We start from the raw sequence: 72,089 nt of genomic DNA on the forward strand, positions 1-72,089 counted from the left end.
TAGATCAAGTAGATCTAACGACGTTAACGTTAGATTTTCTACAGTAATAGAGACTAGGGGTCTATAGATCTAGTGTTCTCATAACTTCTGTAAACTTTATAGCAAATTACCTTTTAAGTACATTCTCTTATAATGTAATTACAGTGCTGCTGCTAAAACATGATGGTGATATGTCAAAATCCGTTTCTTTGATTAGTTTACTTCGCATGTGGATCAGACTGAGGACAACCTTCCATAAAGTTTGAAAAGTCGCAAAAAATAACCAACATCATTATATGCGCGTGGGACTTAGCTATAAAACTAGACAACGATGAAGGTGCGCACGATGTTGCGTCTTGAACGACCAAGAAGATGACTTCCGTTACTGAGTCTTCCGATCCCAATCGGGCGTCACCTTGCTTGGCTATTCTATGACTAGCTAGCCCTAGTCTGAAGAAAAAAGAACATACTTGTAACATGTTGAATTTTCTTACCATTTACGCCACAAATTCAAGGAGAAGTTTGGAGTTCCACTTGTAGTCGTTTCAGTTCATCCACTCCATGGATCCACTTGGAAAAACATCATGCATCATCATTATTGCTGCTGCTGAGCTGACGATACGATGATGGTACCCGCATCGCATATCGCATCGCTAGGGAACGGTAATCACGTCTGGACATTATCAGCTGATCGGGTTACGCAACATTCCTCTACTACATCCGCTTTTCAGCCATGAAACCTACCGGCGGATAACCAATTTCTCATTGAAAGAATATTCCATGTCTCATATTTTATTCGTTTCTGGGTCTTTATAGTTGTTTTTGCGAATTTACGGGGTGAAATTATGAGCTGGTTGGCCGGTTTATGCTCTTGCGTTGAAATCTGATCGGTTTTACGCTGTGTATTATTAATGTCGATTTTTTGTTTTCCAATTCGTAGGCCTACTTAAAATTGTTGGATATTGTTTTAGTATTGGGGCCTATGTGATGACCTTAGTAACTTATGTAGGTCTACATTTCAACTTTAGGTAACCATGTACATTGTATATGACATTTTTGTATCTATCTGTCTATCTATCTCTATCTATCTATCTATCTATCTATCTATCTATCTATCTATCTATCTATCTATCTATCTATCTATCTATCTCTATCTACTATCTATCTATCTATCTATCTATCTATCTATCTATCTATCTATCTATCTATCTACCTATCTATCTATCTATCTATCTATCTATCTATCTATCTATACTATACTATACTATCTAAGATACTCTTTAGGATCTCTACCGTGAAACGATATCTGCTTTGTTTAGACGCTGATTTAGGACTTGTATACAACTGGGTGTTAAAAAAAGTAGGAAAATACTCAAAGGTTTTGGAATGAAGAATTCCCTGGTTGGTTGTTTTTTTCTTAAGAAACGAAATTATATGTCTTTCTTTTTTTTCTATCTTCCTAACTTCTTTTATTACTTATTACTTACTTACTTACTCAATTTCTTTCTTTTTTCTTTATTTCTTGCCTTCCAGCTGGTGTCTTTAGAGTTTGGGACCAAGTAACAAACACTTTATTATAAAAATACGTAATAATGCAACAACAAAGTTTTAAAAAATTGTGAATTCACTTTTGAGGTTGTGGGGTTGTTGTTGTTGTTGTTGTGGGGGATAGACCATCTATTCACCTGATTAAAGAAAAAAGATCCAATTTGAGTCATCTTTCATTTTGATTTTAAGAATGATGCCCAGGTACTCTACGAGATAAAAACATTGCATTCCTTTCAACTTTCCCATCCCTTATGTTGGTTTACTTTGAATTAAAAAGCAAATTTGAGACCTCATGTGGATGCACCTATTAAGATTTGAAGAAGACTTACTTCGTTGACAAACAAAAACAGTGAAAGTATTAGAATATTCATTTATGCATTGTCAATGATATCAATGAAACTGTGTCTTTATTCGACATCATTTCTCGGTGTGTTTTTATAGTGGTTGTGTTTATGATCAGAATCAACAGTAGATTTCAGAGCCATCATTACGGACAATTTTGAGAATGAAGGGGGGAGAGAAATGATAAATTAGATGTAGATGTAGATTATTGCTTAGGTACAGATATATGATACCAATAGGCTTCTTACCAGTACGCTGTGTAGAAATGGTGTGCATTTTGTTTGTGAACTTGTTTGCCTATTTTCTCATTTATAAATTGTTTGGTTATTTGTTTTTAGGGGATGGTTTTCATTTCATCTGGAGGTCGAGGTAGACATATGCGACAGACGAAAGACAAAGTAGGTCATTTTTTTTTTTAAATTCATGCGTTTAATATGGATCAAAAGAAATTTTAACATAATGCATTCAGTACCATGCCGCAAGGCATTGCTCCAATCCACAATACAGCACTTTGGTTTGAGCAGGCTCCTCAGGCTCTGAGCATGCTGTGAAACAGGCGCCATCTAGCGTCATCAACAAGACAACGTTTGTCAGTGTCGTGGTCGTGAGTTGATATTTGTTTTTGAGTTGTTTAATTCAAAATAAACATACTAAAATTACTGCTGCGAATTTCGGTTTGTTAGTTTAATTGTATGTTTTGAATATAAGCAGGCTTTCAATCCTACTTATGATCTGAAAGTGCCCTCCCCCCTTTTAACCATTACATGTTAATTTCCTGCGCTAGGTTGAAACAAAATTGTCACGCTATTGTCATACTATGGATTATGTAGAATAATTTTGTTGTTGTTGTTGTTGTTATTATTGTTGTTGTTGTTGTTGTTGTTGTTGTTGTTGTTGTTGTTGTTGATGATGTTGTTGTTGTTGTTGTTGATGGTGGTGATGATGATGACGAACAACTCTTTTTGCACTTAGAAAGGGGCTTGAGCGTACTTGTAATGAACTGCTATACTAGTATCAGGAAAGCACTACTATATACTCGATGCGATTCTCATGTTTTCGTTGTTTTTTTGTTTTTTGATACTCCGCTTGGATATTTTATTCTCTCCCTTTACACCCATGTTCTTGTCTTCCTTTCCTATACCTCCATTGACATTTTTTTTTAACATTCAATGCTTGTATTACGTCTTCAGTGTGAAAAAAAACACCTTTTTAACCATTACATGTTAATTTCCTGCACTATAGGTTGAAACAAAATTGTCACGCTCATTCTATAAAAATATAAGTTGAATAATTTTGTGGTTGTTCTTATTTGTTGTTGTTGTTGTTGATGGTGGTGATGATGATGACGAACAACTCTTTCTTTGCACTTAGAAAGGGGCTTGAGCGTACTTGTAATGAACTGCTATACTAGTATCAGGAAAGCACTACTATAATATACTCGATGCGATTCTCATGTTTTCGTTGTTTTTTTGTTTTTTTATATTCCGCTTGGATATTTTATTCTCTCCCTTTACACCCATGTTCTTGTCTTCCTTTCCTATACCTCCATTGACATTTTTTTAACATTCAATGCTTGTATTACGTCTTCAGTGTGAAAAAAAACCACCTTTTTAACCATTACATGTTAATTTCCTGCACTATAGGTTGAAACAAAATTGTCACGCTCATTCTATAAAAATATAAGTTGAATAATTTTGTGGTTGTTCTTATTTGTTGTTGTTGTTGTTGTTGTTGTTGTTGTTGTTGTTGTTGTTGTTGTTGTTGTTGATAATGATGCTGATCATGATGCTGATCATGATGAACAACTCTTTTTTTTTGCACTTAGAAAGGGGCTTGAGCATATTTGTAATGAACTGCTATATCAGAAAAGCACTAATATACTCTATGCGTTTCTCATGTTTTTATTGTGTGTTTTTTTTTAAATGATATATTCCGCTTGGATATTTTGTTCTCTCCCCTCCACACCCATGTACTTCTCTTCCTTCCCTATACCTCCATTGACATTTCTTACATACAATGCTTGTAATATGTCTTCAGTGTGAAAACCCCCTTTGTGTTCCTGCATAGTGACTTTGATGCACAGACAGCACCAATTTGAAAATTTCTTCTGTTACAATAAATCTAAAAGGGTCAGCATTTACACCATCAAACTACCCTATTCTAAGTTGCAATATTCATGCAATGACTTTAAGTCATGACATGTCATTAATTGCAAAATTACAATTGACCAAAATTGATGATTATAATTTAGTAGGAAAAAAGTACAGTATGACATCCAATATGGCCATGACATGCATAATCATCTTTTTTCATTTATTTTTGCATAAAATAGACAATACATGTATATATTATTATGCTGCCTCCACTGTTTCGTGAAAACATATAAAATTTGTTTTGATTTGTCGTTGTCGTCGTTGTTGTTGTGTATGTGCGAGTTTAAAGAATCTCTCATTATAGGGCCCTATACGATATTGTAGGACTATGTATGACTTTACTTTAACGGGAGTTCACATCATTTTGTTCATATTACAGAATCAGGCAAGAGAATTAATGTCTATTTTAAACTAACCGTGAAAGGTGCCGTTGTGGGTCGTACATTATTCTTTTTTTTTTTCTTCTTCTACCACTCGGGGTTACATGCTATGTACAATTAAAAAGAAATCAGTATTAGGCTATTTCCATGGCACCCCTTCCCCCGTGCCTTTTACTTTCCATAGGAGGAGCTTTGGAGGAGGGGATGGGGAGGGCAGGGCAGGGGAGGGCAGGGCAGGAGGGGAATCCCCCAGACCATCCCTCGCGGGAAACAACCGCGAGCCAATTTATAAAGTGCGTGACCTGTGCATCCCTATTTTTTTTTTCTTTCTTTCTGAATCCCCTGTGTCGGTATACTCGTAGCCTATCGTTTCGCTAGTGACCTCTGGCTTGTTGGACTTTAATTTTGTAGGAGATAATGAGTTGAAGTCCTTTATCTCATTCGTATTTCATCCGGGTAAGAATAATAGTTTCTGCTTTTGCTAATTTCTTCTCCTTCTTTCTTTCTTTCTTTCTTTCTTTCTTTCTTTCTTTCTTTCTTTCTTTCTTTCTTTCTTTCTTTCTTTCTTTTCTTTTCTTTTCTTTTGGGGCATATTGATTTTCTTTTTGTATTGTCTTTGATTTGCCTGGTGCTACGCGTTTATGTTCTTTGCTGGAAGTCAACCAACGAGGCCTCGGTGCTGCGCGATGTGATAGATCACTAAAAAAATTACGTTCAAAGTTGGTGGTGATGTCGACTGAATGTTGCTCAACAATTTCTGAGGGCGCATATTTTTTGGGAACTGAATCGCCTCTGTGGTGTCATGTTGATATATAACGGTATCATAATTGGGTCATAACTAAAAGTGGGTGACGTGGAATCGTGTTCCTAATGTCGGGATTTAAATCTGTTGCCAAACAGACTTTCTTCATAATTGTTCTTGTCTGCCTTACAAGGTGTGTTGTCGGAGAAGATCATCGGGCTGCCGATGTTGACGTAGGGGGTGAATACTGTGAAAGCGGCAGCTACGGAGAAGACGGCACATGCGAACCTATGGGGGCCGCAGGGGCGCGGTATCTACATCGAGCTGAAATGGCGTGGAGATCGAGCGGCGAATCACACGAGGAACTCATCACGAGGCTTCACGGTAAGTAACGAGCTCTCGAGGTGACGGAGTCGAGCTCCTAAATCCGTCACTGATCTAACATGCCTTCCATATAGATGCTGATACTGCACTACCGGGAAATTATGGCTCAACCTGAGCGACCCCACCAATTATGATAGTCCCATTCATGCAAGTTGGTGTTAGTGAATGTTGTGATGGACAGAAATAAACGTTAATAAAGTTTATATAATGAAAAAATCCTAGACTCTAATTTTGTCAAATCTCGATGTAATCTATACCAAAGGCAGAATAATAAACATGTAGGTGTATTCCATTTTATGTAAGACGTTGCACTTATGAAATCAGATACAAGAGCGAATCTCGGCCTCGGTCTGTTGCTGACTGCAAAATAAACTGTCAGAGTAGACAGCAGAATCTTCCCTACCAGTCGTGTGCAGTAAATTACTAGATCTAGACATGATCTCTAATGAGGTATCATTATAGCCCATGCATATACATAGACTGTAGGTCGAGGATGCTACCTATTCTCCAGTACACTTCAAGCAACTTATTGTACAAACCATGTCTGGCCGTGTAGTTGATGAATGATGTCCATGGCATTATGTAAATTAACGGGGTATGAAACTTAATGACAATGATCCGAACTTCGTAAAGTGATGCTGATGTAGATCCTATTTCTTTTCTTCTTCTTCTTTTTTTTCCATTGTGTGTTTTGATGAACACAGCTGGATAGTTTCAGATGACACATTTCATTATTGTATGATAGGGTCTCATGTAAATCACTTTTCCCTTTGACGATAATCTTCCAAGAGCTTCTCGGCATTTGTAATTTGTTCGGTGGTGATGACGAATGTAGTATTAATGCCCATTGAATACTATGTTAAGAGTCCCCAGAGTCGACTTCAACTAAATCATGAAATATCCAAGCTATAATCCTATATTCCTAGTGATTTACTTAGCAGTGGTTCTGTCCTCTAGAAAATGGAATCATCAAGACCGAGTCGGTGCTGAAGGCGATGAGAAATGTGGATCGCAAGCACTACAGCACACACTCCCCGTATGCAGACTCTCCTCAAAGTATTGGTAGGTAGCTCTGTTTAACATCCCATGCAATAACTTGGATGCTATCCAGCAAACATTCCAGTAAAATCTCTGCCCAAAAGTCGAGGTTTCTGTATCAGTTAAATGTTGCTGTTGCTGTTTTTGTGCTGACTTCAGGAGGAAACAGACCAAACAGACAAGTGAGAAGAGTCTGTGATTGATTGCACAAAACAGCCTGATATATCTATGAAGAGTCCGTAATTGCCAACTGCAATGTCACAGTATCATGAATGAAATCCAGTGAATAACTTACGTGTGCTTACTTTACCACAGTGAGTTCCAGCTTTTATCATTCAGTGTCATGTGTAAGTATGTCACTCCTAGATCACACACAATCAGTGGCAGTTGCAGATGATGCATTCAAGATGCAGACTTTGTATTTAAATGTCACATGTTTGTTTGTTTGTTTGTTTGTTTGTTTGTTTGGTTTTTTTTTTTGGGGGGGAGGGGGTTTTACCAAACTCTTTGGCCACATATAAAAGAAAAAAAAAAAGCAAGCATGTTTTACAAGATACTAGTGAGTTGATTTAAGAAAAAATCCATAGTGTTGGATCCTTTGAAGTCTGTTTGTAGTAAAGGCACGGTACTTTTATTCATTTGCCTATTCATTTCTTACCGAGATGTATGAATGATAAGGATTTTCTTGAGAAGTGACTCGGACTGTGTAACTGAAACACTTTCTGCCCTACTATGTCGCCTCATTCTCTTTCAGGTTATGCAGTGACTATAAGTGCACCGCATATGGTAAGTGTTTGATTGCAACACTCTTAATGCCCAGAGTTGATAAATACCTAGTACCTTATACATTATTATTCTGAGACTTGTGAAGCTTTTGAACTGGTGATGTGGAGCTTGAAGCTGTGAAATAGTGTAAGAATTGTATATTATGCAAGGCAAGAAGCAAATAAATGCAAATGTGACCACTGCTGTTTATTTACTTTTGATTGCACCAGAAGACATGATGTAAAATTTTGCAAAAATTGCATAGATACTGAATGCCAATCGATGAAGTGAGGTGAAACTTCAATTGGAAAAATGAGATTTGTTTGTAGTAGCAGCAGTGGTAGTAGGGCTAATAATGACGATAAAGATAATTTTTGTTGTATTTGGATTGCTATTGTAATTTTAGTGCTAACGGTGATATTGATAATGATGACAATGATGAGGATAATGGTAAATATAATGTAAGTTATGATGATGATATCATCTATTTATCCTGGGTAGCCTCGTCAATGTTGGCACTAATTCATTCAGAGGGTCCCGCTTTTATTATTGAAACTATATCGTATGTTCTTTCTAGCATGCCCATGCTCTAGAGCTGCTACGGGATCACCTTGCTCCAGGCAAGACCGCACTCGATGTAGGTTCAGGCAGTGGCTATCTTACCGCTTGTATGGCACTCATGGTAAATAACATCTCCTTGAATTCTGAACTAAAACATAAATCACCCCATGTACACAATCTATAAGGGCAATACACAGAATTCAAGTTCCATCAACAAAAAGATTTTTCAAACTACTTCAACAGTTTGTCATCTAGTGGAGTTGGTTGTGGTTGCTATTAGCTTCATTATTGAGGAAGACAAATCATCTTAGGTTTCTGTGTCCTGCTGAACTCCAATATGAACTTGAAATTCAAAAGATGGAAGAATGAGTAAAAAGAGGAGTATGAGGAGATTATGTGTAAATGCTTCTGGAAGATATCTCTTGCAAATTATAGCTAATCACAATCTAACCATAGTTCAGTTGAAGTTCAGAAAAGCAGATGACTTGATATATACCTGGTAAAACTAATCCTGTTTGAGTGAAATAAAGATTCACCAGAAATTTCCTCCCCTAGTTTCTTTAGTGCTCCTGTATGTCAAATTGCCTCATGAACAATATTCCATTTTCGTAATGTATTCAAGTTTATGGATGTTTCATTCTACGAGCTATTCCATTCACCTGCTCATCTTAAATGAAATTTAATTGCTGGAATCCAGTTTGCATATATTATATGTTGCTATGTCAGACACGCCTCGGACAAGCATTCCGGTTGTCAAGATCAACCTTTGTTTAAAAGATATGGCATGAAATTTGAATACCCGGTATGTTACGTAACCACCTATTGCTCTTTAAAATTTAAATTGTCATTTTGATGGGTATTGGTATACTATCTTAGTAATCTTTATTCTCTTTGTTTTCTATTTACTTTGTCCATTTTGTCACAGGTTGGCCCTACAGGCAAAGTAGTAGGTATTGATCATATCCAGGAACTTGTAGATAAATCTAGGAAGAATATTGAAAAGGACAATCCAGATCTACTAAGATCAGGAAGAATTGAACTAGTAGGTAAGTTGTCTGTTTTATCTATAGCGCAGTCACCATTTTTATGGTCATCCCACACATCTAAAGAAATTGTGAAAATTGATACTTTGCAAAATTTCAGGCTGTTTCAGGCTGTTTTTTTTTTTCTGTCTCAAGAGACAAGTTAAGATCAGTCGATCAAAAATCACATCACTGGCTAGATCTTGGATAAAAAAAAAAATCATGAGATGAAGGATCACAGATCACTAAATTTGGTTGAAAATGACATTAATTAACATGTATACACCAATCAGAAGTTTTCAGTGGTGTAATTATGTGGCTGGAATGGCAGAAATAAATAGACAGTTGTTTTACAGTCAGTGGTCATTGTTCTATGAACCCCCCTCCCCCCAAAAGAGAGAGAGAGAGAGAGAGAGGAAAGAATGTAATATTTAGCCTTTAGGTCAGCTGGGAGTCTCAGGGTCAGTGGTCAAGATCAATGAATTTCAAGAAAATGTAAAATGAATGGCTGAATGTTGTGTAAGAAGATTGAAGTATGCCAGTCAATTCTGTGCTGCAGTCGAGTTGCTCTCATTTTACTTTTCAAGATCATTTTTTAACACTTTTGATGAGTCTTCAAATGAATTTGGGATGAGGATGAATATATTTGTTGGTGTTTTTTTTCCCGTTATTTTTGATTTCGACATCATAGAAAGCTAATCCACTAGTAAGTTTATTCAAATAGTTTATACATCTTTAAGTTGGCATTGGCAGATTGTTAGTGTGCATCTCCATCTTGTTGCTATGGCAATGAGAGTCACTGCCTGAAAGAAAGATGAAAGTTTGACTGTTAGCGATGGTCAGCTAGGTATCACATGACCTCCGGCAATCGTTTACCTCCAATTTATTCCTCAGTCGGAGACGGGCGGCAGGGTCATGCACCGGGTGCCCCGTATGATGCCATACATGTTGGTGCAGCAGCCCCTACATTACCGAAAGCAGTAAGTCTTGCATCTCAGCCTTGTTCATGATAGTGTTTGTGTGTGTAAGGGTGTGTGTACAAACATGGTATGTGTATATGTATGTATGTTTGCATGTTTGAAGGTATGCATGATTATATGTAGGTATGTAATTCTGTTTGTGTGTATGTTTGTATGTGTGAATGCATATGTATGCATATCAGAGACTCCAACTCTCCCGTTTTCGACGGGAGATCTCCGAAAACCCATTTTTGCAAAATCTCCCGTTCTCCTGTTTGAGATTTAATTTCTCCCGCCCTGGTTTTTTGTCTCCCGTTGGAAGGGATTTCTTACTTATTTCTATCGTATGTTGAAAAAATAAGCCTTAGATAGCACAAGAGAGCATCTAGAACCCTAGGAACTTCGCGCTTCACACACATCAAGTTGGAGTCTCCCGTTTGCTAGGGGTTTCAGGCGGGAGAATCTCCAGATCAGAAGGTGCTTTGGGTTGGAGTCTCTGGCATATGCTTATCTATTATTTTCTCTTTAATGGGGACTGGCAAATGCCTTAGATTCTCAAAGAAAACCCAAATCCTGGGAAATGTAATTCCTTATTGTGAAAGTGAGCTAATGATAGATGCATTTTTGAAGCTTATCTCAATTTGTTACCGAATACTATTTAAAGAAGAAACTTTCCATTATGTGGTTGTCATTGGAGTACTGGATTTTAGTTACTAATTTGGTGTTTGGGGTAGAAAAGCTCATCTTGATGACCTCCAAACTGTACAAAAAATTGCAGTTGGCCTACTGGTCTGAACTCTGAATTTTGTGACATACTTGAAAATATAAAGTAAGATAAAACTGCCTTCAGCATTGGAATTAAGGTGTCAAAGCATTTGTATAAATTTGTTTGAATTCTTTGATTGTTTATAAATGTTTGCACATTATGGTGAGAACAAAGAAGTGTATGAACATCGCTGTTAGTTGACAGGGTGAATGCTATAATGCTGTTATATAACAAAATAATCAAGACTTTGCATTTGAAATAGCATTGATGTACCCATCTTGTGTCCCTGAATTGTCTCTGCAGTTAATAGAGCAGCTGAAACCTGGAGGTCGTCTGATCATCCCAGTGGGGCCTCAAGGGGCCAGCCAAAACCTGGAGCAGTATGATAAGAAAGAGGATGGTCAGATCACCAAGAAGACCCTAATGGGTGTGGTCTACGTCCCCCTCACGAGCAAAGACCAGCAGTGGCCGGGGCGATGGAAGTAAGGAGGAGGGGGGCATGGTGTTTGCAAAATCAGCTGGACATTGCATTATTCAATTCTCTTTCTTTGGTTCTTTTTTTCTCTTTCATTTTTCTTTGTTGATTTCTAACGCCCTGCTGCTCTATCTGGAGGAAAGTTTGGTTCTTCGTTAAGTGCATGAAGGATTGCAGTGCAAGAGTGTTTAAGGTAATCAACTGGAAATATATCTGATCCGGAAGATCAGTAGTGTGTACAGCATTGGACTTTGTGTGGATAAAGCAAAGATGGCGATGGCATCAGTGTCTACGTAACTTTGCTCTCATCATTTATTGACCATGTTGGCTCTGCTTTATCATTGCGATTGAGAAGGGACGAGTTGTGTGGAGTTTTAATACCCTCCGGGTTGTACCTACCATCATTTAGTGGTTTGTAAAGTCGCTGATGAAATTGTACGTAAGGAGGATGGTAGAAAATGTGTTTCAGGGTTTGGAGCTCTGGTGCAAGAATGTCAAAATATATGTGATGGTGGCATAAGATCTTAATGAACCCACTGGATTTTCAGCCAGTGCCAAGGTGTAAGTTCTGCAGCGACAGATTTTATTTGCGGATTTAGGATAAGAAACAGGAGTTGACGCTGATGCCAAGATTTCTCTACAGGCAACAAATAAAAGCGAGATGCGTGGGAATCGCCTAAAGAATGGAATCAATCAAGCATACAATACCAGCCACCAAGATCAGTCAGTAGACATAGGCAATGACTGTGTGTCTATTTTGAGTGAACAAGAATTTAGCATTCCTCTTTGTGCCAGTGAACATGAATGTGACTATTCATTAGAGGCAAGTTAACATGGGCGTAGCATGCCAAGGATTAAAGGGATATACCCCTCAGAGAAAGCTATGTGACTGAAGAAGCCGTGCAAGGGATATACGCAAAGATTTAGTCAACATCGGACATGCATTAAGAAGGTTGTGTCCATCTTCGGGTCAGCACTGCAAGGTCGTCCACCGCAGCAATCTTATGGAAGGAAGTGTTTTCATCTGGATGATGGCGATTCTGTAGAACACTCGTTCTCAAGGATTGCCTCAAGGACTTAGTTGAGGGGTTCCTCCAAACCACCTCAAGGAGCTTGTCCATCACCATGACAGACTTTGAAGAGCAATCATACGCTATGAAGAACACGGAGAAAAGCAGTCCTTTGTCAGTGAGAAATGTAGAGGTTGATGTCTCGTGTAACAGGAGCAGGCTGGTGTGGTCCTCCCTGGATGGAGAAATAATGAAGTGCACGGGAGATTGGAGTGAGGGCATCACTGAAAGAAAGACTCCTATTGGACTACCTGCCTTTGGTTTGAAGAACAATCCCGATATGTTGGCTGGCAGTAAAAATCAGTAATATATGGCACCATGACAAATGAGAGGATATGATTTGTAAAGACTGCGTGAAGTGATGTGCTGATAGCATCAGTCATTTGCTTTTTTATCAAGTGTCATATTGGCATCTCATTATTTTGTAGATGGATGGGAATTTATAGTGTCAGTGGAGCCAGAATCTTATAGACTGCTAAAAAAAGTGAACTTGGGAGAGGACATGATCCCAGAATTTGTAGTACAGAAGTATCTGCTGTATGAGGTGTAGATCTTTGGGAGAATAATCTGACTTGTTGCAACTGATTGACAAATTGCCCTACATCGACATAAATTAATAAGGATTATTCAGTGTTTTAGTACTGTAGTAGCCGTGATGAATTCTGTCACGGCTACTACTAAGACACTGAATAATTAGTGTTTGCTTACGTTGATGTAGGACAATTTGTCAGTCAGTTGCGATAAAAACAACTTGGTGCAAAATTCTTTAATTTGAATCAATCTGACTTTTTGTTTGCAGAATTGCATGTCTGGACATTACTGTATGCAATATAAAAAACAAAAACAAAAACAAAAACAAAAACAAAAACAAAAATGATTTCCCTGAAATCTTGAGATCACTGTGATTTCACACCTGTAGTATGCCTATGTTGTCGTATTCGACCAATGCATTACATACTGCTAGTAATTGCAATCAGCAGTGTTCATACTAACTGAGAGGGTTTGGTGAGTAAATTAATTGCACAAATTCAACATTTTATGATGATTTTGTGAATCTAAATAGAGTTATAATATCATCAAATCCAGATCTTTTGAGGCAGGCATATGATGTCATGGCCTGGATGACTGGAGCAGTTGATGCATGTCTTTGCTCCTGCCAAGTTGCGTTAAAACCTTTGCAGATGAGAGATATTGAAAATTCATAGGGTAATGACCTGGCAGATCCTATTCCAGCAAGCAACTGGTTACGTAACAAGTGACATCAAAAACATATGCAGCAAAAAGCTGATCTCCCTAAAAACGAAACATATTTTTCAATCTGTGCATCAAATAAGAGTTACCAGAGTCAAATGACTTTCACGTAAAGCATTTGTGTAGAATATTGATAGCATTGGTGAACTGAACTGGGAAGTGTATGAAGAGTTTTAAGACTTTTGCATGGTGCGGTTTTCAAGGCTTGAAGCACCTGGGCTAATTTCAGCACCACAAATTGGGGCTTGTGGCTCCTTCATAATATAATGGTAACTTTACTTTTAACAAAGGCAGCTGTTATGGTGCATACTATGTATTTTGTTGTTATTTTCTGTTTGTTTTGGTGTATAAGAAAATAATACCATTGAGGACCTTATAAGCCCTGCAGTTCAAATTGTATGTTCTCAGAATGATTCATAATGCAGTCACACATAGTTAATATAGCTTTAATGAAAAAAGTTAAAGTGACTTGTTTGCAACAGATTTGGCAGGTATTTTCAATTATCCTTGAATTTAAGACTTTCTATTCTGTTCTCCAATTTCCTTTGAGTTTTACTGCCTAATTTGTTGTGAAACATATTCAAAGAAGTGTGTAATATACCATCTGTAGCCATCAACAATATAGACTGCCAGTATTTACTGTACTTCACTGTGGAACTATGTGTTGCACATGCAGCCATGGTTTTCAGCCCCCCCCCCCCCCCAAAAAAAAAAAGCCACCAACAAACCAAATAACCAAACAAGAAAACCAGCAAGGATGAACAAAAAAAAACCACACATACAAACAGGCAATGAGCACCTTACAAAGGGCATTTGCCATGTGTAGAACTTCATGAAAGTTCTTGAACTCCACACTCTTATCTAATTCCTTCAAAAGCAATACAGTGTACTCCTGCATAGGAACCAATCTATCATGTATGAAGTAGGTTACCTTGTGACTGATTCTAACTCGGAATGTTCATTTAAGATGTATTCCTCACTCCTTATCTAAACAGCTTATGAAGGAATTGAAGTGATTATATCAAATCTATTACTGTGCTATGATGCACAACTGACTTATATACATATATGTAGTATCAATATACTTGGTTATCTAGCAGGATGACCAGTCGAGTGTCTGTAAAGCATTGAATTATACCACATGACCCATCATCATGTTATCCTAATCAAGTCAAATTTCTTGGAGGAAATGTAAAGAAATTAAGATTAAGAATATTAGAGTTGGTGTTTGTTCAAGAATCAAAATTCACTTCCATTGGTCATATTATCATTCTTTCAAAGATGTTTTTTTTTTTTATATTTTCTGAAATATGTCCTGTTCCCACTTTGTCACACTAGTAATCCTTAAACCAGAAGCTGGAATGTGATACTGAAAACTGTTAAACACTATCTATAGCCATGGTCACACTGGCCAAAGATTTCAGAGTTTCAGATTGTGATCTTTGAGATCTGGAAGTTTGCCAGTGTAACCGCAGCTTCTTGTGAAACTTCTTGCAACACTTCCCGCGACACTTTCCACTCAAACTGGGGATATTTCCCGCACCCCCGCCAATTTCTTCGATCTTTGGGGGCAGTGTGAATGCTAGCAACTTAAACTTTGTGAAGTTCATCACATGACCAGTTGTTGTGGTGTACATACGTGCATTGTTACGTCACAATTACTGGCTGTTACATGGCACGCTCTTTCTTACAAACATGCACCAGTAACCAAAACTTTGAGAACTTAAAGATCAAGAAGTTAAGCTGCCAGTTTGAACGGATGAGCATAACTTCGCGATCTTTAAACTTCACAATCTTTTTCCAGTGTGACCGCAGCTTATGTGTTTGCCTAATCTTCACCGCATCAAATCTCCAAAGACAAGTTTTTTTCAAATCTATCTTGAAGCAGGCTTCCTTTATTTACTGTTCTTTCCTTTTCTTTTGTTCTGAGATCTCGTGAATAAAGTGTTACAAGCGATATTTTCCTGGACTACCTGCAGACTCCAGAAGAAAAAACAAAATTACTGTATAAGTTGTTATTTTCGCAAGAGTTTGATTTTCGCGAATCGCAGTTGGACTGTGAATTTAACAACATGCGAAAATGTCGCCATGCCCTAGGGTAATAATGCATTTACATTAGTGTCGGTGTCAATTCGCGAAAACATCTTGCAAAAATATGTGTGACCGCCTCACACGCAAAAATATCTGTGCGCAAAACTAACAGCTTATACAGTACTACACCGCCCAAATCAGAATATTCATAATCTGTAGGCCAATGTGATGATGGGTCATGTACACTCTGTGCTTTAGTGTATCAGTGGAGCCCAAGCGTAAGACCATGGGTTTTCCAAAACAATTCAGTACAGCTTTGATACATGTTGCAATCACAACTGCTATTCAAATGACATTCGTACAGCCTGAACAAAAGAAATATGGTCAATGTTTCATCTGTAGCTAGCTGTATATCCATAGTCTCATATGAATGGGTAAATCTATAAGAAAAAAATAGTAGGCACTTCTGGGTGGTGTAATCACTATAATCAACATAGTCAAGTCTGAGAATGCTCATACCACAGTGCTGTGATAATGTGGGTATATTCATTAGATCCATTCATAGCAGAAAGATATGCACACGTACTAGAAATGAATACATGCATTGCTTTATGAGCTAATGGGAGTGCATATATTTGCTGGATTAGAAAAAAAAACAGTAAGAAATGTCTTGTACATATATACATGTATGATATACAGTCTATTCGATGATCATACAATTGTATGTTCAAAGGGTAATGGGTCACTATCAAGACCGGTTATAATAGCATTGGTTTTGCATGTAATAAACAACAAATTTTCAGAATAGAATTGCCACCGACACTTGTCAAATTGTCCTTTTCATTTCTGACCAACAAATACACAAACCTGTAAAAAGAAAGTTTTTGATTTGTTGAGTGCATTATTTGCTAGCCCATGGTGTCATAAAGGAGTGCATTGCCGCATTAACAACAATCAGAAATTCATGAAATAAAGTTGAAATAATTGCAAAAGTTACTGTCGGCCTTATTGAAATGTGTGCATTTGTCTGTATATGTGTACTTTGTCTTGCTTGTGTGTGCAAGCCATTTTGTTTGATTTTGGATGAAGGTAAGAGTGTAATTTATACGTTATCATTACTGAAATGTCAGTTACAGCAAAAAATGTGTAATATATTGTCCCACTAATTTACATACGCACATGAAATTGAGACAATATGGTCTCCAATTTCAATAGTTTTCTATTAATGGTGTGTGTCTGGTAATGTATGAAGTTATGTTTACGGCAAATTCAAGCCACTTCTTAATAATAAATAATAATAATGATGATGATGATGATGATGATGATGATGATGATGATGATGATGATGATGATGATGATGATGATTATAATTATTATTATTATAAATATATATCATGTATACAATATGTGTGTTTTTCAAGTTGAAACATTAATGTAGAAATATCTTGCAAAAGAAAGACAAATAATGAACTATACAATGTAATATATATATATATATATATATATATTTTTAATTGTGTGAACAGCATGGTGAAGCTTCAGCAACACAAGGATTTCTTACTTTTATACCTTCCTTTATTCCTTTGTATATGAATAAATGTTTGTTTGTGTGTGTGCAGGGCTGCACACTAAACCATTTTTTTTTTCTACTGGTCCAACAGACTGGACAGGATGGACTATTAGGTTCCCAGTTTTTCCACTTTTTACTGGTCCATTCCTGAAACTGGTCCGACAGTGGTTTCTACTGGTCAGGGACCATCGGACCAGTGCCAGTGTGCAGCGTTGGTGTGTGTATGTGTGTTTCTGTATGTCTGTGTGTCTCTGTAATTAACACACCACACTGGCCGACAGAAGATAAAACTACATTTGCTCAGTACACGTGTACAATAGTTGTAGTACTATCACAACTGAATAAAAGAAATGAAAACACTGATATACAATAATACATTCATACTTCTTTTTGTTGTAAGTACGAAATATGAAAGTCATTTTATTCCAAGAGAAATTAAAGCAGCAGAATCAGAACTCGGAACTCTTGGAGTCATAAGTTTGCCAATTTTGGGGAGCACTGATAAATCCCAAGGCATAAAATACCACCAGAAATTACACAGAATATCTGAGTTGAATGAGGAACATCCTACATGAATAAATAAATAAACATAAAATACCTATTTGTATTAAGGAAGAAAAAGTTTCATACACTTTTTTTTTTTCAGAGGTTTGACTGAATGGGATGGGGTGGCTGTTTTGAAAAAAAAAAAAAAAGAAGGAAGGAAGAAATAAATATTACTTTGTGGACGGAACAAGATGGTAACCACCTTCATCAAGATATATGTTCAAACATGAATACTTAAAGTTGAAATCAAGATGTACGTATGTTTAAACATAGATACTAAAACTGAAATCAAGATATATGTATGTTTAATTATAAATACTAAAACTGAAATCAAGCTATATGTATGTTTAAACATAAATACTAAAATTGAAATCAAGACATACTAGTATGTAATCATACTTAATACCAGTGAGTATTGCTAAGTGGCAAGCTGAATATGATATACAGGAATGAAAAATCTAAGATCTGGGGCCCGTTTCATGAAACTTGTTATCAGTGACAACTGCCACATTTCTATGACTAATTCAGGCGCGGTGGAGCACCCCAATTTGCATCTCATTATCGCCCCGTTCTATTTGAATTTCCAACGGGCATCCACGGCTGCGCGAAACTGTGTGCATGAAAAAGTCAAATCTTTACCTTCTCCTTGTGCCGCTATGCGTGCCGCTAGTAAACTCAAACTTCCCACACTAAGTTTTTAAAACCTTCCTTTTGACGAAAAATTATGAAATTTGCTGCACTAGAACTTGAGATATTAAAGCGTTTTGAAAATCACCTCTCGCAAAACATGCTCTCTGTTTTTTTCCGACTGGACGATGGCCGGGCTCCAATGTGTCCGAAATTGGCAACATAAGTTTATCAGGCCTCAATCCATATATGGTGAAAGTTTTCGCTTGGTTCCACCTGTACTTTTTGAGAAATCAACATGTTTCTACAGGGTTTGGAATAGAAAATTGTAGTAAGCGAAACAATTGAAAATGACGTCATTTCTTTTCCCGTAATATTGGGCATGCGTGGTACGTGAGATTCAGGATTTCGTGCTCATTGTTAGTTTGCATGTGACGCAGTCAATTTTGCTTAGTGTCGCACGGCGGTGACTGCTGAGCTGCTGCCGCTCACGCTGCATGCAACAAAGCGTTGTGTGTGCTGTGACATGCAACGCTACAGTCACGCGATTATATATACATGGGACCGACCTGTACGCTTTGCGTTCGTGTCATTTTTGACATCACCTTCTGTTTTTTCCGACACAACCATGGCCGGGAATATTACGGTATGACAGTTAAAATGCAAGGAGATAAATAATTTCGGCGTACTTTGTTCGAATGGCGCTTTGGTTCCGCAATCACACTTCGTGAATTTTAGGTTGATTTTCGAGGCATATTTTAGGTAATTTTGCTCGCCAGGTTTTCGCTAAAATTTCACACTTTATCATTGTCAAATCCTTTAATATGTTATATGTGCATATTCGGACATGTTTTCAAATTCAAACTAACTCAATTTTAATCCAAAAATAGGTTTCCTTAAATTGTTATTAGCTTGAGAAGTTGTTTACTTTTTCTCAACTACGCGAGTACATGTTGTTTACTTTATGCAAATGAGGCTCGGCTGCCGATGGATTTCTGCGAGATAATTGGGGTGCTCCACCGCGCCTGAATTTGCTCTCAGCCAATCAGATGCAAGAATTTCAGTAGCTTGTCACATCTATGACAACCTGTCACTGATGACAAGTTTTATGAAACGGGCCCCTGGTTTGGCAATCAAGTGCATAGAGAATACAAAACATGAGGAAAACAAAAATATCATAACACCTTCAGCCACAATGATGCATGATTACAATAATTGAATCGATGTCAGAATTCCAGTGCAACAGTTGCATAACTGTATGATCAAAAGCTCCAATAAGTAGCGTTAAATATGGAATTATCAGACTGTGAATAACTGATCCCCCATGAAATACAGGAATACAACAGTAGGATAGACGCCTCTGAAATAAGTTAAAGCATCAACTATTTCAACCCTATGATACTGATCATAACTGTTTTTATGCACAATCCTTTCCCCTCATTTCCTAATTCTTGCAAAGTAGTAGTCACATGAGTTATATTTAAACTGATGTACAAATGCCCTCTGATGTCAAGTGACTTTAATACATCAAAGTGAAGATCAACTGGTCTAAAAATGTACCCATAACAACCTTTCCTCATTTACGTAGACTCGGGGAAAGTCCAGGCATTTGAAAAAAAAAAAGAATGTCACAGACAATAAATTTGACACAGTATCGAGTAAGAACCTCTCTTCTATTTTTCCTTTTCCCTATTGAGACAGACATGAATAGCATTTTTTTATATCAAAAAGAATTTCTGGACATCTTGATATGGAGATCCCTTTTCTAGACACCATTTCAGTTCAGGATTGGTTCATTCTGCATGACTGGTGTCACTACTGCAGTTAGTGTTGTCCTACATGGGGTGAGGGGGGGGGGGGGTGGTCGGGGTTGGATGATGGGGATGAGGGATGGGGGATGAGGACAAGGATCGGTCATGCCTCGGCCTCTGTCTCCGGTCTCTGCCGACTGCTGGAGCCTGATGCTGAAGTCGTGAACTGGAGGACGTGTCTATGCCGCAACTTTCCGTCCCATCTAGGAGAAAAGTGTCCTGGTTTGAGGACAAGAGAAATAGAACAATACAAACAAATGATGATGACGATGATCCACAGCATTTGTATAGAGCCATATATCTGTTTAAGAAACATTCAAAGGCTGAAATACCAGACATGACAAACAGATAATAATGTCCACAGCATGACAATATATCATAAGTTTTTAACATGACAGTGTACAAGTTGATAAACTCCCTGACAACTGTATTAAGCAGGCATTATTTTTATAAAAGGGGTATATCAATTTATGAAGTTCTTCCTGATGTGATCCTACAAATTTTGCAAGAAAGAGGCATCAATTATAATTGAAAAAAAAAAATGAAATATATATCATGCCATTTTTTTAAAACATTGACATCAATGGGAAAGATTTCCCATAGAGAAAGACACTAAGTTAGATCAACTTTTATAAGTATGAAGCCAGTCCCTACATCTTAGTGCACTGCAAATAGTGAGAGCGCTTCAGTTTTGTCATTACTGAGTTAATATCACTGTTCAACAGAGACAGAGAATTCTTCAGAGTTATAAAATAATTTGCTTTGTATTATTATGTTTATCTGGAACTTGTGCATTCATCTCTAATCTTGGGATCTTTTGAAAAATAAAAATTTTATTTTGGGAAGCTTACTTTTTAGGTCATAGATTTCTTCCTCTTCTGGATTTGCGAAATTATCATGAAGCTCCCAGGATTTGGGCCAGATCTTCCGGTTGAGGCTGTCGCCATGGCTACGCCTCATCTGGGCCAGCTGGTGGCTGGTGAGGCTGTGTGACGAGGCATTGGACTGGCTGCTCGTTCGCCCACTGTCGGTTGACAACCTCCCACCAAGTGACTTGCTCTTGCTGTGAGAGATCCCACTCTGTGCGGGCTTGGGAGATGATGATGATGGTGCAGGGCCGCCATGGAGGGCATCCCCTCTGTCCGTCGGCGTTCTTTTGGGATGTACCCCCATGCGGGGCTGGTCCCGTTGGGGTGGTTGTCGACTGTGCCTCGACTGCTTCTCACTGGTTTGTTGGTGGGACAGGTGAGCAGCGCGAGGGGGCGGAGGGGTGCAATGGCTGGGTGGGGAAGGAGATCTCTGGGTGCGGTGGGAGTGGTCAACCTTAGAAGCTACAGGAGAGCGCTGTCGCTTTGGACTGGAGCTGCCTGTTATACATAAATGTATGATAAGGTGTGGTACAGTCAAACTCTACACTATTTGAAGTTGCTGATGAACCAACAGTGGTGTTCTAGACACCACTATTGCTACATTCAAACACAAAGTCAAACTGACACTGGGGGTGAATTTACCAATTGCAAGTGGTACTCACTTTAACCTGTTGAGGACGAGTCCCGCAAGTACTCGGGCAGGTGTCTATCGGAAATGTGTGTTATAGCAAAATCAGTCCGTCCTCAACGGGTTAATACTGAACTCGACATCGTACCCGACATCTAGATTAGATTACCAGTGTGCTAATTTCCTGACAGACAGTGAGTATGTGTGATGTACATACTTACGTTTTGAGTTTGCACTGAGCGTCACGCTGTCGATTTTGATGACCCCCTGCAGCTTAATGGCATTCTTCTTCTCAAGGTACTCCTTATTCTTGCGCTTCAACCAGTCCACATGTCTCTGGGTTCGCTCATCACTACGTAGGGGATAGAGAAACAAAATTATAGAAGCACTCTTAACTAATCCATCCAGTCCTCCTGCTTTACACTTAACAATTTCCTGGGACTAAAACATTTCATGAAATAGCCTTCTTGCATCTGATGCTCATTTGCAAATGGATCCCTATAGGTGGCCTCACACTATGCGTTTGTTTTTTTCGATTGCAATGCTTGCGATCTGTTGTGGTTGCCAGATCGCAGTCATTGAGTCGCATAGTGTGAGTGCAAGGCTTGCAAAATTTCAGCCGGTCGCAAGGGTTCGCAGAGGCAACCGCAGACGATCGCAAAGTTTTGAACATGTTCAAAATTTGACAGCAGCTGCAAGGAGGTCGCAAGGCTTGCATACCCCTCCAAGTAGCGAGAAGTCGCATGCTGTCGAGAACTGCGTGCCACTTCTCGAAACCGCAAGCAGTCGCAAGAAAAAAACGCATAGTGTGAGGCCACCTTATTAAGTCTTATAATTATCTAAATAGTGATAAATGACAAAAATGCATTACAAATATCTGATTGCAACTGACTGACAAATTGCCCTTTATCAATGTAAATATGCAGGAATTACTCAATGATTTAGTAGCAGCCATGATAAAAAATCATGGGCATACACATACCAGTTTGACTCGGAATAAATGATCTCCTGATTACTAGACAGGCGTTGTATCCTCTAGACTACTATGCTTCAGTTTGACGAAGTTCATTAACCTTATCATTCTTTAACTTTTGATTCACACGCTCCTCAAACATGAGCATTCAGAACAGATGACATAGTTTCGAAGTCTACATCAAATGAGTCTGGAAGGTGTATTGTCACTAGAAACTCACTCATTGACCATTGAAGACCTAGATGTTGATCGCCGTGACGACAGATCACTCTTCTGCTTCCGGAACCTCTTCTCCATCTTGGCAGACTTCTTGTCAATTGCCTCGGTGGCCTGTTTGTGGACAGTCATCTGATGGGATGCCTTGTTGCCTATTTGCTGCAAGCATCAAGAAGGCGAAGAGGATACGGTAAGATCATATAAATTTTTGGACATTTTTGCTAAGTACTGGACCTGTCTTGATTTTTCCTCTTCTCTGGAGTAAACAGATTTTGCAAACATATACAAATGTGCACAAACTAACACACACATACACACACAAAGAAAGATATAAGATGACAGACAAGTGAGAATACATCATTTTGTATTCTTATCCATTATTTGTAATAGATGGTATTGCAATTAGATTTATAATGAGTAACAATAACACAAAACTAAATGTCTCGTGTATTGATACAACTTGACCAAATACATGTGTATGAACATTCACATAAAATAACTGACGCAAAAGAAAGATCTCATATTCAACCTTTCAACTTGTCAAGGCATGTACTTACAAGACATCAAAAGAAAGAGGAGATAGAAAAAAAAATGCCATTCACTGGAATTCATCACAAGAATTAGAATGTCTCAGGTGAAACAAAATCCATCAAACATGCATACTACATTGCCTTCCCTACCTCTCCCCCCCCCCCCCCCCCAATCCCAATCAAGTCTGCTGTACATCTCTATCACACATACACATAATGCTCAAAACTCATCTTTACAGCGTATATATCATCTACCTGAGATAAAACTGAACTACAAAAAGGAGTCTGGCCAAATAACTTCATTGCTGTTTTTAGAATGGTTCATAAGGTTCTTAAACTCACCAGATATTGCTCCTGGATTTTCCTCCATCGCTCCTCAAATGCCTTCTTGTCCTCCACCTGCTGCTTCCTCCTCTCCTCCTGGTCAAAGAGGATTTGGGGGAAAAAAAAACCCATAAAATATGATATCTATGTCGGGGAAGATTTCAGATATGCATGCACACGTAGGCAGAATTTCATTGCTCCATGTATTCTGTCACAATTATTATACTGAATTTCACGTAATTTCAAAGTAAGCCATGATGAATGATAAATTACTTTGTATGTTTTCTCAAATGAATTGTTTATTTGCACCACGCAGAAACAATAAATGAAATGAAATGAATGTCAGTAACCTCTAAAAATGACAAATACAACAACCCCACAAAATAACTGGCATTGTACAGTGTCAAATGACTCTTTTACTAGTACTGGTTGGCAAACGGAGACCCATTTTCCACTTAAAAGATAAGTATTGCAACTCTGTTGACAATGTTAACCCGTTGAGGACGGGCTGATTTTGCTACGACACACATTTTTTGTAGTCAATTGCCCGAGTATACTTGGGACTCGTCCTCAATGGGTCAAGAGTGAAAATATGAGTCTAATGCAAATGCAAATTTCTCATAGAGATTAAACAGGAGTGGACAGTGAGGTTACCCTGAGTTTTTCGGCTTCCGATGACTTCTTCTCCATCCTCTGCTCCATCTCCTTGCGGATGTCCTCCAGTCTCTTGACGAGGTTCTCCTTCTCCTGCATGGCGTGGGACTTGATGGACTCCAGACGCTCGTGGTCCACGCTCAGCAAGTCATCCAGGAACTGGACATGGTCTGTGCATTCCAAAAAAAATCAAACAGGATATGAACCTCTTTGGATTTTCATATAATGACGCTACATAAGTTTGTCTTATTGCAGATTAACTCTTCAAAGACACTTGGCTTAATGGCTGAAAGTGGCCTGATGAAATTCCTCATTTAAAAAAAAAGACAATTTAGCACATGTCCAACAACATTACAAGAGAGAATGCACATCAAATTTACACAATAAGATATCTGGAGAATGTTCTTCGAAACAGCAAATTTTTAGATGAATTCAGTTCAGGGGGATTTGCTTTTGGACAAATTATGTACTTGGTATCTTTGCACCACACATCAAATGCACCAGTATGTGCTCAATGGGTGGTACTCGATTCTCATTAACCCTGTCATCATCACTGTCTTAAATGCCATTGCCTTTGTACACATAGCAGTCGCCGACAAGACTGAGAGAGTTAAAACTTTGCAGTTTCCATCTCCTGACAGTGCTCTCACCTACTCCTTTTCCAATATCTTCCTCATGGAAGACAAATAAAGAAACAAATGAAGAGTTTTGCAAAATGAGCTGAGCGCCATTTTTAAACATTTCAAAGTAAGTCCATCATCAGATAGAGCAAAATTAAACCTTCCCAGTAAAACCTCACTTGTGACATAACAAGGAATATTCTAGAAGTTATGATTAAAAATGTCCTGTATTTCCTTATTTTCTTTGTTTTTTTAAGCAGCTTTAATCACAAATATCTCAACAAGAATGGAGTTAGCTTGTTTTGAGATAAAACTCTTCAAATGTCTACCTTTGATGTAGCCCTCCCAGTCTCCCAGTTTCTTGTCGATGGACATAGAGCGCAGACTCTTCCTCTCATCTGCCTGCTGCTTTTCGTCTTCATTTCGTTGCTGGGCGTGGTCGTAGCTGGGGTGGGGCGCCACCGCATAGGGGCGGCCCTTACCCGTCCGGGAGCCCTCGCTCTTCTGCGATGCATTATCGTCCATGTTCTTGGCACTGCCGCCTCCTTTGACATCTTCGCGCCTGTTGGTCTCTGCACCCTCCGTGAGTTCATCCCTCGGTGTGCGGGGGGAGTCCTCTGCTTGTTTGTCCGTCCCATCAAGATCTCTTCTCCTCTGGGCTCCGACTGAAGCCAAGAAGTCCATGCAGGCCACGGCACCACTATCCCATGCACAGTCAAGCGGGGTCAACATTAGACCCTGCAGATTTCATGAGAACATGAGGTAGATTAATTATCTCAATGACATACCTTGATCTTATGAATGCTAATACTAGTACTACATTCAACTGCTTCAAATTCTACACATATGTTTTTTTTTTTTTTTTTTTTTTTTTTTTTTTTTTTTTTTTTTTACAGGATCAAATAAGACTGCAAAATTGGTCTCAAAAGGTGGTTTAACTTCCAAAATTTTTTTGAATAGCAATTGTAAATTTTCACAATATATTCTAGATAATTGTAACAGAGAGAAATCTTTCTGAATCCTAATTCTTTGTGATACATCGTACTACTTTGCATTTGGACATATATGACAAAACGTCACAGCTCAGAAACAATTTACTTACTTCAAACAATAAACCAAAACTAATACTCTATGTATATCACTATATAGTTCTCTTCTAAGAATATCATCATTAATAAAGACACAAGGTTATTTATGCAATAGTATATATTGGGGTGACAACGCAAATAAGTAGAATTAATCAGCTCTTACGTTTTCATGGTGATAGATGGCATCAAGGTCCACCTTGAGATCTGCCAGATACCGACACGAAGTCACCTTGGCATTTTCTGCTGCCACATGCAGCGGGGTTCTGCCCTTCTCATCCCTGGAGTCTGGCTTGCAACCATTGGCAACAAGGAATTTAAGGATATCTGCAAACAGACAAATGGATAAATGAATGAATGAATGAATGAATGAATGAATGAATGAATGAATGAATGAATGAATGAATGAATGAATGAATGAATGAATGAATGAATGAATGAATGAATGAATGATTGAATGAATGAACGAACAAATAAAGGAATGAATGTATGAATGTATGAATGAACATGAATGAATGAATGGATGAATGAACAAACAAATGAAGAAAAAATGAATGAATGAATAAATGAATGAATGAATGAATGAACAAATGAATGAATGATTAAATAGATAAATGGATGGATTAACAAGAAGATGAATGCATAAATGAATAGACAGAATGTGAGTAATGATGTCAATCATTTCTTAATGTACGTTGACATTTCTTTCACGTCCATTTGAGATTCATTCAAATCCATCTGGGACCATTGCCTTCGCTTCAAGGATAACCAAGTTTTAACCTTGATTAGGATAATAGTTTTCCAGTCTGCATGCCAAGCAACAACAACAACAAAAAAAAAAAAAAGTCTCCTACACACCAGAGGATGTGATGTATTGATATAGGAAGTACATTGACAGCAAATATTTTTTTTTTTGTTTGAGAATTCAGTGCATATTGCAACTGTCCATGTGACATGATTTGCATGACCTATTTAAGGTCACATGGTGCTTATCATCTATGTGAGGAGTCACTGTTAAGTCATGCGTGAACAAATTGAGGCGCTAATTTAATGGAAGTTATTCAGTGAGCTATGCTTTATGGTAAAATTTGAAAGTCCTGTGCACCACAGGTAATGACCCCCCCCCCCCCTTTCATGCATGACAAGCATTTGCACAAATATTTAATCCTCGTTGCTAATAGTGCACGAACAATTTGAGGTGCTCATTTAATGGAAGTAATTCATTGCTTGCAGAGGTCAAGTCTATGTTTGAGCTTGTTGTTAAATGAATTCAAATTGGCCCACTAACTACAATGCTCCACAGGGGGTGCTCTTATTACCAAGTTATACAAGCCTAACCAAAAGATTTCTTGTGGTTAGGAGCTTTCATGCTTATGTGAAGTTTAGTCAACTATGAGATGCGTTCACGAGATCGCTAAATTCAAGTTTTGGGTCCTCATGTGACTACACTTTCACCAAAAGTTTAATAGCTGACTTGAAGTTGACTTAAAAGTTAGGGGCAGCTGCTTGTGTGAACATTATTATGGCCAGATTCATACCTAAGTCTTCCCTCAAAATAGCCTCATGGAAGGGGGAATGGCCTAAAGGACCGGTGGACTCCAAGGATCCATTGTGCTCTCGAAGGAGCTTCAGTACATCTAGGGAGGCAGATTCCACTGCACAGTGGACAGGGCTATGTGGAAAAGAGACAGACACACAAAGAATACTGTAGTTACATATTTGCATACACATGATGGTGAGAGCAAAATATACAAATAAGAAATATATTAATATATAGCACAATGACTACACTGGGAGTTGGAATAATATGAATATATATACATCCTTGTGCATGAAAATACTTCAGTGGGGAAATATTCAAAGTTATTAATTGAAATGCATACATCATTCTTGTCAATACATCTTTTTCCTCTTGCAAGAAAACTGAAACATGTATCACTCAGACTCTGTATCAAAATACCAGTAAGGTTCAAGTGACAAAAATACAAATGCAGTCATGAATTCATCTGTGCCACACCAATATTGTTTTTAACTCTGGCTAATTCAGGATTTAAAGGAATTGTATAATTTTGGTGGGGACCTGGTTTCAGGTTTATAACATTTTTTAGTGAGATAATGAGAAACTTCTTATAAAATATGACAAAATGTGTAATTCCAAGAGGAATTCAATGCTGATTTGATGACAACTGGTTTTGAAATGGCCGAGATACTCAAAACAAGCAATACTAATACAAAGTGGGACCCACCTTTTATTAGGATTTCTTTGTTTTACTTTGTTTTGGATGTCTCAGCCATTTCAAAACTGATTTTCATCAAATAAACTTTGAATTCCTCTTCGAATGGTATGCTCTGTAACATTTCATAAGTGATTTCTTAATATCTAACAAAAGTTGAAAGCTCAATCTTCATCCCCACCAATACTATACCAGTCCGTTAAAGATAGTGCAAGATATGACCATGATGCAAAGATTTCCAGTGAAATTAATGTTTTCATAGTCACAATTCATTCCAAATCTATACGAAGTCTTTGATGCAAGAATATCAATTGATAAAACACACTGTGGGTATTTCTCACCTCTTGCCATTGGTGTCTGCGTAGTTTGGCGATGCCCCACTTTCAAGGAGCAACTCGATATTGTCGGCCTGGTCCATGGCTGCTGCGTAGTAGAGCGGCGTGCAGCCATTCTTATCAGGAACATCCACCTTGCACTCGCACTCCTTGATGATGGTCTCCACACAGCCAGAGTGATTGCATGTTACAGCACAGTGCAGAGCTGCAGAAAGTCATGAATGACAAAGGTATACATCTCTGAGTGTTATATATTCCTCATTCACTACAACATATCGTCTGTTGAGAATGAGAAGGGCGTTAAGTTGTCTCGAACACTATGGATTTAGTGACAAATTAATGCCCTTATCATTCTCAACCGACGATATTATATCCTATCATAACACTGTCATATATTTCAGTATATATCATAGCATACATTATCTTGCATTGTCAAATTATCTTATTAACTTACTGCAACAGTATTCATTTGTTATTCAACTGTTTAAAATCACATGACAAAATTAATCTGAAATCCTGAAAAGCTCACATTCTCAAAAGATTCAGTTTAATGCTAATGTACCTATATGCAAAAACAATTTGATCTACACAATAAAACAAAGTAATTCATTTAATCTTGAAATTTATGGAGATTTAATCATACCTTAAAAAAAAAAAACACACACACAAAACAAATCACAAGCCACTATAAATAATACAGAAGGTAATCTTATCATAAACTGACCAAGGCCCTGTTATATCAAAAGATAAAATCGATTTTAAATTTCCTTAACATACAGGCTGCCATAGACGTATGATAGAAGTCAACTTTATAATCAATTTTAACTCTTCATAAAACAGGGCCCAGGAGCTGACGACCTCTTACGGATTCATATTTGTATTTCCTTTGAGTTATTTCACGATGGACAATATATGCTCATTAAATCCATTTAATTTTGAAAACTAATGCTGGAATGGAAGCTTAATAGTCACAGCTACTTTGTCTTGTTTGAGCTGGCAGTTTCATTGTTTATTTGCGATTCTGGATGTCCAGTGGAGTGTAAATGCATGGTGAGTGTGGCAAGAGTTGTGAAATGAGCCCATGACTGCCAACAAACCTGTCAATCCATCAAGGTCAGCCATGTTTGTGTTAGCCCCAGCTTCCTTGAGCAGTCTGCAGGCCTCGCTGCTCCCTGCGCTGGCTGCCCACAGCAGCGGAGTCTTGTGACCAACGTCGATCGCATTCACCTTGGCCCCTCGCTCGATTAAGGCCTTGAGGCCAGACATGCAAAGGAAGAGAGAAAAAGGATGATTACACAATGAATTTGTCTGCGTTAGCATCTGACTGAAACCTACCATCGATTACCTTTTTTTTCTCCAAGTGGCATGAGCACTTTCTGCACTGACAGTGGCACAAACATTGTGTGCTGTCTGGTCCAGGTTAATTACCCACTTGCTCCAAAATCATCATATTTAGATGTCTCACATCTATGAGGCTGGGTTAAATACAACAACAGTGGCGGAAGGAAGCAGCATGCTTCTCCCGAACATAAAAAGCAAAGCACACTACCAACAATGTATGATGGCAATGCACACAGCTCCTTTTGAGAGTACATGTACATGTGTGTTCATACAATACTTGGATTGTGTGTGCATTGTTTTTGGTCTGTGTATTGATGGAATACTGCGTGCATCAGGCATTGCAAGATGGGTCGAAGACACAAAGGGTAAGAGTTGTGGTTTTTGCCAGGAAGTCTTTGGCACGGGCTAATCAAATTTGTTTGAGCATTGAGAGAGTAGCCCTCAAATCAATAACTGAGAGCAGTGGTGGAGATATTTACAGGCACACAAATTTGGGGAAAAAAAATTAATGCACTCTTTCATATCATCTCTAAGATGCACACACAAAAAAGAATTATCAAAAAGAAAAATGACAGTCAGGTTAAGGCAAAACCAAAACCAAAAAACGAAAGCACATTATCACTCATAATTGTGGCACATAATGGCACTCTGGGAAATGAGATGAATCACTAATACACATTCCCCATGCCCTATTCATTCCCTTCCAACCCACATCCTCACCTTCAAGGTTTTTCATTACTCTAATGACAGAGATCAAAATACCTAGCAAGGTTTGTAAACTGGAAATTTAGGCTTTCCTCTTCTTTTCTTTTCTTTTTTTAAGTGGAAAGCCATCCATGTGTAAATTGACCTTAATGAAAAGAGCAATATCATTCAGACAGGATGGTTTATGTTTCTTTAAAAATGGCAATCTAAAAAAAAAAATACTTTAATGGATGATTTCAATGAAACATCCACTGTCCTTAATTAATTAAGGAGGGGAGTTACATTGTACAGGTCTGACACACCTTTGTGGATGATGACAATGTATTTATGGTCTACAAAACTTTCAAAATCACCTGTAAGTACAGAGCTACATGAGATCCAAAATTCACAGAAATGTCAAAGTTGCAGAGAGACGTCATCATTGCTGTTGTATGCATGTATCACAAAGACACAAGAAGTCATGAAATAGCTACATCTCATCTCATTCAAGTGCCGTTGATGCTGACACAGAGTGACCTTGATGTGTTGTAACCAAGTCAGTTTTCTTGCGAGAATTTGAAGTCTTCAATAACAACTGTGACAGGTGTATATAGCTGCAAAATAATGCTCTAAGACAAGAAATTAAACGAATGCAAATTTACACATCATTGCAAAGTTTTAAAGTCTGAAAAATTGAGTAATACAGAAAATAAGAAAATGGGCAATTGCAACTTTATCAGACTTCAATATTGAAGGGTCACTCATAGAAAATAACTGCAACAACTGATCAAGATCATCTCAATCAAAGAAGCTTCACCTACCTTCAGGCACAGTATGCCAATTCCAGAGACGTTTGGGTCTCCGCACATCTGAGCAGCATAGTGTAGAGGCTGTGCACCGTGGTCGTCGACCAGGGAGGGGTCACCACCATGGTCGACCAGTAGGTCAATGAGGTCGTGAAAGCCGCAAACTATGGGCAAAGAAATACAACAAATTCATTTTACATCATCTGGTCATATATATGCTAACATTAAATGTAAAAATTCATCTTGGACAAACTACAACCTAAGGACATACATGTATTACGCAGTATTATCATGTCTCTATGTCTCTGAACTGCTGAATCCAGTGGGGGGCTGGTGTGGCTGCTGCATCCCCCTACCCCAACCAATTTTGGCTCTTAAAAAAACAAAAACAAATCAAAACAAAACAAAACACACACTCCACTTCCCTAACTCTACCCCCTTTGAAAAAAAAAAAAAAAAAAAACTTGAGAAAACAAAATGATTTTCCAAGGGTTCCAGGCTAGATTCTTCAGAACATTGTCCCTTGACGCCATCAAAAGTTACTATTCCCCCCCCCCCCCCCCCCCCCAAGGTTATGGCACACTTGTAAAGTAATACCATAAGACAATTGCATCACATTGTATCCGGCAGTATGTGGAAAAAAAAAAACACAACAACACTAAAACTAGTATTTGCTTGTGCTAACCTTTTGCCTGACTCCGTATGTATGGGACTATATATTGCATCTATTATATCTTTGTTTAATACCTATATGTGCATTTTTGTTTGGTTTGTTTTTATCTGCATAAACAACTGTACTGTATGTGTATGTATGTAATGTTTCTTGTTACCACATTTAACTGGTACACACGGCTAAATGGATACCGGTATTGTCTGGATATTGCCATACTGATATTCGTCGGTTGTATGCCAAAAGGCCCTTAACACTGTACAAATCCTATGTGTTAAGGCCCTCTTGGCATAAGGCCGACGTATTGATATCTTATTCTAAATATTTTCATTGACAATATACTTTTATGGTTAACAAATCCTTTTATTTGACATAGATGTATTTTAGATTGATAATTCATGTGCATGAATATTTTAATTGACATAATGCTTTTGGAATGTGGCACTACAGACTGGTTTGGCATCAAGAAAGGAGTACGACAGGGATGTATACTCTCTCCAGCACTTTTCAACATCTACACAGAGAACATAATGAGGGAAGTACTGGACAGAAAACAAACAGAAAATTTTGATCTCCTACATGTTGGAGGGAAAGAGCTAGGAGATTTGCGATATGCAGATGATGCAGCTATAATCTCTGAATCAAAAACTGGTCTGAGAAGTTTTGTCACAACCCTAAATGAGAGAAGCAACTTATATGGTCTGAAAATGAAGGCATCAAAGACAAAAGTTATGTCAATGGCTAAAGAGAAGAGGGGAAGTGATGAAAGAGTTAGCATTGATGGTTCAATACTGGAGGAGGTTGACAACTTCAAGTATCTTGGGGTGAGAATGCAGCAAGATGGTGATAACAGCAGGGAAACTAAAAGCCGACTAGTTATGGGCTTGAAGGCATTGAATGCCATGAAGAAGCTGTGGCAAGGACAAGACAAGGAGACAAAACTAAGAGTTCTCAGAGCCTGCATTTTCCCAATTGCAACCTACGCATCCGAAGCTTGGGTTCTACGGAAGGCAGATGAGAAAAGAATCGGTGCATTTGAAAATAAATGTTATCGCAGAATTTTGAGAGTACCGTGGGTGGAACAACAATTAAACAAATGAAGACATCAGAAAGGTACTCAATGTACCTAGTGACTGGCTACTGAAGTATGTAAAGAAACAGAAGCTGGGATATTTTGGGCATATCATGAGACACAATGGGATGGAAAAGAGAGTCCTTATGGCCCAATTCCCTGGAAAGCGTAGTAGAGGGAGACCAAGATATAGATGGGACAGAACGGTGAGGGAGACATTTGGTTCTATGGAGAAAGCAACTAGAATGGCTCAAAACAGACGTTTGTATCATGCTGCCGTGAGGGAAGCTATTGTACGCTCTGACAAGAGTATGCTGCGACGACGACGATGACGAATGCTTTTATCGTAACAGCTGACAAATACTGTTATTCAACATTGATATATTTTGGATAGATATGTTAGTAACAGGCATACTGTTTACCGAGGGATGCATGTCTACAAACTGTATCTTTGAGTGGATCAATCTTTTCCATCACTCTGTATACTTCTTAATGTCATTTCTGTAAAGTACGCATTGTTTTATACCATCATACACTCATTTGCATTTACATTTAGTACTATTCTTTATGGTGTGTATATTTGCTTGTATACATTGTACCATGTATCACCTTTTGTACGATGAAATAGAAGAAATTGAATTGAAAAATAAGCAATTGCTTGCTAGCAAAACTTTTGCTAGTAAGCACAAGTAATTGCTTAAGCTGCTGGCAAGCATATTGCTTAGAGGTGAAGCATATTCCTAAAATGTAAGCATAAACATGCCCTTTGCTTGTGCCTGCGAGCATTTGCCTCCTGTTTTTTCAAGCTCTGCCAAGTGAGCTTGAGTTTTTTGCTCGATTCGGATGTACGCCTCTATGCATCACGTTCATGTTCACAAGGGAGAAACCAAGGTTGTAGAGGAGCAGAATAAATCGAAAAGAAATTGCTCTCGACATATATTGGAAACTATTTCGTTTCAACAAGGAGCATGCTCAATGGTTGGTGGACAGATTCTTACATGAGTGTGACGAGAAACGGGCGAGGCCAACACCGGACCGGTGGAAAGCATGGAGGCTTTACTCCACTATTTGGCAGATCCGGGCTACCAAGCAACAGTGGGGGAAGTGATGGGGATCAGGCAGAACAACGTGTCTTGGGATGTGGCAAAAAACATTGACCTCATCGCTGCACAATACCCTACCAGAATCAGGTTCCCTGTTTCAAATGCAAATTGAAGTGGCACATGCAAAGGCATGATGGGCTGACAAACTGGGGTTTCCTTGAACTATTGGGATGATGGACTGCACCCATGTGCGTATTGAAAACTGCATGGTCAGTACAGGGATGAATTCATCAGTCGCACAAATTATCCTTCCTTCAATGTCAAGGCAACCTGCGACGAGAATCATGTCTGCACCAGTGTTGACATTGGCTAGCCCATATCAGTTCACGATTAAAAGATTTTTCAAACGGTGGAACTGCACGCCATCGTTTTATAAAATATATGCGGCTGCTTGCTTGGGGACTCTTGGTTATATGGTTATTTAATGAAATTGTATGTATAGTTTACTATATTTCACGATACTTTTATTATGTATTTTCTAGAAAATGATTATATTTGTGTAATGTATACTTTGTACTTTGTTACGGTTTCTGTGAACGAATGGAAATAAATCTCAATTGAAATTGAAAATTGAATTGACTCCACAGGAGAAGCATTTCACACTACATGATGACACTGTACACTGATCCAAACACTGCAGTCAAGAGATACTTCAACTGGACAGGTATGAGGTTTGCCTAATAAAGGAGACCTCCAGATGATTTTCAGATTTTTACATATGAAAACTATAAATTAGTTATACTGAGTACAGAGTTTCAGGATTTATAATGATTAGGATGAAGAATAAGAATGCTTTCAAAATTTATGACAAATTGCAATGAACATGGATGATGACATGGCAGCCTCACCATAACAATGCACGCGTTGGGGCTCAAGGAAGCAGAGCAAAAGAAGGCATGCATAGATTATACACAGGTTAACTTGCAAGCTAGCAGTATATTGTAATGGGAATTACACTGCTACATTTCTGAAATATGTGAGCCTCCTATGTCATCATCACTGTTCAGTGTGATTTGTTTAAGTTTTTTTTAAAGTATTGTTTCTCTGCTCAAGGACCACAATGAATTCCACAAATCTAAACATGGAGCTATCGATTTATGTCCTACATGATGTGAAATTATGAAAATCGTCTGGAATGCCCCTTTAAAAGCTTGAGAATATCCCCAAGTGCATCTTAGCATCACAATGTGTCGCGTGTTGCGTGGCACTGATGAAGACTTTGCTCACACTAGCAACAATGGCAACCATTGCAGAGCTGTCACACAAGCACCTCGCAATCTCCAGCAACAAGAGAAACATAACCATAATGGTATCACCAACAACCTGCATGGAAGACACCATCAGTGATTAACACTGGAATAAAGTGCAACTGCACACAACACAAAGGGAACAAACGACACTCGTATCTTGGCCTTGGTATAACAAATTTAAGTTTTATTACAACCTGTCATGGATTCACAGTGAATTTGATTAACATGTTGACAATCTGTATAAAAACAAAAATGCTTCCCCTTATCAACTCTTTATGTGCCACATTCGCATGCCCGACTCGGTCTTTGGCATGCCAACTTTGCATATTCTGATCACGCATAAACCGACTGATAAATTGCCAAATGCCACAATACAAGGAAAGCGTTTCTCGCGATTCCATTCCTCTTGCACATAGCTTGCATTTTATGAGGTGATTGACCAGCAAGCGGTGTTCCCTACTGGATTTGTGTTTAAATTCTAAGTTTCTGTTACTGGTTTGTGTGCAAAAGTCACGCCTTTAAAATAATGAATCTATTAGTCATTTGAAAGAAAACAATCATAGATTTGTCATACAATACATCAAAGCAAAGCTTGGCATTTTCTCTACAACTTTCAATTGCTTACTCCATGTCCAGCTTATTACAAATCTATAACAGTTACATAGATTTGAAAAACAGAATGTGTTCCCAAAACATAACTAAGTTGGTATCTTAGAATAATGTGGCACACAGGGGGTTTCTACCATGGCACATATTGGCCCAAACTCACAAAGGTGGTACAAATGAAACCATGGTTTAAACCGTGGACAAAAACCATGGAGCGCCAAGTGTCGCACGAAATATTTCGTTACGATATTTCACATTTCGTCGACAAAATGACCTGTTTGTTAACGAAATTATCATTTCGTGGACAAAATGTTCAAAGTTGCAAAGTGTTGTTCATTTTGTTAGAAAATAATCATTTCATCGACAAAATGACTGATTTCGGAACGAAATATTCCATGCGACACTTGGCGCTCCATGGTTTTTGTGGTTTGATTTGTACCACCTTCGTGAATTCGGGCCAAAGAGATAAAAAACAAAGAAAAGAAAAGAAAAGAAAAGAAAACAAACAACAAAACAAAACAAAATAAAACTCCTTTTGCTTTGAATCACTGCATATTCCTATTTTTTCCCAGCTTCTAGCATTCTGCAATTGCTACAGTTTTACTGAAGTTCTTCAACATGTTCAGTAGGGTGCTGGCTCTGCTCCAGACGTCTTATTTTCATTCGCGTGTACTTGAGCTGCTCAAGGAGAAGCAGTCTCTGCAGCTCTGGTGTCGACAGGTTGATGGTCTCTTCCGTTTCCCCTGGCAACACCTTCCTCTTGGGACCTTTGTTAGGAGCAGGCATGGTTGACAGTGTGTTTGCTTCATAGAATGGACCACGCTTACGATTTGTTGCATGCTGCGACGATGGAAAAAGTTGAACAATGTTAGTTTACCTTTGTATTTGTAACATCATTATTTATCTATTCATCGGTGGTTTAGAAAAATGCGCTCATGTTACAACAGCTGATTGTTTTATTTTTTATCAATTGCCATTTGCAATTTAATGGAGTTTGAATTTATACTTGTGATAGGTGTATGAAAATGATAAAATCAATCTAAAGTGTCAAAATCCAAATAAGGTAATGTATAAGGTGTTTTTTTTTTCAGTATGATTAATTCATCATCTAGGATAAATCAAATGGTTCATTTCTGCCTACCTGCTGAAAAGAAGCACTAGATGACGCTTGACAAGAGAAGAGTGATGAAGAACTTATGCTGGTGGAAGAGCCGGCGGAAGTTGAGTAGAGCATTTTCATGACTACTGGATTTTCACACCCCTTCATGATAATGTAGAGCTCCTTCTCCCACGGACATAGGATGATCTTTCGATTCCCCGTTTGATAAATGTCAGTCTTCTTTTTGACACTCGTCTTCATGTTGGCAAGCTTTTTCAAGATTTGTTTTTCATCCAGATATTTGCCAGTACGGGTCATGATCACGGCCTTTGCCTGCTGTAAAGCAAGGTATTTCTTTTCCTTTGCTTGTGGCAGCTGACACTTCTCCATCAAAATGGGAAATTCTTTGATGATCTCCACCAGCATTGTGCTAAGATCTTGCTCAGTTGTAGTATATTCCTCGCTGTCTGTCATTCTCAAACGTTCTTCTCACATTCAGCTGAAACTAAAACACGCTTAGTATATGTGTGGACATTGAACATTAAGCATTCATCTGTTAGAAGATCACTGCAGAAGGCTATGTCAGGAGCCCACACACACATGTCCCATGAAATTCCTCACACACGAAACCTGCCTCTGTTCTCATGCACACAGCGTTCGCACAGGCATGCCAATGCTATTGTTCAATCCGTAAGCAATTGCTTGGTGAATGCAAGCAAACAGTGTGAGCACAAGCAAAAGGTCATACATATGGATTTAAGCAACTGCTTGAGCTAGATCTTTTGCTAGACAAGCTTCCGTGCTTGAGCAGCTTTTTATGTACAGCCCATTGACTAGGCTGGCACTCCCAATGCCATTGTACTGATTCCTTTCATGATGAAGGTTACTGTGTAATAGGCTAGCACTCAGCATTGTACGTACTTTTTTTTTTCATGATGACTGTAATTACTTCTACTAAAGAGATTTAACACTCATCTTTCAAAGATATATTCTGAAAGTATACAAGTGGCAAAAGGAACGCTGAAACTTTCCTAGCTTAAAGGCATAATTTACAATTTGCAAATGAAACAAAAACCAAGCATTAGTTCTTCGAAATAGTTATAAAATGTGAGTTAGGGATAGAAACAACTAATGTAAAAAATTGAACCTGTATAATCAATTTTAAGTATTGTTAAACATACAGAATGTGAACAATAATTATAATAAAACTGTTTCCAGACTAAACTGTCTACAAATATAGTGATAGATGTCTCCTTAAATATTTTAGGCTTTATTGCAAAAATTTTATATGGTAGGATGTTTTGTGATACAACTGACCCACACATATACATCAAAAGTGATATCTTGAACATTTTTAAAATCACTGCTCCCAAAGGTAAACAGGACCTTTAAAGGGATCATATACTGTATACGCTGAACATTTCGCGAGGTTTTTATTTTCGCGAATTTCGCGAGTCAGCTGCTATTCGCGAAATTAAAAACACACAAAAATATTGACTCTGATGCCGATATGAATGTGACGTACGCGTACATATTTCTCCGTTCAGTACAGGACGCCACGATTGCGAATTTAACCACTCGCAAAATTGTCGTAAGTCCCGATTCTCGAAAATTTAGACTCGCGAAATATATGGCGTATACAGTAGGTTTGGTGGAGACCTAACTTCAGGTTTCTGTCATTTTTCGGTGAGATGATGAGAAACTTCTTATAAAATATGGAAGAGCATGTAATTTCAAGAGGAATTAAATGTTTATTTGATGAAAATCAGTTTTGAAATGGCCAAGATATACAAAAAGAGTAATCTTGATTAAAGGTGGGACCCACCTTTTATTACAATTGATTTGTTTTACTTTGTTTTTGGATGTTTCAGCCATTCCAAAACTGATTTCCATCAAATAAACTTTGAAGTCCTCTTTAGAATGGTATGTTCAGTACTGTTTCATAAGTGGTTTCTTGGTATGTACATTTTTTGTACCCCAAAAAGTTAAAAGCCCAATCCTTGTCTCCAACTCCTGGGGAGCAGCAAATATTACAACTCAAACACCAGATCACCAGGAGCATAAGGAAATATGTTCTATAATGTGAAGGAAGACTCCACATCAAAGAAAAAAAAAATCACCATAATATTATGTTAATACAAGTGTACACTGTACATTACAATAAGAACTATAAGCATATATTCTAAACAATTACCAGTGAACAATAAAGTAGCTAAGCTACATTCAACACCTGTTTTTTGAAGACTGCCTGCCTGTAATGCGATGAAGGAACGATACAGAAATAATTTTGTAGAAGCTTATCTTATTAGAAGCATCCTTACACATTGAGACATGGTCACTATAAACAATTTAAAGCAACAAGCATGAAGGGCACAGATAGAAAACAATTACAATTTAGATTTACAATTTTGTTTACTAATGTACAATTTCATAACATATAACTAATTTGTCTCCCGTTGTCTTCAATTACAATTTAGATTTACAATTTTGTTCACTAATGTACAATTTCATGATATATAATTAACTAATTTGTCTATTTTGTGTCTTCTCTGTTATCAAAATTTTGAAATTCTGGTGGCAATACCATTTATCATAAATATTTAACTTTCTTCCTCTATTACTCAACCGTACTATCCTGACCTGGATCACACAACCACTATTAATAATTTGGGTAAACATTGGTATCCATCCAAGGTGACCGTCCAAATAGATATTTTGTAGCTGCAGGCACTATTCCTTTTGTACTTTTTGCTTTGTTTTGTATTGAAGCATTTTTTTTCATCTTTTCCAGCTCTGTCTACCGAAGCTTGAGAACAGTTGCTAGTGGCAACATCAGAATGGATGAAAAATGCATCACACATTGTACACTGTATGAAATAAAAACTACACTGTATAAAAATAAATACACTGTATACTGTGTACACTGTTTAGAAATAGATACCCCGGTGATAGATGCCAGCTAAAATGGGGTCCATGTGGGCAAACTATTGCCATTTGATATAAACATCCTGTCACCAACTACCAAATAAGGACAGACACGCCCTTGGTGCCTGGTGAAGCTTTTCAATGTTTCATCGCTTTTATGTCTATGGCTCATTACCTGAAACATGTTTGAAACAAACTGGCATGTGTCTATTGTGGCAGCAGCAATCACTCAAACTAATGGTGGATGCCAGACAATAGAGGAGCATACTTGCCCTACTTTTCCACTTCATATCAACTGCAGAGAGCATTGCTTTAGCGCTGAGCATCGATCATGATGAAATATCCGATGTGTGCAGAAATACATCCCATTTTATCGCAGCAAATGTGATTCCAATCAGCATTGTTATCATTGTAATTTGGGGTTCATTTCTTCTCACTGTTGCTCATATTTCTGTTTTCTTTGCTACTGTTGGAGAAGTAAGGAAATGTATAGATAGAAAATTCACTCCATGTTGTAGTGACTTTTATGTATACACTAAACTAGAAATGTCGCTATGGCGACTGGTATGCCTCCGCCATAATGCATGGTTCTCCTCATGGGTCAACAGAACATGTATGTCTTGACATTGTGTGATGACAGTGTAACATAATTGGTATAATTTCAAAATGACAGGTTTGTCACAAATGTGTTGAATGTTCACTTTCCTTGAGCTAGATTTAATTGGATGAATGGCCATATTGTCTATGAGTGCAGGTATTTGGAGATTTGAGGATTTTTACTTGATTTTTTACCTTTTTATAAGTTTATGCATTGAGTAATTTTCAAAGTACGGAGACAAAAGTGTAATTTCAGTATTCAAGTAGTAAAACAATAGCATTTTAACCTGGCCTTTGACCCTTGACCTTTGGTCCTAGAATTCCCACGAGAATCACTGTCAGGTAGAAAATGCATTAATATGTATTAAGTCTCATGATAATACCTCGAGTCACTTTTGAGATATGGAGGAAGAAGTGAAATTTAGCACTTTCACTTGACCTTTGACATTTTGGCAAGAAACTTCCCAGAGAATCTCTGTTGGTTAATACATCATGTATATATATTGAGTTTCAACAAAAATGCTTCAGGCATTGCATAAACATGTGGGGAAATAATGAAACTTTGAGGAGTTGACCTTGACCTCTGATCCCTGACCTTTGAACCATGACCCCCAAATTCCCTAAATAATCAATGCCAGTCAGTACATGCATATATACTAAGTTCCATGAAGATATCTCGAACCATTTGCGAGATATGAAAAAAAAAATTGATATTTTAAAGGGGCATAGTCCCGGTAGTGTAGAGGGCGCTGTTGATGATACTGCCGAACACCGTTAGCATTCATACGAAGATTACCGAAGTTGAGCTGTCATCAAGAGTAAGGTGTGTAGCTGTTGCTAAGTAACGTTGCCTTCGTTGTCTTCTCTGCGCATCGCGCAGTCTGTAGTAATGCCAAGGTGTGTGCATACTGTACATGTATGTGCTTCTTATTATGACATCACAAAAGAAGTTTGCTAAAGCTGTCATCCCCCTCAGCCGAATCATGAGCCAAACTATAATCAGACCACTGACTACAGTGAATCAGACTTCTTCGGACTTGGGGAAGTGGGCCAAAGCGTAAGCACTAAAGAGGAGTCAATAGCGTAGGTCTCTATAGGAAACTTGCGCACCCGCGTACGCATTTGACTAAAACACCGCGACCATGCACCTTTAACATTTTCACTTGACCTCTGACCTTTAACCTCATGACCCGAAACTCTCTCTGGAGAACTTCATTTGGAAGTACATGTACATGTACACTAAGTTTCAAGAAAATACCTTCAGGCATTGCATAGATATTGGGGAAATAGTGAAATTTTGAGCATTTGACCTTGACCAGATGACCTTGAGCATATGCACCCGAAAGTTGATAGGCACAACTCATACATACATGCCAAGTTTAATTAGGATACCTCAAACATTTTTTTGAGTTACGCTGTCCACAAAATTGATTATGGACGGAAGGACAGACAGAATGACGGACGGACGGACAACCCGAAAACATAGAGCCTCCGGCGACACTTCGTGGCAGAGGCATAACAATACTAAAATACAATAAAACAGTGAAGGTTCCATCACAGCTGAACCAAGACTTAGAATTTTGAATACTGATAGTCATATGAATTCATAGAACAGCAACATACATCACAAATTATAAGCAATATCACAGCAATATTATGGTGTCACAGCTTCAGAAGCCTCCAATTCATTTGCTAATAGCTATTCAATAAACCTCCTTCCCATGACATAGGAAAAGGATAAATGGGTGTTGCATTATGAATTCAATCTTGGATACCCCCACTACGTACAAGTGGTAGTGGAAGCAGTAAATTTCCTTTGTTGAGATGCATTCCCAGAAACAAATTGCATCCTTCAAATCAAATTGTTGTAGGCCAGTGTTGCAACAATTTATCAATGATGACTAAAATAAAGGGGGAGGGCAGTTACAGAGGTTGTATGACTGACAAAAAAAAAAAAAAAAATCATCACCTTCGCCAAGAAAGGAGGTCATGTTTTCATCTGTGTTTTTTGTTTGTTCGTTTGTCTGTGTGCAAAATAACTCAAAAAGTTGTGAATGGATTTGAATAAAAATTGCAGGAAAGGTCGATGACACATGGAGCAGATAATTCAATTTTTGTAGTGATCCATGAATTTTTATGAATTTTTGACATATTTTTCATCTTTTGGCAGATAGGGTCATAGAAGTTGAAGGAAAATTTGATTATGTCACGAGGAACAGATTGTTAAATTTTGGTAGTGATCTGGGAAGTTTTATGGATTTTTGAAGGACTTTTTAATCTTTTGGCAGATAGGGTCAATGAACTTGGGAGTTCGAGCTGCGCATATTTGAGGTTTGCAGACACGCTCTGAAGCACATATATGCTCTGCTTGAGCAGCGAGGCACTGTGTAGTTGGAAGCCGATGACATATAAAGCAAAAGGCTTCTATACTGGGAAACTGGGCAATTTTCAGCATGTGAGTCCAGTATGCATCACTGATCTCTGTGGAAGAAGTGGTGTAAATGAGCTGCTTGGAGGAGGTCTGCACTCTTTGGAAGAGTGCTTTTCTAATTTATCAAGGTGGATGAAATAAAACAAAAATTTATGAGGGCAAAGTGTGTGTGGAGCATTTCAACTCACCCACTGCCCAGTGTAGAGGAGTGTGTCCCTGGCCGTCCTGGCAGTTCACACTACCATGCTTCAGCATCTGTACCACCACTTCCCTCTTGCCCTCGATCACAGCCAGATGGAGTGGGCTGCGGCCCTCTGAGTCCTGGGTCCAGGGCAGGCCTGGGTCCCGGGCCAGCAGCAGCTCCACACACGTGGTGTGGCCCTTCTCTGTGGCATAGTGGAGGGCGGTCTTCCCTGCTTGATCTTGTACAGATGTTGGTGAATTCTGAAATGTAATATTTGTAATGATATGAATGAAAACGAATATTTTCATGGGTTCAATGAAGCATGTTTACACTGCATATTTTACATAAAACTATTCTCCTGAAGGCACTCATCACCTAGCATAATCATGTATATACCACACGTATTGACATAAATACTTATGAATGACAGATCTATATTAACACAATGATCGATTACTACATTGTATGTCAGTAGTGGTACAAGCACTCTGGTTTATTGCTTCCAAGTCAAACAGTACACTAAGCAATTCCTTGGAAACATGATGACGCTATGTAAATGTTGCAAAGTCAATGTGAAGGAGCAAGGTGGCGTTGAGATACTGAGTTCACAAAACATGGATTGATGACTACATGGATTGATATGACTCCTATATTTCACTTCTATGGAGGTTGGCATCAGAAAAAAAAAAACAAAAAAACATGATCCTTTTCAGTTCACAACAGAAAGAGGGCTGGTGTGAAATTAGAGTAATTAATGGCATCAAATACTATCAGTCATGGCATCAGAATAAAGTAAAACTAGAATGTTGCATCTTTTTTTTTTGATGCATTATTGTCACAGAAACATGCAACAGAGAATATTAAGGTCAATATACATTTGAGCAGAAAACAATGTTTATCCTACTGTTGGTATTGTGACCCTGAAACCATTCAGCAACAAAACAGCACACTCTATGCTATTACTCAGTATTAGAAATAATCATTTTCTGCTTTGTAGACCTCCTTCAAAGTACACAAGTACATCGAATTTCATTTGAAGTGTCCAATGCCTTCTTAATCATCCTGCCTTGTCGGCTTAGCAATTGACATATATGCCGTTTGCCAACAAAGCAATTATCTTCTGACTGATAGCGGCCATTGTGCAGAATATGAGTTCGCTTGAGTCAATTAAGCATGATGAGTTGTGCCCATCATTCCTTTGTAGTCGAAAGGGAGGAGAGAAATTATGAGGGGGGGGGGGGGGCAAGACAAATAAGGCATAATATCCATTATGATGAGCATGGTCTGGCCTGTAAATATTTCATCACTTCAAGTGAATGCTCATCAAAACATCGGATACACCTTGTTTAATTGCCGACACTGGTGGAACGGTTAGTCTTTGCACAACACTCCCTTCATCTGCTCTTCTCATCATACACGCACTGCTGAGTCTGTTGGCATTGAAAGGGCTGCATAATAATACGTTGGTTGTCAGCACCTCAATAACTGCTCCTTTGATACCTGCTAAATCTCAAAATTCGATCAGGAAGCCAAGGATATTGACAACATTCAGGTCTTTGGGAATAGAAGTTGTTACCTCTATCCAAATATACATTTGTAAGATGCATTGACTCCCACTGTAGATTATTGGTCTAAATTGCTAATCGCTATGCCATACAATGTACATGTATTGTACATGTTTGTAAAAAGGCATCTCATCAATTTTTTTTCCTCTCTCTTTCTCTGACTCTACTCCAAACTTATCATCTTGGAGGATATTTTGAAAGTCTACTGGATGTATTGCTTTGATCTCGGAATTTATTCAAGCGGTACATATACCTCTCCTGCATGCTCTGTCTCCTTTTTCAATCTCTTTCCCTCCCTCTGCTCTCTCTCCCAGCTGTACTCACATGATCTAGGAGGAGCTTGACCACTTTCTCATGACCTTGTTGGCTGGCCACCATGAGTGCAGTGAGTCCAGCCTTGTTCCTGCGCTGGACCAGCTCCTTGGCTCCTTTCTTGCAGGCATTTAGGATGACCTCCGTGCACCGTGGGTTGCCATGGACACAGGACATGTGGAGGATGGTGTTACCCTTCGCGTCCTCGGCCTTCAGATCGGCATTGTATCTGATGACAGTGACAGACAAGATTGTAGTCTTAAGATAAAAAAGAAATTGGCTTGGAAATCAACCCGCCAGGCTCCTAATCTCAATGAATATGGCATGCATCAATTCCAATTTGCAGAAATGTGACAGAATGAGGAGGCTACATGTTACACATCATAAGGCATAATTAGTGTCATCATGCAAAAGCACTATGGTCATTAGGAAATAATTGCCATTTTTTTTTCTCTCAAATATCACCCATGAAAATGATTTCTATCATTGTAGATATGTGTACATCATGCATTGCACTGTCATATTGTATCTTTGCCTCACCTAAAGCTATGATGAAAATACCATTAATTTCTTTCCACGGAAAAAGAGCCCTGCAAAATACAACTCTCACCATATTCCCACTGACTATATACAATGTACCTTTATCGATTAATTCACATTGTAAATGACCTTCAGACATTTTGCAGTGACAAGATACATATGTATCATTTCTAACAATTCATTACAAGTTGGAAAAGAATTGTGTAAAAAATTCTCAAAACCCCAATCTTGAGATATAAGTATGTAGGCATATAATACATAATATAAATGTGTTACATACATGTACCCGGTATCTCATCCCCCTCCCCCATAATGAATCCTTATCATCACTTATTGCGGGGAAGGTGGCAGAGTAAACAGCTAAATGTGTGTGTACAAGAATTCGTGATATTTGACTTGACTCCGTCATCAATAAAGTGTGAATAAATCATGAGCTTGAGACTGTGAACCCCATTCCATGCTTTATTTGGGTTATGTCAACAGTGTCTAATGTGCAACTGTGTTTGTGTGTGTGTGTGTGTACAATGGATGTATGTTCAATATACTTGCTACAGCATGAACGAATGATGTCATATGGGGCTTTCATATGAGTGAACTGGAGTGAAAATTATGTGCAAATAGTCGGGCCTACTGTAGCACTGTCTATTATGTATATTGCATTAAGAAACTCTGGCTTCTACAGTAGTATCTGAACTAGATAGAAATTTATGTTTCTGATCGTTCTCTCCCATTTGATTTGCATTTACTAATGAATCTTTCAAACAGAAATAACTTTCCCTCCTAATTTCCATGAATATTGTCCATCATCAGATTATATGTTTTGCTGATTTTATTTTCCTTCATTTAATAGAAGATTGGTGATATGTATTTGAGAGTGCTATTTATCTACTTAAAAAGTTTCTGTCTAGATAAAATTGATAAAGTAATAAAAATATGTAATTTGTTGCAAAATATATCATTCATATATCACTTGCAGAACCCTTCCCCAAATCATAACACTTTCCCTAGGTGAACAGAGTACAGAAAGAATGAACATGCTGTACAAAGTGATGCACAGTTAAGTTAAATGCAGTATTTGTTTTCCACCGTCACATCTTGTAAATTATCTAGACTATCACGTACATCTAACATCTATTTTCTGATTATGGACATTATTGTGCAAGGCTTCCCAAGCCAACTTGCCAAAACACACCAAATGTGCTCAAAATTCTGCCATTGGGGTCCTACTAGAACATCTCCTTTTCCCAACTTTACCCCAGTTCTTTCAAGTCTTCACTGCTTATCAGTGTCAAAAAAAAAAAGAAGAAGAAGAAAAGAATGTAAATCAAAATAGAATCTACATGCACTTGCAAAACCTTTTCCTCAGAATGTGTTCCTGGTAGAAATCTTTGCTCTTGCAATAGTAACACTCAACAGTCCAAAGAACTATCTCAACTCTTGAGTAAAAGGCTTTTATTTCTGCAGCTTTACCTCTCTGGAATGGTCTTTCCCAATCAGCAGACTCTGTAGAAACACTTTTAAAATTTAAAAAGAATCTGAAGTCATACAGGTGTACATGTTGTACATTGTACATGATTTATGCATCTTTGCTTTGGTTGAATATTTGTTAGATTTCTCTTTATATATTTCTATGGATCTCTCCCTTCTGTTTTTGACATCCTGTATAACACACATTTCCCATAGACACCAGTCTTCAATGGGTTTATGTTATAAATGTATAATTGTGCTTTATTCTCTCTATATACTTTGTATGTCCCTCTGTACCTCAGGATAGGTCACTAGAACAGCGGTTGCTGGAAAAATCTACATACATTCCACTCTCACCTCCCTCAATACACACTATACATAAACTGTACAGTATTCATTTGTTCCAGTCAAAACTTTCTGAGAATTTACTCCTTTTCTCAAATTCTCACTGATCCCTCTTTCAAATCTGAACACTCTTCTCCTTTAAAGACTAATACCACATGGTGTCACTGTAAACTCTCTATCTATTAATTCACTGATCATCACTGAAAACAAGAGAGCCATACAATGTACATGTATCTATGAAAACAGATAGGCTATCATTCTGAAATGCTCGATTTGCTTTCTTTCAAATTAATCCCTGTCATCATACAGGTGGTCATTTCAAACACAGAGTCATCTACACTGCATGGTGTAACATTCACTTAGTGTCAAGGTCTTCCGGTTAATAGGGAAATAATGGAGAGGATTCCAACGACAACCAAAGTGACATTCAAACAGCATTATCTAATAACTCCCTGCAATGATGCTGAAGGCAACTGATTAATCAATCCAATGTCAGTGTGCTTTAGGTCTAATGGCTTTTGTAAAGAGAGATTGCACGGATTCAGCAATCAGGCCTTATTGAATATCCCTCTCACATGATTTTCACCTAACAATCAACGAACCTGCACGCCAACTTGAATGAATTTGAGAGCATGTCATTGTCAGTTTCCATGAAAAACACACACAAAAAAAACCCCCACCAAAACTACCCTGTTGACAGACTGTATTTTTTTTTTTTTTTTGCTTTTATTATTGTAAAAGTACACATAAATCTCCAGAGTGTGATGACCTTATGTTTACCTCAAGAAATCCGGCTGTTAACACTGTACTTTTATTCAGTTCTCTGCTGTTTTCTTTACATGTAGATATATTTCATCATTGGTGGAAAAAACAAATCCACTAATGAATTATATTCCTTTCTGATCAGTTTCCCTCTGTTTGTATTTGTTACATATTATAATATAAGACACTTTAATTTGCCCCCTTTTTTTCCTCAAGTGACAGACAAATTTTGTCTCAGAGTAGAGAGATGATGTTGGTTGAAGATTTCCAGACAGAAATGGCAATGATGCTATCTACAGTACTTGAAGATTGTAAAGCCAATATGCAAGCACATTGATAAAATTTTGTTAAAAAGTTGTAAAGTCAACTGATACATTAATACCTCAGCATGCTCTCTTCATTCACTCTTTTGACGATGAAACAAACGGGATGAAACTTTTCACTCAAGGATAGAAAATCAATGGAAATGTAAATGGGACCTCTTAAATGGCACTCCCTGTGTTGCAGGTTTCCACAAAATCAATACATGTACATTTGGAAAAACAGAAAAGATTTAAAAGTGCAATCATAATTTTCACTTTGGAAAGACTTCCTTGTGTCTCCCACTCCCAAAAATTTTGCAATACCACTCTACATTTGTGCATCAGTATGTACATGTACAGCTAGTGTATAGTACATGTACCACCAAACCCTGGCCTTGCTAGACTGGGTACACACATACCTGCCAACATTTCAAGATGAAATATCTTACTCGTGGATTGCAAAAATGTTATTTTATATGCAAACCGAAGTTAAAAATCTTACTTTCAGTCAAATCTTCAGAAAATACACATGAAAGGCATATCTAAATATTTTTTTTAAAAAAATCTGATTTCTCTGACAGAATATCTGATTTTGCTGTTTTTAACGTAAAAAATCTTACTGAATCTGATGAAATCTTACTAGTTGGCAAGTATGTACACATCTATGAACGCATGCATGCACACATATTTAGCGAGTGGTAGGGTATTAGTATCCGTGCACGAAAGCTTAATTACAAGGGTGGGGTATGAATTAGTGGTGGGGGAAGGGGGAGGAATAAAGAAGTCTTTCCATTACTTTCATCCTGCTTCTTCTTACAAACTTTATTTACAACTTTCTCACAATCTTTCTCTGTTTTCTTTATTTATCCAAGAAGAGTACAGCACTTTTACTCACTTGATCAGCATCTCCACAATGTCTGCGTGGTCGAGCTCGGTGGCAACATGGAGGCAGGTCTTGTCAAAGTACATCTGGTCCTTGATGTCGATGTTGGCCCCAGCCCGCAGGAGAATCTCACAGCACTCTTTGTGGCCAAGCTTGGTGGCGTAAATGAGTGGGGTGCCTACCGAGGTACTTGGCTTAGCCAGAATCTATGTGGAATGTGTGAAATGCATTGATGAAACATGATCATAAAGAATTCCATAGACGATTGTGCACTCTTCATGTACATGTGTTTGCTTGTATGTCTGTGTGTGTCTCTCTGTATTGACTTGTTATCAGATTAAGTTTAGAATATCACATAAGCCATGAGGATTTTCTTTTTAGTCAATGTCAATACATGTATACAAAATATGTGTAATACACTATGTAAATGTAGTGTGAAGTGAATGAACACATATAAATGCAAAACAGCACACATACAATTTTGTAAAGTACAGTATGTCTTGTAAAAGGTGATATGTTAAGGTGGATTGTAATTTCATTGAAAAAAAAAAAGTGTTTCAATGATGTGCTTGCTGTGCACAGATCTGTGTGTGTAGTGTATTTTGTATTTTGATCTTGTTTTATTTGAAATTCACAATTTTAAATCAGCATTTACTTGTAATGATTCAAATTTGCCCCAGATTTTCTATGTACATGTAAATGTGTGAAGTTTAATAGTTCACTGTGGACCCGTCTGTGCATGGCATCATTTCAATGATTTCAGTTTCTGATAAACAATAATGAGAATACAACCTAACGAAACATTCCTTACCAAATTCTAAATTCCTTCTGTCATTTTATTCATGAAAAATGTACAATTTGCGAACAGTAAAAAAAAAAAAGAATAATAAGTGAAATACACTGTACATACAAACATACAATTTTATGTGCAGAAAATCCACTAAGTTAGAGAAGAAAGTTCTGTATTAATATTGCTGTATAGGCTTGGCACCCTCTTTACACTTTCAACACAAATGCATTATTTTTATGTATACCTAGCCCGACCAGACACTGTTACGCTATGCGAAAACAGCCTGTCGCGACGTACCATGTACAGCGACTGGGCTGTGTATAGTTAATGTATACCCTAATTAGCCCATGGTTTTGACATTTGTTTCTGCTAGAATTGACGCTAGATCATAATAGCCAAAACAAGTACCTGTAGACAAAAAACAAAAGAACAAAAACACGTTTGTTACCTTTCCATTTGATGACACTGGGTCGGATTCACACAGGAGTTTCAAACATTCGACAGCATTCATCCTTACGGCAAACTGAATGACATTCTGTCCCTTCTTGTCTTCGACGGAGACATCAGCCTTTGACTCCAATAAAACGCGAACAAATTCCGTCTTCTTGTAAAAAACGGCCCAGTGGAGGGCAGTTCTGCCAAGCCTATCTGCCAAATTGGGCTTTGCACCACACCGTAGGAGCAGTTGGCAGCAGGCGACATGATCCGCACCCGGAACTGTGGGGTCGACGCGAGCCCCCTGAACGCACTGGATGAGTGCAGTAGCTCCATCTCTCGAAAGTCCGTTGACGTTCAACTTCTTGCCAGTTTTCTGGATGTATCCGCTTAACTTCGTTAAAAATCCAGAATGAGCCAACTGGAAGAGGTCTTGTTCACTGGTTTTTGACGGCATCACGAAGAAAACCGCCGTTGACCGCAACAGAATGTGATATAAGTATATCAAGAATCATCCACTTTACGTCCAACTTCGTGAAGTTTTGGTATATCACCTGACATCATTGAGCAACTCGACTCGCTCACAGCGATCCAGTAGTTTGCCTGCACGGCATGCGATTGGTGCTTACAGGTGAACGTACGAAGTACGTGGGTATCAATGTAAACACACACAACCACACAAACAGTGCATTGAGGATTGTGTGTGTGTCAGGTGGTAGCGGATTCGCACGCCACTGGACAATGGAGTTGCTATGGAAGAGCCGAGTATTGTTTATCGGTCGCTCCGGCCGGTGTGCAGTAGCTTCAGTGCAGTGCTCACAACTCTTCGCACAGCCGAACCACCTTCTACATAACTTTATTATGACCAAGATTAAGGTTTTGAATTTTGACTTCACAGTAATTAAAAGAGTTTTTTTCCCCCTCAATTTGTCTAGTACCGGTGTCATATAGAGAAATATGAATGTCTTGTTATTTTCGTTCAGAAATTCAATCACGTAATGCACGTATATAAACTTGTCGAAAGACATCATAAACCTATCAACATTGTCACCTTACATTATTATTTGGTACATGATAGATTAGGTATGTGTTATATACATCGGAGGCCGATGCACCAAAAGCTGATTGTGGGGCAAACTTTAATAAAGATCACACTATGGATATATTTCAGAGCATGTACTTATTACTTCAACCTGTCGCTTTTCTTTTACATATCGAAATTGTTCAATTCATATGCCAGAATTAATAATCGTTCTAAAGTCTGTATCATAATTACACAATTTCCTTTAAAATATAACTCACATTTTCTGCACATTAAGATAATGCCGAAAATGTTGTTTTTGATCGGAGTTCCTAAATTTACCATCCCTTCAAGTGTACAAACAATATTTCTGAAAAAAAAAATAATAAATGATTAGCTTAATTTGTCTTCAGTGTATACGGAACGTCTTGTCATAATTTATGAGCATTAATCGCCCAAAGTTTCATGTATTCTATTCATTGTTCATCCTTCTTTCAGGTGTCATCCTTTCTCATTCTTAAAATGTACGAGTGTCGTATAATAGTCAGTGGGTAAATCGGTGCACACTTCAATTATTCATGGCATTTAACCTTACAGTCCAGAATATTGGATTGAATATTGATCTTAATATGAAAACAAACAACAACACACACAATATACGCTGACGACTATAGTATTTTTATTCCAATTATAAAAGTTCGCAAAAAGAAAGCTGATAAAGGGATCTGAAAGCACAAATGATAATGATACATAAATGTGGGCAGGGTGGGACAATACTAGATTCATCTTCAATTCTAATTTTGTTGTGTGAACTAACCTCAGTCTCTGCTTTCTCATCAGTCGTAGTGAGAAGCTGCGCCAAGGAGTGATAAACAAGGACACACATTAACTATTGATTGTTGGGGTCTGCTCTTAGATCCATACGGTATTGACCACAATCGGGTATAATACACAAACACCGTGAACCGACCTTGATGCACCCATAACACAGCGTGATTTTGGGTCACCTCCTGTATAGCGCAGTGTTGTAGAATAGGGAAAATTACAAAAATGAGTATTGTTTGGATCTGTTTCACCTCCCTGGTTTATTTGGAATGACGCCAGATCGACTAAATCTATATCATTGCACACTGTAAAGTAAAAATCAGCATCGTCGTTGTAATAGAAGTGCGATATAGCAATAGAATCATCTAAAATAGCTTAAAAATAGCTTTATTGGAGATGGAAAGTAGAAAAACTGAGTGAATGAATCAATCAGTCAACCAATGAAAATGACATCTTAGCGAGATATCACGCATGAATTAGTTTAGTACATTGTTGCGTCGTTGCATATTATTAATTTTTGAAAAATTAGTCCTATAGCCCAGAGTACACCCGAAATTGTCCCTCTTGTCTAAAAAAAAAAAAAAATGCAGTTTAAAAAGGTTTGTCCCATATAGCACTTCTTGAAACACCTTGGTAATATTGAAGACTGCTCTCTCTCCCCCTCTCTCCATAAATAAATAAATACATAAATACAGAAATAAATATGTATATGAGCAACAAGCACAGTAAGTCTCTCTGCTGAACTCGTAATGTATTCTGCTAAGACCTTTGTCTGAACAAAGGGTCTAAAAAGCAGAATGTGAGAAAAAAGGCAAAAATGACAAAAGTGAGAGTAGATTCGATTTCATTTTTACATTTTGTTATTAATTACTTTACAGATCGAAATAAGAAAAAAATATTTGCAACAATGTAAAACATACAATTAGCATTATAACATACTAAAAAAATACTTTGTAGTTTATTTAAGCATGTTTATGGACTTGTATACGGACATGATGATTTTGGTATTTTGGACTTCCTGATGAGACTGATTAGACTTCGAAAAGGTGACAAAGAAAGAAAAAAAAACTTTATATACAGGCAAGATTTCAGAGACAAATCTATGGAGAAATGGTGGATCAAGAAACTATCTTAAGCCAGCTGTTTTTGACAGTCTTTTAATTGGTCTGTCAAAAGTACCTAAGTACCTTCATCTACGAGTTCCTAAAAAAGAAAAAAAAAATCGGCCAGATCATAGAGCAGGACGCCGTTAGGCTTGTTATCAGCAGGCTGGTACACTGTAAAAACATCGGTGTTAGATTTAACACCATGGGTGTTAAATTTAACACCGATCAAGTGTTAATAGAGGACCACACCCACAGGTGTAGAAAATGCACTTTGATGGTGTTGAAAAGTCTTCACCTGACACTTCGTGTTGTTAATTTGACACTGTACCTGGTGATATTTTGACACTGTACTGGTGTTAATTCAAAAATGACACCACATGGTGTTGATTTCATATTGCTGGTGTTAATATCAATGGTTTAACACCCGTCCAGCTTCAATAAGAGACCACACCAGCTGGTGTTACTGTGGTGTATATCTATTTTCACATTTTTTCAACAATCTAGTATTTCAATGTAAAATTCTTGATCGTCTTGTTTAAATAAGAATTCAACAAGAAGTGAAGTTACTACGAAACTCTTCAAAAAACGGTTTTATAATTGGAAACGACACCCGGAGGTGTTGATTTAACACCATAAATGAGCACCGAAAATTTAACACCAGCTCGGTGTTCACTATTTAACACCGGACTTTTTGCAGTGTATGATCAATAAACACACAAACACACACACACACACACAAATACATGTATACGTATTTATATTTATTCCTGTATCTGATCAAACATATTATCTACATTTACATCTGTGATTATATTTACACATTTTTATGTATAAGACATTGTGCAAAAGCAAACTGTAGCTAATTCAGGTATAGCCTTGGGAGATTTCCATATTAGGTTTATCAAATGGTTTGCTGTTGCTCACAAAGGTATATCCAGAAACAGCATCGCGAAAAAAAAAATACAAACACACTCACACACACACACACCAAGCGCTACCTCTTAAAACATCTAAAGAAGCAGGAAGTGGAGGAACAATCATGGCTGGAAACCCGTGTGAAGAGCTACAAGCCTTATATACCACACAGAACAAACAAACAAACAAACAAACAAACAAACAAACAAACAAACAAACAAACAAACAAACAAACAAACAAAACAACAGAACCAGGTTTACCGCACTGTTCTCTGGCAGTTTAAGGATCAAGTCCAGCCAGCTCATAACTCACAAGTGCTCTAGTTTTAGCCTGGTCATTAACCCAGAACTCAACCAGTCCGCCAGCCACGCGCACCACCCTCCTGAACTGTAGGATCCTACATGTATGTTTCACATGACAATTTGCCATTTCTTTGAAGAAATACTGTAAGTGAAGTTACTGATCATTATGTTTGTTGCCTCGCTGTTTGAAAGATTATCACAGGCAAATTCGAAAGAAGAAACTATAGTGTCGTCGTCTACATGTCACCATAACGCACTGAGAAGCAGCATCTTAAAAATAGACATTTACTATTCTGCACTGTTGTTGAGAAAGCAGCATAAAATTCTATTCCTTTTTTACTTTTCATTGACACTATTGGGTATACACCAATTGTAAGCGTAGTTGTGGTCGATCGCAAGAATTCCAAGCAGACAAATGTTTTTACGGGAATGTCGCAATGTACTTTATTAGGGATCGCAATCAGAAACACCTTCCTCTCTCTCTCTCTGTTTCTTTCCCTATCCTTCGTTCCATCTGGTAACAATGCATGTATGCAATTCCTTCTATTCTGTCACTCTTTCTGTTGTTTGTACTCCTCGTACACTCTGTTACCTTAACTTGGTACTCATTCGGTGTTACATTCCGTGAAAACACAGTATGCAATCAGTCACAATCAACCAGGCAGCCTTATGCACTGTAAAACAACTTCGGTACTCAGCTCTAGCAATGCATCTGTATGCTACATTATACACAATAGTTACTGAGCAACTGTCATTAGACCCTATTCAGAGTGCATGCAATGTGTGGTACATACATTTCTCCAGAAAGTCACTAAATTACATTTCTACTGTCTGTGAAAGTTGCACGATTCAAGTTCAACAATACTGATCTCATTTTCTGCATACACGTAGTACATCACAAAACAACACAGTAAACTCTTAGTAACAAACCTCTTTGCCTCCTTCACAGGTTCTTCAATTCAAAGGCATTAAAAATGCAAGAAACTGATGAAGTTTTCTTCCACAAACTAACTTAGGTGTGAAGATACAGCAGCCATCATCCTCATCTGGCCCTTTGTGTGTCCTTGTGTGTGTCCAAGACAATGAATGTGTAACATTAATGTGCAGCACATGTATACACAAATTTTATATACACACATACTACAAAGTATAGCTCATCATTACTTATTGTGTGCATTCAAGGTCATCTCAATGTCATTGCTAGTCTTTGTTTCCAGACTGAATTTGTGCTTAATGAACTATTCCAATGAACACTCATTACACCAATCTTTAGGGCTGACAAATAAAACTAAAGCATGGATCTCTCCACAATGTTGACGTAACTCATTTCGATAACTTAAGACAAGATAGCTTTCATGGCGCCATGACGTTCGGCAAAAAACTGACTTGTCTCTCAGAACAGGTGGAATGCATTCTAATCTCCTAGCAGCAGCGTACATCAGCCGCATCGATAAAAGCCGCGCATGAAAGTTTTGCAAATATGTCATGGAGTTACAGCTCCATGAACATTATCAACAGTGACCGAACTCTCCACATTTTTATCGCTGTCTTTATTAATACAATCTCGAGGGATTTTCAAGGCGTACAGCTTCTAAGATTTATCACGACTATATAAATCATTTCCTTGTAAGTGGTAACGATGCTCATAAGAACTGTTTGCAATGATTTTCATGACAGCAAGAAACTAGAAATATCGCTATGGCAACTTGTATGCCTTTGCTGTTTCGCACTGTTCTCCTAATATACAGGTGTAATACATATTAATAATGTAAAATGACAGTTTCGCGTGATTGACAAGAAATTGCAATGATGATGTCTGAAGGCTTGATGGCGAAACCCAAATTAATGTATTGAGTGGTTATATGATAATAGTCTTTGCACCAAGTACCGTTTGACCTTTGACCAACGGCCCGTTAAAGTTTCTTCAAGTAATCACTCCCTGCGTACACACCAAATTTCATGACAATACTTCGAGCCATTTTTGAAATATGGACAAATATATACAGTAAAAATAGCGATTCACTTTGACCATTGACCCCCAAATCTTTCCCTACACTATATGCATAATTATTTGTGCGGTATTATGATAAATACATACCAAGTTAATATGCTAGTATATACAATGAGTCCCATCTAAGGTATGGTTATGACAGGGTAAATTCAGCAGTAAACATGAGTTTATTACTTATAATGCAGGCCGTCAGTGCCTGGCAAAAGTTATAGGCCTAGTGTACGCAGAGAATTATAAATTCAAACGAATAACCAACTATCGATATGTTAATCGGTTTTACTCCTTTATCTAAATCCCCGCCTCATTTACGCGACTGCCATAATCACGATATCTTTTGTTTTACTTTGATATTATCTTCATTCTCGAGAGGTTCTAATGGATTGCGTCGCGCCAGTTGTGGGACTTTTTCTGCAGCAGACTCAGTCGTGGAATCTGAAAATAGGTTCGCAACTCTTGTAGAGACTGATTAAAAAGAAATGGATGATTTGGACGTAAAGGACAACAAAGGATGTTAAATACGCAATACGATTTTGGACTCCAAGCTGTGTTGAAAAGGAACCAATGTGACTGAAATTGAAAGAAAGTTAGCTGAAGATTTATGTTCTTTTCTGTGTAAAAAAATACCTTCTACGCGGAGGTGCGCCGTGGAGACAGGAAATTAACGCCACGCTATGGACTCCAACGATATTTTCAACAGAATTTCGGGATGTATACGCAGCGAAGGTCACTTCAAAGCTACGAATAACATATCTTATCTCTGAGTCTCGGGCTCATAGCCTACGTCTATGACAACGTCTGGCACAAGCTTGTGTTTTAAACTTGGTCCTACATGTAGTCCTGGTACTGGACACAGTACTCCTAAGCTCTGTCGCTTCTAGATTCAGTCCAACAGCTGGACTCTCGTCACCACCTATACTGTCTTCTCCTATTAACCTACGCTTCAGTATAAACACTCATCAACAACTTCTTTTTCATATAGGTGGCATACAAGGTCAAGATTTATTATCGGAAGTGATCTAGCCCTAACTGCCCTAATCACTCTTTTTACTAAAGACCTTCAGTTGATCAGTTTCATCTTCCACTGAAGGTGACTGTGCTACTCATTGGCCTTTCCGAAGAAAAAAAAAATGGTCGCCATTTCTGTGCTAAATTCAAGAACCTGTATGGACGACATCTGTTGACGTCCGAGGTGTTGTATACAACAAAATATAGCGTATGACCTTTTCTCGTGCAATGAGACAAGACTTCACACTCGGTGGAACATGAGTGGCACTATTCAACTCGGTTTCTCCTCATTAGGTAGTATAAAAATAAGGCTACAGGTGAGAGTGCTTTGGGGGAGATTCAGCGTCCTCGACGGTATTGCAACGGTGAAACATGCACGAGAGGCAGACGAGTGCCCGTTGCACGACGTTATGAATACCTGAGAGTAGACTGACGAAGTGGAAATTGTATTTTACCCACCTCATTTTCCATGCTCATTTTATCGTCAAAATTCTGACCATACAGAACCGCGTATCTTACATCGGTGATAGAAATATCATTTAATACAAGCTAAAATTCATGTCCTTTTGTTATAAGATTGCTAATCTGAATCACATTACAATCTCTTTCCCTTAGCGATACATAAACAATGATAAAGGTCAAGGATCACAAGACCAATATGGACACGATGAAGTATACGTTATATAGGTGTACGTCATAATCATTCTTCCATAACAAGACGCAAGCCCAGAATTTTCATGTTTGATCACTCTCCATTTATATGTAAACTATCAAATGATATTTTAATCAAACTCCCCAACAAAAAAGCATATATCGATGGGAAAGTTATGAAATGAAACAAGTATAAGTTCTACATCACAGGAATTAAAGTTGTTGTTTTTTTACAGAGATTTCTCCTCAGAAGCCAAGTTACGCAGGAATCATTCAAAGATGACAATCGAGCTTCATCACTATAGAATTCTATTAACACTATAGATATAGATTAATAAATTTGTCTTTTTTTTTATAGGGAGCCTACATTGTCCTTTTCATTTTTTGGTCTTCTACTGTTAGGGCCTATAGGCCTTATAGCTAATATTAGTCATTTCAACATATCCTCGATTAGGAGTAAATTGATAGCACTCCCCCATTTGAATTTTACTGAGACAAATCTAAAGGCTTTCAAAAATGCCATGTCAGTTTATTTTCAAAGAAATTTTAACCCTCTGACCTCAGTCCCAACAAAATAGAGATCCAAGGTAGATGTAGACCTAGTGCTTCAGTGAGTCTTTGAAGGCAAACCTATCCGCCATACATAATATGCAAACAATGATGAAAGGGAATCAGACCACTAAATATCTCTGCATCGTTTAGGTCTTTAGACCTATTGTTTCACTTATTTTGCAACAAAAACATTACAATATTTTCAAACGTGATTAAAAAAAAAAGTCCAGAGTCGGACTGCAGATCCATCTAATCATCATGCTTATTGATGCAGAAGACATGTATGGTATTAATGTAATACTTATTTCATAGAATTATTGTTTTTGTATTTCTTTTCAATGCCATCATAACAAAGAGCTCAACATAGCAGGATAAGGAAAGTGACAAACTTTAAGAGTGAATTGTAAAGACTGTTCCTGTTGCTTTTGAGATGCCTACAGTAAAAACATGTGTTAATTGCTGTGGTTTGTTTTGATGATCAATTTCCAACGTTCGTATTTAGATGTGTTTTTTTTTGTATATCCTGTAGTGTATAATATACACTACAGGATATACAAAAAAAAACACATATTATGTGACTTTATGTGACATATTATGTGACATATTATGTCACATATTATGTGACTTTAAAATTTGAAGATTAAAGCATTACCTGTCTTTTAGTTATTCAAACATGGATGGACAATATTGATCTTCAAATTCAATATAGGCTAAATCTGAAATGTACACTCGTACTTAGCATAGAACATCTTTAATAAACCATTCTTTAATACATCTTTAATCACATTAAATCATATTCACATCATTAATGCAATATAAGACATTGAGCTTCTACCCGCAAAAGAGTCAGGCTGCTGATCTTCACACGGCCCAGAGTCAGACAGCTGAGTTCCACACAGCCTATATAGACTGACTCTTGACGTACTTGGAGAACTTACATGGCGGAATGGCAAGATACCCAGCAATGAGATCTGGGTAAAGATCGGAGGGGACAAGGGAGGAAGCACTTTCAAACTTTCAAACTCCTTCTCCAGGGACCAAATGCCTTTGCTATAATACATGTACACAAGTTAATACCTTATTTGATGGGATAGACGGTCTCTACAATCTCGAGGTGGCTCTAGAACAGCTCCGAAGGCAAATCAACGATGTCACATCTTGTGACGGTAGGCAGCAACCTGCCACCTACACACAAATGGAATATTTTCCTTGCAATCTGTCGTAACAATTATTTCACTTTCAAGTTAAATGTATCTATGTATGCTGACAAATCATTACCATTCGTATCAATTACAGTACGCAACTCGATAAAATGCAAACTGGTAGGGCACCACCTTTTGTTGGACTGTGAGCAGCCTCCCTTGTGGTCAATAAACTTTTGTTAGCGTCCCTTTTGGAAGAATCGGCAACTGGCTATTTACAGAAAAATGGTTTTCTACTCTTAACCAATAGGTATTGAGTGTGGAAAAACCTTGAGCGACATTGAATCCTGATGGCGAAAAAGTATATATACAGGGCAACAATGTTGACGTTTCAATTAGAAACAGGGGCGGATCCAGGAATCCGTAAAGAGGGGGCGCGTTTACAAAATTAAAGGGGGGCGCACGCACCCCTCCCCCATTTTTTTTCTTTTTATTTCTTTTGTTTCAACAAAAAATAAAGGGGGGGGGGGCGTGCGCCGGTTGCGGTCCTCCCTGGATCCGCCACTGTAGAAACCTCTAATCTAATACAATATGCACACATTTCTAGATACATTTATTGCTTGTTATTATTTTTCGTCTCATTCCCAATTATATAGATTTATGGCGACTTCAGGAAATGTCATGTTCACATAATATTCTTTATGCGCTTGTGATCGCAGATCTGAGACTCGAGCACGACTACTTTAACTGAACTAACACTCAACGATTGCAATCAAGCTGCGGCAGTTGGTTGAGCGCAATTTTGGTGTGACGCAACTCCGCTGGAAAATGCCTCAAGTAGAATAAAACTAGGCTGGCTAAAGGATGTTACATACGATTATGCCACCTTTCCTTCAGAGAGCTTAGTTGCCATTGCGGCGTTGCTCAAAAATTAATTTGCAAACTCTGTGTAAATTGTATTACATTGTCGTCTTCGAAGTCTATGTATACACGGACTTGCACATACAACCGCTAAAATTCGGTGCTGAAATCATGTGAAACTGCCACAACCACTTGTGAGTGGCTGTAATCGAAAGTGTCTAGCAAGCTGAGGCTATATACTGCATGATGTAAATTGCAATATGCGGGGTCGCCAAAGACAGAAGTATGTTCTGGCAATATAGGAAGTTCATGGAGGGTATATTCCACTCCATTGCAATGCACTTTCGTAATACATTGCAGTTACTTCCGGGTAAGCCTTTCTGGAAGAAAGTTTTGCATCACACAAGACGACGTGACGGTAGTGAAGATATATCTTTATGTTGACGATTATGTACTTGAATTATTACAAATTCGATCATCTAAAGGGAACGAGATATCACGAGTATATCTTAAGATTAACATCTCTAATCTAACGATTAATTAGAACCATTTCGAATCAATTTATTTTGCATAAAGCTTAATACAAATTAAGCGAAATTGTAACTCCAGGATGGTATCTTGCCACCAGGTTACAAGGCTTTGCACGGAAAGTATAATCTGCAATTTCTCGACATGAAAGTCGATCACATACAGCAAAATGGCTGCTCAGCTTTAACGACGATTTTGTCCTGATGAGAGCGCGGAAAATTCACTTGTAGAACTTCGAATGAGGAGGCGTCACAAAGATGGATCACCATAAGAGTAGGAGAGGATATTAGAAATCTCACAAGTCTTGTATATCTTGAACTTGGAAGTAACGCGGGGGAGACTCGCAAGAGGCTATTTCTCAGAGGCCATACACTGGAAGAAAACAAAATCCGAGCTGGGAATTTTTTCGAGCTCATGCTATTATCTTGGATGATGCCATTCAAGCTGTACTCGCCACCGAGTCATTCATGACATCTGAGAAAGCGAGGCGAGGATCGATGGCCAGTATATTACAGCCATGCAGTATAAAACGGTTTTCAATACAAGGCATGCAAGTGAATGCAACGATTAATAAAGGAATTATCTATCAAGTGCGACAGGAGTGGTCATTGAACAGGTCAACGGCCAAGTGAAAAGCAAATTCCGATGTCTCATTGGCTAGGGCAAGAGCGTGATTCCAATAGCAGTATGTGACATCACGACTTGCTGCATTCTACAAAACATTTCAAAGAGGCAGAGAGAGCTTGCTTGCAGATGAGGACGTTGACGATCAGGAACAAGAAGAACCAGAATCAGCAGATCATGCTAACGACGACCGTCAACCTAACGAAGAGGAAGATCGTTTACGAGGGAAAGTGGCTTGACAGAGAGTCATGAGCGATTTCTTCGTTTGAGATGTATGGAATTAGATTATATGCCAGGGTGTTTGTTCATTTGCTCTATAAAGATATACGACATGACATACTGAAGGAAATATCACATAATTTCTAATTAATTCCTTCAAATTTCAATAAATAATTTCAAGGCATGCTATTGACGCCATGAATTTTAAAGGAATAATATTCAAGTCAATTCAATTCATTTATTTTTTCATACTTCTCGTACATGAATGTCACATCAGAAATAATAATACAGGTTCTTTTACCTTATAAACAATGTGCAAAAACGAACAATATACATGGTAATATCACATCATGAAATGATAACTGGTCGAAATCGAATGGGGTTGAACAAAAAGAAGTATGATGGCACCTACATGAAAGCAAGCTTGTTTGGCTGTAGGCCCCGAGTAGTCAGTGTTTGTGAAAAAGAAACGGAGAACGGATAGAAGATGAGACCATATAATTCACAGTTCAAATGTCTCAAAAGTGAAATCAGTACATGGATTATCATTCAGCATCCATTATTTGGACATAATAAGCACAAAATATCGTTTTTCGCAGGACCTATGATGCAACAGGAGTTTGGCACCAAGCAAGTCAATGGACAAATTAAGAACAAATTTCGATGTCTCATCGGACAGGACAGGAGTATCATTGAAAAAAGAGTTTGTGACACCAATGCTGCATGGTATATGTTGCATAAGATTTTAAAGAGGCTGAGAAAGTTAGACACTGAGGACGTTGAGGATCAGGATCAAGAGAACCTAGCATCAGATCATGCTAACGACAACATGTACCAACGGCATGAAGAAAAAGAACGTTTACGAAGGAAAGTGGATTGACAGAGAGTTATGAGCGATTTCTCCAGTTGAGATGTATTGAATTATGAGCCAGGGTGTTCAGTTTGTCAAGTTACATTGTACAGTACGTTATGAATTATATGACTGCTTGCCGATACCTGTAATTTCAAAATTCGGTATATTACAGCCAGTATAAAACTGTTTTCAATGCAAGGCATGCAAGTGACACAACAAATGATAAAGGAATTAGCTATCATGTGCCACAGGAGTGGCCATCGAACAGGTGAATGGCCAACTGAAGAATAAATTTAGGTGTCTGATTTGCCAGGACAGGAGCGTAATTCCAATAAGAGTATGCGACATGACGACTTGCCGCACAACATTTCAAAGAGGCTGAGAGAGCTTGCCGAAGAGGGAGTTTAGGATCAGGAACAAGAGGGACCAGAATCAGCAGATCATGCCAACGACGACCATCGACCTAATGAAGAGGAAGAACGTCGGCGAGGAAAGGTAGCAAGACAGAGAGTCATGATTTCTTTGTTTAATATACGTGTTGTAATGAACCAGGGTGCTCAGTTTTTTAGATTACTTTATAAAAATATGACATCACATACTCCAGAAAATATCACATTACGATTGTTATCGATACCTGTACTTTCAGAATCCAATATACAGCTAGTGTAAAACCGTTTGCCTTACACAGACATCAAAGTGACGCCATGAATATAGAGGAATAACCTATCATGTATGATTCCTTAACGTGAAATGAGTACGGGGATTACCCTTCAGTATGCCTAATTTGGACATGATAAGGCATTGAGATATTGTTTCTCCCAGGGTCAATGCTGTAACAAGAGTTTGTAATAGAGCAGGTGAACGGCCAGTAACTAAAAAACAAATTCCGATGTATCATTGGTGAGGACAGGGGCGTGATTCCAATAAGATAATGTGACATCACGACTTGCTACATTCTACACAACATTTCAAAGAGGCTGAGAGAACTTGCCAATGAGAAGTTGAGGATCAGGAACAAGAGGAAACAGAATCAACAGATCATGCTAACGACAACCATTTACCCAATGAAGAGGAAGAACGTATACGAGGAAAGGTGGCTAGACAGAGAGTCATGAGCGATTTCTTCGTTTGAGACGAGTGTTATAATGAACCAGGATGCTCAGTTAGTTAAGTTACTTTATAAAAATATGACATCCATACATATACTACGGAAGATATCACCTTACGATTGTTATCAATGCCTACACTTTCAGAATCCAATATGTTATAGTCAGTGTAAAAACATTTTTCAATACACAGGCATTTATGTAACGCCATTATAGAGGAATAATAATTCATATTTCAAATGTTTCATGCTGTGAAATGAGTACGGGGATTACCCTTCAGTATCCCTAATTTGGACGTAATAAGATATTAAGATATTGTTTCTCCCATGCAGGGTCCATGCTGTAACAGGAGTTTGTCATCGAGCAGGTGAACGGCCAGCTCAAAAACAGATTCCTATGTCTAATTGGAAAGGACAGGAGCGTGATTCCAATAAGATAATGTGACATCATTGTAACTTTCTCCAGGCTGCACAACATTTCAAAGAGGCTGAGGGAGCTTGCCTATATGAGGACATTGAGGATAAGGAACACGAGGAACCGGAATCAGCAGATCATGCTAACGACGACCATTGATCAACCAAATGAAGAGGAAGAACGTCGGCGAGGAAAGATAGCTAGACATAGAGTCATGAGCGATTTCTTCGTTTGAGATGTATAAAATTATGTGCAAGGGTGTTTATTAATTTACTTTGTAAAAATATATGACATGACATACTAAAGGAAATATCACATAATTTCTAATCAATTCTTTCAAATTTCAATTAATAATTTCAAGGCATGCTAGTGACGCCATAAATCTTAAAGGAATAATCTATCGTGTATAATTCATAGTTCAAATGTCTCAAAAGTGAAATGAGTACATGGATTATCATTCAGCATCCATTATTTGGACATAATAAGCACACAAAAAAAATTGTTTATCGCAGGAACTATTATGCAACAAGAGTTTGGCACCAAGCAAGTCAATGGACAAATTAAGAACAAGTTTCGATGTCTCATTGGACAGGACAGGAGTACCGGTAATATTCAAAAAGAGTGTGTGACACCAATGTATTATAATTATGTTGCATGCAGTATGTTGCATAAAATTTTAAAGAGGCTGAGAGAGCTATAAACAATGAGGATGTTGAGAATCAGGACAAGAGAACCTAAAATCTGATCATGTTAACGACAACCATTAACCAAATGAAGAGGAAGAACGTTTACAAGGGAAAGTGGCTTGATAGAGAGTATTATGCGATTTCTTCGTTTGAGATGTAGGCCTAATTGAATTATGAGCCAAGGTGTTCAGTTTGTTAAGCTACTTTATAAGAATTGGACATAATATCATACGGTGACATACGGTGGAAGATATCACATTATGACTATTTGTCAGTACCTGTGATTTCAAAGTTCAATACAATACAGCCATCATAAAATCGTTTTCATTACAAGGCATGCAAGTGACGCAAAAAATTATAAATCAATTATCCATTATGTGCGACAGGAGTGGTCATCGAAGAAGTCAATGGCCAACTAAAGAACAAGTTCAGGTGTCTGATTGGCCAGGACAGGAGCGTGATTCCAATAAGAGTATGTGACATCATTGTAACTCGCTGCATTCTACACAACATTAATTCAAAGAGGCTGAGAGAGCTTGCCTATGAGGACACTGAGGATCAGGAACAAGAGGAACCGGAATCGGCAGATCATGCTATCTAACGACAACCATTTACCCAATGAAGAGGAAGAACGTATACGATGAAAAGTGGCTAGACAGAGAGTCATGAATGATTTCTTCGTTTGAGTAATTGAATTATGAGCCAGGGTATTAGGGCTGTTAATGTACTTTCCAAAAATATGATATAATGCCATACTGCGGAAGATATCACAATACGACTGTTTGTCAGTACATTGTACCTGTAATTTCATATTTTGATATTTGAAAGCCAGTATAAAACCGTTTTCATTACAAGGCATGCAAGTGACGCAACAAATTATAAAGGTATTATCTATCATGTGCAACAGGAGTGGTCATCGAACAAGTGAACGGGCAGCTTAAAAATAAGTTCAGATGTCTCATTGGCCAGGACAGGAACGTGATTCCAATAAGAGTATGTGATGATTATCACCGCTGGATGCAGGTTGCACAACATTTCAGAAGAGGCTGAGAGAACATGTCGATGAGGACGTTGACGATCAGGAAGAAGAAGAACCAGAATCAACAGATCATGCTAACGACGACCATTGATCAACCAATGAAGAGGAAGAACGTCGGCGAAGGAAGGTGGCTAGACATATAGAGTCGTGAGCGATTTCTTCGTTTGAGTTATTGGATTATTAGCCAGGGTGTTTGTTAATTTACCTTGTCAAAATATACATGACATACTGAAGGAAATATCACATAATTTCTAATCAACACTTTCAAATTTCCATTAAAAATTTCAAGGCATGCTAGTGACGCCATAAATCTTAAAGGAATAATCTATCGTGTATAATTCATAGTTCAAATGTCTCTAAAGTGAAATGAGTACATGGATTATCATTCAGCATCCATTATTTGGACATAATAAGCACAAAAAAATTGTTTATCGTAGGAACTATTATGCAACAGGAGTTTGGCATCAAGCAAATCAATGGACAAATTAAGAACAAGTTCCGATGTATCATTGGACAGGACAGGAGTACCGGTAATATTCAAAAAGAGTGTGTGACACCAATGTATTATGTTGCATGCAGTATGTTGCATAACATTTTAAAGAGGTTGAGAGAGCTATAGACAATGAGGATGTTGAGAATCAGGAACAAGAGAACCTAAAATCTGATCATGTTAACGACAACCATCAACCAAATGAAGGGGAATAACGTTTACAAGGGAAAGTGGCTTGATAGAGAGTATTATGCGATTTCTTCGTTTGAGATGTAGGCCTAATTGAATTATGAGCCAAGGTGTTCAGTTTGTTAAGCTACTTTTTAAAAATTGGACTTAATATCATACGGTGACATGCGGTGGAAGACATCACATTATGACAATTTGTCAGTACCTGTGATTTCAAAGTTCAATATAATACAGCCATCATAAAATCGTTTTCATTAAAAGGCATGCAAGTGACGCAAAAAAAAAATGAATTAATTATCCATCATGTGCGACAGGAGTGGTCATCGAACAAGTCAATGGCCAACTAAAGAACAGGTTCAGGTGTCTGATTGGCCAGGACAGGAGCGTGATTCCAATAAGAGTATGTGACATCAATGTAACTTGCTGCATTCTACACATTTCAAAGAGGCTGAGAGAACTTGTCGATGAGGACGTTGACGATCAGGAAGAAGAAGAGCCAGAATCAACAGATCATGCTAACGACGACCATTGATCAACCAAATGAAGAGGAAGAACGTTTGCGAGGGAAAGTGGCTAGACATAGAGTCGTGAGCGATTTCTTCCTTTGAGACGAGTGTTATAATGAACCAAGGCGCTCAGTTAGTTAAGTTACTTTATAAAAATATGACATCATACATATACTATGGAAGATACCACCTTACGATTGTTATCAATGCCTATACTTTCAGAATCCAATATATTACAGTCAGTGTAAAACAGTTTTCAATACAGAGGCATCTATGCGACGCCATTAACTATAGAGGAATGATAATTCATATTTCAAATGTTTCATGTTGTGAAATAAGTACGGGGATTACCGTTCAGTATGCCTAATTTGGACATAATAAGGCTTTAAGATACTAGTACTGTTTCTCCCAGGGTCAATGCTGTAACAGGAGTTTGTCATCGAGCAGGTGAACGGCCAGCTCAAAAACAGATTCCGATGTCTCACTGGATAGGAAAGGGGCGCGATTCCAATAAGAGTAAGTGACATCATTGTTGCATACTGCTGCATACTGCACAACATTTCAAAGAGGCTGAGAGAGTTTACCGACGAGGACATTGAGGATCAGGAACAAGAGGAACCATTTATAGTGGCAGATCATGCTAACAACAACTACATCACCCAAGTGAAGAGGAAGATCGTCTATATACTAAACAGAGTCATTATGGGTAATATTGATTGAGATGCATTCAATGAATGAGCCATGCTCAGTTTTTATGTTACTTTATGAAAATATGATAGACATACTGCGGAAGATATCACATTACGATTGTTTATCAATAGTGTAAATATTCTATTTTCTATTTAACAAAATCTGTCATTCTGTTTTTAGATCAAACCATTTACCCTTCACAAAATTTGACACTTCAGTTTTATTTTAGAACAGTGGTCATTCGCACATGAACAATTTACTCAATGCATGTGTATATTCTATTGTGACTCAGGTAGAGGTCACTTGTGATGATTTCTATCGAAGTAATGATTGTCACATTTATCTTAATATTGATTTCCATTCATGTATCATTCATCAATTCATAAGGTTTAGCTACAGTCATATTTTAGCAGTACACGTGTATTTCATATCACCACCGACGCACGACCACTTCAATAGACGAGCATCTAAGCTAAAGGGGAGATTACTTACATCAGGCATTGGTGACGCGGCGCTTCATGTGTCGAAGGTCCTGTATTCGCCTATCGTCACCTAGCAAGCTCGCCAAGAATCGGGCAAGGGCTATGAAGGAAGACATTTTGCCGCAGTACTTTGACGAGTTGCTGGAAATTATTACGAAGTGCGAGCTTCTCGACAAACCAAGCTTCATACTCAATCCGTCCTCATCCGCTGTTGCGAGCTCCAAGAAGACCAACTCCATCACATCTCACAGATTTGCCACAAAATCTTTGCTGGCATGCGGGAATGCTGCAGGCCAAGCTATGCCTCCTTACTATGTCTTCAAAGGGAAACGAAGTATGAAACAACTGTTTGAAGGGACTCTTCCCGAGTCCAAAATGTCAATAATGTTGAACTCGGGATAGAACAACGTAGAAGTTTTTCAAACCTTCATTGAAGACCATTTCCTGAAGGAGCTTCCACACAGCGAGAGGATGAGCACGTCTTGCTTATAATTATGATGGACATATCTCACACATTTTCATCCCTGTAATCGAGTTTGCTCACAAACATCGAATCATCCTGTATGTACTGGCCGCCCATATCAAGCAATGTTCTTCAGCCCCTGTATATATATCGCATGTCTTTCATCCATGAAAAAGGCATATTTCACGGAGTAAGGAAAATTTATGCAGCAGCATCCTGGGCAACTTCATTTTTGACAGAAAATCATTCATCATTCATTATGAGAGCAGATATTCTACAGGAAGAGAAAAAAGGTACTTAAACTTTAAAACATCGATATCCAACCCATGTGTCAATCCACATATAGTTTTTTTTTTTTTTTTTTACCTCATATTCTCATGCTTTCTGCAGGTGATAAATGAATATTAGTGGTTCTCGTTGCTTTTCAACACACCGCATATTGAACAGCCCGTAGCACATTACGGTTTCATGCTCTACGTTCATAATTTAGTTGCCACCTTAAGGGATGTTGGAATATATGACACATACATGTATAGTATCGAACAAAGGTTTGTAACTCGTGGCATAACAACACGGATAGAAAATGATCTAATTTTAATTATTAGCACTTTTTTTGATATCTCAGCCATTTGAAAACCAATTTTCATCAAATAAACGTTGAATCCTTCTTAAAATTACATGCTCTTTCATATTTCACAAGAGGCTTTTCATTATCTCACTTAGGAATGTTCAAAACATGAATCCCTACCTCAACCAGTACTGTACAGTCCCTTTAAACAACAATTTGCTCTTCTTCAACAAAGAGAGAACATTTTTGTAATTTCGCAGAGCTATCAAGATTGGTAGAACGAGTTAGTTAAAACATGTACACCATTGGTGCACGTCATGTTACTGGTATGAAATTCGTATTATGGAATATGACAGATGGGCCGATTTCATTTCAAGTTTTGGAAACATAATGATCATATTCATCTAATCACAGGTTTGGGGAAATGTGTAGTTCATAATTGAAATGTGTTTTAGTGTCTTATTTTGTTTTTAGGTAAAGCTTTTCTGTTTAAGGACCACCATTTGTAGTGTTTGTTACAGCTATGTCGATTCTTTTTTCTTTGCAACGACTTAAACCTTATAAGACATCTCACTTTGTTTTAGACTATGTTGCAATTGTAAAAGAACGGTTTGGTATTGATTTGAGCGCAGGCAAGAAGGATATTCATTCATTTGTTCTAATTGCTACTGTTTTGTCATCAAGGACAGGGAGTGGGTACCGAATAATGACGGGGGGGGGGGGGCTGGGGAGGGGAGGGGAGACCGACGGGTGGCGAGTGGGGGCATGCACAACTTGTGCTTTGTATGAACAGACATAAAGAAGAAAGGGAGACAAAAAAAAAAGGCGTGTCGCCATGGAGACGGCCAATACACGAATGTAAGTTCCATTTGAAGAAGAAACATATGAATACATTCAATGTAAATTTGATTCTGAATGTTTCAGTGTCGAGTAAAATTCTTCGTTTCTGAAATTAATGAATAATAATAATAAAGATCTGCGGAATAGAGCTCCTGGCTTACAGCATTAATGTACTAAGCACTTTTTATAGTAATTTTTATATTTGATAATTATTTGATATTTATTCATTATTTATTTTGATTTTGTCTCTCACGTGACGAGCCATCTGCCATATAAAGATGTTAGAGACTGTTTCAGGAGCAAGCATAAAAGTACCTGACATAAATGATTCCCTATTTCTTTGGGTGCTGTTCGTTATTCCGAAGGTTCGATATTCCGAAGGTTTGTTATTCCGAAGGTTCGTTAATCCGAAACACACAAATTCCCTATACCTAGAGGTTCGTTAATCCGAAAATGAAAAAGGGTTCGTTAATCCGAACATTTGTGTCGTTATTCCGAAGGTTCGTTATTCCAAAGATTTGTTCATCCGAAAATGAAGATCGGAAAAACGAACTTTCGGAATAACGAATCTTCGGACTGAAGAGCCTTCGGAATAACGAACCTTCGGAATAACGAGCTGTAACCATTTCTTTACCCACTAATCCCACATCATATTGGCAGTGTTTTTGGACGTGTGTCATAACATTATGATAAATGTGATGAGAAATGCCCTTGGACCATATGAAATCCTTTAAGATGAAGGAAAGTTAATAAAATGGGAATATCTGAAGGAGCTCTAAGATGCAAATGGATGATGGGTTGCAATTAGGCAACATGCTCAATTCAACGCTCACACGCAGTGGCAAAGACATATGAAAGCGAACATCGCTGCACAAACTCTGAGCACAAGTGTCGCTGACGCATTAGAATTCCTCGAAGACCAGGGCCTTCCTCAGTTCTAAGGGATGCGGTACCACAGTTCGCTTCATTCGAAAAATTGATAAACTCCTCGATCTACTGAACTCAAGAAACCCACTAGCACGTGACTTCAAATATCCTCCTTGTCCTGACAACGAACACCTCTGGAGACCATGACCGAATCATACACACCTAAGATCCATCCCAGATGCTCATTGAAATCATATTACCCTACACCCCGCAAGTTTTGTTTTGTTTTGTTTTGTTTTTCGGCATGAAGAGCGCAGTCTATATTCACGTACGACAAATTGGTAGCTACAGAAAGTCCAAAGCTGAAATACTCACTCACCTACAAGATGAGCCAGGACAATTTAGAACTGTTCTTTTGCGGCATGAGATTTTCGCTGGGAAGCAATTGTTTAACAATAATCCAACAGCTCTTGAAT

General features: G+C 38.0%; 3 protein-coding genes across 3 annotated transcripts; 1 reads left to right on the forward strand and 2 right to left on the reverse strand.

The window, feature by feature from the left end:
* Positions 1–5,120: 5,120 nt before the first annotated feature.
* Positions 5,121–13,035, forward strand: LOC140230347 (protein-L-isoaspartate(D-aspartate) O-methyltransferase-like). The gene is made up of 7 exons (XM_072310499.1): positions 5,121–5,528; positions 6,486–6,590; positions 7,321–7,352; positions 7,909–8,013; positions 8,818–8,938; positions 9,809–9,894; positions 10,943–13,035. The coding sequence occupies exons 1-7, from the start codon at positions 5,273–5,275 to the stop codon at positions 11,123–11,125; spliced, it is 888 nt and encodes a 295-aa protein (XP_072166600.1). The 5' UTR covers positions 5,121–5,272; the 3' UTR covers positions 11,126–13,035.
* A 6,998-nt stretch (positions 13,036–20,033) lies between these two features.
* Positions 20,034–51,168, reverse strand: LOC140230358 (uncharacterized). The gene is made up of 16 exons (XM_072310509.1): positions 50,671–51,168; positions 49,445–49,638; positions 45,146–45,362; positions 43,261–43,516; positions 31,335–31,483; positions 29,586–29,739; positions 28,495–28,693; positions 27,458–27,591; positions 26,086–26,246; positions 25,164–25,572; positions 24,215–24,384; positions 23,579–23,656; positions 22,711–22,865; positions 21,739–21,869; positions 20,872–21,387; positions 20,034–20,239 (listed from the first exon to the last, which is right to left on the reverse strand). Exons 1-16 carry the CDS (start codon positions 51,112–51,114, stop codon positions 20,124–20,126), a joined length of 3,483 nt encoding a protein of 1,160 aa, XP_072166610.1. The 5' UTR covers positions 51,115–51,168; the 3' UTR covers positions 20,034–20,123.
* On the reverse strand, positions 36,621–37,653 carry LOC140232531 (uncharacterized). Its single transcript, XM_072312630.1, has 2 exons — positions 37,162–37,653; positions 36,621–36,860 (listed from the first exon to the last, which is right to left on the reverse strand). The coding sequence occupies exons 1-2, from the start codon at positions 37,591–37,593 to the stop codon at positions 36,621–36,623; spliced, it is 672 nt and encodes a 223-aa protein (XP_072168731.1). The 5' UTR covers positions 37,594–37,653.
* Positions 51,169–72,089: the final 20,921 nt, after the last annotated feature.

This window comes from Diadema setosum, chromosome 1 (genome assembly GCF_964275005.1).
Source record: "Diadema setosum chromosome 1, eeDiaSeto1, whole genome shotgun sequence".
NCBI lineage: Eukaryota > Metazoa > Echinodermata > Echinoidea > Diadematoida > Diadematidae > Diadema > Diadema setosum.

Excerpts from the sequence above, each read along its gene's own strand:
- LOC140230347 (XM_072310499.1), top strand. The coding sequence starts at position 5,273 with ATGTCGGGATTTAAATCTGTTGCCAAACAGACTTTCTTCATAATTGTT. Across the intron at positions 6,591-7,320 it reads AGACTCTCCTCAAAGTATTG|GTTATGCAGTGACTATAAGT; the intron begins GTAGGTAGCTCT and ends ATTCTCTTTCAG. Across the intron at positions 8,014-8,817 it reads CCGCTTGTATGGCACTCATG|GTTGGCCCTACAGGCAAAGT; the intron begins GTAAATAACATC and ends ATTTTGTCACAG.
- LOC140232531 (XM_072312630.1), bottom strand. The coding sequence starts at position 37,593 with ATGACAGACAGCGAGGAATATACTACAACTGAGCAAGATCTTAGCACA. Across the intron at positions 36,861-37,161 it reads CTAGTGCTTCTTTTCAGCAG|CATGCAACAAATCGTAAGCG; the intron begins GTAGGCAGAAAT and ends CCATCGTCGCAG.
- LOC140230358 (XM_072310509.1), bottom strand. The coding sequence starts at position 51,114 with ATGCCGTCAAAAACCAGTGAACAAGACCTCTTCCAGTTGGCTCATTCT. Across the intron at positions 31,484-43,260 it reads TCCTCTACACTGGGCAGTGG|TTTGCGGCTTTCACGACCTC; the intron begins GTGAGTTGAAAT and ends CTTTGCCCATAG. Across the intron at positions 22,866-23,578 it reads AAATCCAGGAGCAATATCTG|CAAATAGGCAACAAGGCATC; the intron begins GTGAGTTTAAGA and ends TGATGCTTGCAG.